This window comes from Malania oleifera, chromosome 2 (genome assembly GCF_029873635.1).
Source record: "Malania oleifera isolate guangnan ecotype guangnan chromosome 2, ASM2987363v1, whole genome shotgun sequence".
Classification (NCBI taxonomy): Eukaryota; Viridiplantae; Streptophyta; class Magnoliopsida; order Santalales; family Ximeniaceae; genus Malania; species Malania oleifera.
This window is the reverse complement of record NC_080418.1, coordinates 68,028,006-68,100,094: the sequence shown is the minus strand read 5'-3', so window position 1 is coordinate 68,100,094 and position 72,089 is coordinate 68,028,006. Positions and strand designations below refer to the sequence as shown.

At 36.1% G+C, this 72,089-nt stretch overlaps 1 protein-coding gene across 3 annotated transcripts; it reads left to right on the top strand.

The window, feature by feature from the left end:
- Nucleotides 1-18,094: 18,094 nt before the first annotated feature.
- Nucleotides 18,095-60,410, top strand: LOC131149384 (switch 2). Of its 3 annotated transcripts, none has more exons than XM_058099785.1 (8): nt 18,095-18,527; nt 28,455-28,561; nt 53,421-54,348; nt 57,679-57,926; nt 58,074-58,200; nt 58,276-58,551; nt 58,637-58,910; nt 59,826-60,410. In XM_058099785.1, the coding sequence occupies exons 1-8, from the start codon at nt 18,144-18,146 to the stop codon at nt 60,149-60,151; spliced, it is 2,670 nt and encodes an 889-aa protein (XP_057955768.1). In that variant the 5' UTR covers nt 18,095-18,143; the 3' UTR covers nt 60,152-60,410. The 3 variants fall into 3 exon arrangements, with proteins under 3 accessions (XP_057955768.1, XP_057955769.1, XP_057955770.1); XM_058099786.1 differs by having other exon boundaries at nt 18,099-18,527; nt 53,421-54,333; XM_058099787.1 differs by having other exon boundaries at nt 18,099-18,527; nt 53,421-54,333; nt 59,815-60,410.
- The last annotated feature ends 11,679 nt before the right edge of the window (nt 60,411-72,089 follow it).

Sequence of the window (72,089 nt, the reverse complement as noted above, 5' to 3'; positions counted from 1 at the left end):
GGCTAGAGCCCGTCTTCTCCAAACAATATTCCCTAGTTTGGTCCAACGATTCAACACTCGAACCATCTATCAATCTGCTACAAAAATTTAAAATAAGATGTACAAGAATTGTTCCTCAAAGAGCTGATTAGTATAGATAAAAAACTATATACTTCAATAAAATTCACAATACGAAATTCAGATTGAAGCTCTATAAATTTTTCACCGTATGATTCTTTCAATGGACAAAAGAATTAGCAATTGTGGCTCAATATCAGTGAGAAAACCAACAAGACTTTAGTAAACTTCGTGGAAGTTGTGGGCAACAAAGAGCTTTGTAATTTTTAGAATGCTTGAGAGAGAGTTTGATTGCTGAAATTGAATTCTTGGTACTCAAATCAATGTATCTTGAGGGTATTTATAGATGTAGAAAGGTATTTAACTTGTTCACCAAGTTTACTTGGAGTAGGGTCCAAGTTTTGTATTAGTTTGAGCCTCAAGTAATTTGAAATTTTAAAAATATGTCCATTGAGTATTTTGAAATTTGTCGCTTGACAGACAATTGTGAGAACCCTGGTAGTTGGCTGTCAATGTTTTCCATGTTAAAAATGTATAACCAGTAAGGTGGCAGTTGCCTATCACCAAATAGTCAGGCGCTTGGCACTGAACAACCTGCTTTTTTTAAAACATTTAGAAGAGTGATAGACGATTGGCAAAACACACACAGTCGTCTCATTTTGCCCTGATAATCGTCTGTCAAGCTATTGTCTTCTTATTAAAGATCTTTTAACATGCCAGTTGACTGCCCATGTGCAGTCAGTCATCTAGCAAACACTTATTTCTCATTTCAAGACATTTTTTATTTCTCTCTTCTTTGTTTATTTAGACTTGGAATCTTAATTTATTTTTCTTTAAAAAATCAGTTCCAAGACTTAAAACTAAGGTCTCTAAGTCTTGTTTTCCTAATGAGCTTCAAAATGAAAAATCATATTTGAACCATTCTTAAAGTACTTACAAAGCTTGTCCTAAAAAACTTATTTGACTCCTCTTTGCTTTGAGTTCTCTTTGTCGCAAAACTTGTTTGAGCTTTCATTATGGATCACTTTCTTTTATGTAAGGCCTTCCATGTTCCTTGATCCTTGTGAGCTTTCAAGATATGTCATTTGAAGTTTAAGTTGAATGAGCTTTCGAAATTTTCCTTTTTATTATCTAAAATTATCTTTGCCTTCAATAACCGAAATAGCATCACTTGGAAGCAAATTAGATAGCCTTACTTTGTTATCATCAAAATCAAGAGTTGTAAGCCTAACTAGGCCAACAATCTCCCCCTTTTTTATGATGACAAATAAGGAGTAAAGATACAAAAATAGTCCACTCCCCCTTTCAATAAGCATAAATTTGAAAATACTCCCCCTTTCAATAAGCAAAAATTCAGAAAGTATTATTACATTAAGGCTCAATTTCAGATTTAACATAAAAGCATAGAAATACATATAAACATAGTTCAACAAACTAGAAACATATTACATTAAAGCTCAATTTCATATTTAACATAGGAGCATAGAAATACATATAAACATAGTTCAACAAACTAGAAACATAATACTTTGCGCACACACATACTCCCCCTTTTGACATCAACAAAAAGGCATAATACAACCATAAGCAGAGCATATGTAATATTCAAAACAGCTAAAAGTTCAAACATCATAAAAAAACTTCGGTCAAGCATTAGAAGTTGTATCACTATCTGCAGCAACTACTTTCCCTTCAACAGAGTCCTCATCTTATTTGTCCTGAGAACCTTCATTTAATGATTTTTTTGATCCATCATTATTTTTGTCACTCTCTTTATCAAAATCAAAATCATGAGGTGCTGAACTAGTGACACGTTGCTCTATTTTGTCAAGATGTTTATCCAGTAAAGAGTACTTATCATCAATATTTGAGATCTTGTCTTGAAGAGAAGCAAAACCAACCCTCATGTCAGAACTGAAACTGGAATAGTGCTGATAGAAAGGAAGAAACCATGCAGACATATCAGCTTCTTCTGGAGCTGAATTAGGTTCTTCTGGTGCCGGTTGTGCAGGCCTATTTCCCCTAAACATCCATCCCGCAGTGTACTTCTTGTAACCCATTCTTTTTAGAGTAGTGGAGGAGAATATATTATAATGGGTTTGCTTCACTATTTTAGAGGATGGAGTGAGAACTTGGAAGTGAGCAAAGACTAAAGAAAGTACGCCACCATATGGAAGTCCAATTCTAGTAGATTCTAGCTTCATGACCATCCATTAAGTATAAGGCTTGCTAAATCTAATTTCTTTCCTTTTAGTATGCACCACATGACAAAGCAATCAAAGAATAAAATATGATCAAAGGATCCTACTCTAGGAAGTATATTATAAGCAACAATTTTGTGAAGAATTTGAGCTTGCAGATTGAGCTGCTTATATTGCGAAGGATTTCCAAAATAGATAGGTTGATCATTCATCACAAGAGGCAGAAATTCTTGTGGAGTAAAAACCCTGCTCCATTGTCCATTGTTTTTCAATGGGATTGCACTCAAAATCACCATGCTTTATACGAAGTATTTTCCTTAGCAAATGTGGAGTAAGGGAAATATTTTGGCCTAATACTTTGGTAGAAAAACCAATATCTTTCTTTACCAAGTTAGAGTAAAAAAGTTTGATCTGATCAAGGTAATAACCTTTAAATTGGTGTAGAATAAACTTGTCCCATCCTTTGGTTTTGAATAGCTCAAGAATCTCAAGGAAATTCTCTTCAAAGAAAGCAACATCTAGTACCTTACCAAATATTGGATCGATAGTGGAGATATGATTTTGGTACAAAGCTTTTGCGTGAGTTGAGACTAACCATTTTTCAATTTCGTCGTTGCTAACTGGCCTTGAAGAAGAAGATGCTTTGTCCTTTTTCTCGACTAATTTGGTTCTTGGCATGTTGATAAAGCATAAATTCGAAGAACCCTAAGTGAGAAGAATTTAGGGTTTGATTGGAGTGAAGTTGGAAGGGGTTTGGAGAAGAGAATCTTAGTGAAGAATTAGAGAGAAAGTATTTTTGTGAGGGTTAGACGAATGGACAGACGTCTGGGACTTTAAAATGAGTGTTTCTCTCGTGTAAGGTTGCTGAACCGCTGCAAGACAGTCGTCTATCATCAAGGTGGCAATCGACTGTCGATTGTCTTTCCAGATAGACAGTAGCCTGTCAGGCGCCTGCCTGGTATCTGGGAATCGTCAACCCTGTAGGAAAATTCTTTTCTCTCTCAGTTGACTTCTCGTATATGTAACATTCCCAATATTGTCAGATAAATACAAATTGATCTTCTGCTAGTGGTTTTGTAAATATATCAGCTAATTGATTGTGTGTGTTAACAAATTCAAGAACTATTTCTTTCTTATCTACATTATCTCTTAAGAAGTGATAACGTATATCAATATGTTTTGTTCTTGAGTGTGATACTGGATTTTTTGAAATATTTATAGCACTTGTGTTGTCACACTTTATAGTAATTGTTTGATATTGAATTTTGAAATCCCTTAATTGTTGTTTCATATATATAGCGTTTGAGCACAACAGCTCTCAGTTGCTATGTATTCTGCTTCAGTTATAGATAATGCTACGAAATTTTATTTTTTTGAATACCATGAAACTAGTGAGTGTCCTAGAAAGTGACAAGTCCCACTAGTGCTCTTTCTATCTATTTTACACCCAGCATAATTCGAATCTGAATAACTTATCATTTCAAAATCAGTTCCCTCTGGATAACATAAACCTAGATCGAGTGTGCCTAGCAAATATCTAAGTATTCGTTTAACTGCGATTTGATGTGATTCCTTAGGAGCTGATTGAAACCTAGCACACATACATACATATACTAAACATGATATCCGGTCTACTTGCTGTTAAATATAGTAGGCTTCCTATCATTCCTCGGTAATGTTTGGTGTCTACTTGTTTTCCTTTTTCATCTTTGTCAAGACTTGTTGAAGTGCTCATGGGAGTTCCTATGGGTTTGCTTTCTTCCATATCAAACTTTTTCAACATATCTTTACTATATTTAGTTTGATTTATGAATGTTCCATTTTTAGCTTGTTTAATTTGTAACCCTAGGAAGCAATTTAACTCTCCCATTATGCTCATTTCAAACTCTTTTTGCATAGTTGTAGCAAATTTGTTACACAAATCTTCATGAGTTGCTCCAAATATGATATCATCAACATAAATTTTTACTATAAGCATATCGTTATTTTTGGTTTTTATGAATAGAGTGCTATCTATCTTTCCTCTTGAAAAATTATTTTTGAGTAAAAACTTGCTTAGCCTTTCATACCAAGCTCTAGGAGCTTGTTTCAAACCATATAAGGCTTTTGTTAACTTGAATACATGATTTGGATTTTTAGATTCTTCGAATCCTAGGGGTTGTTTAACATAAACTTTTTCATTTATATATTCATTTAAGAAAGCACTTTTTACATCCAATTGGTATAATTTATTGTCTTTATGAGTTGTATAGGCAAGAAGCATCCTTATAACTGCCATTCTTGCTATGAGAGCAAAGGTTTCTTCGTAATCGATACCTTCTTCTTGATTATAGCCTTGTGCTACTAGCCTAACTTTATTTCTTACAAATACCCCATTTTCATCCTTTTTATTTCTAAACACCCATTTGGTTCCTATGATTGATTGTTCTTTGGGTTTAGGTAAGAGTTGCCAAACTTGACTCCTTTCAAACTGATTGAGTTCTTCCGGCATAGCTATTATCTAAGAATCATCTTTTAAGGCTTGTTCAATATTTTTAGGTTCATCTTGAGATAAAAAGCATAATGGTTGCAAATATTTTTTTATTGATGCTATAGTGGTTACTCCTTTTGATGGTTCTCCAATGATTTGATCTTTTGGGTGACTTTTAGCATATTTTCATTCTTTAAGTAGTTCTTGTTCAATGAAGTTTTCATTTGTGGTTTCATCATTGTTTTATTCTTTTGTTTCAAGATCTTCTTCTTTTTGTGAGATATCTTCTTTTTCATCATTCTTAACTTCGTTGTCATAATTATTTGATTCATCAAAAGTTATGTAAATGGATTCAATAATAGTAAGAGTCCTTTTATTATAAACCCTATAGGCTTTACTATTTTTGGAATAACCTAAAAAGATACTTTCATCAGATTTTGTATCGAATTTTCCTAAGTCATCTTTAGTATTAAGAATAAAGCATTTGCACTCAAATACATGAAAGTAGGAAATGTTAGGTTTTCTACCTTTCCATAGTTCATACGGTGTTTTATCTAAGCTTGACCTAATGGATACCCTATTTATAATATAACAAGCTGTATTTACAGCTTCTACCCAAAAGTATTTAGGTAGATTATTTTCATTTATCATGGTTCTTGCCATTTCTTGGAGAGTTCTATTTTTTTTTTTTTTTCTACAACTCCATTTTGTTGGGGAGTCCTAGGTGCAGAAAAATTATGATTTATTCCATGTTCATTACAAAATTTATCAACATCTTTATTTTTAAATTCCCTACCTTGATCACTTCTAAAATTAGTTACATTATAGTCTTTTTCATTTTGTAATTTCTTGCATAAGGTGATTAGCAAGTTCCAAGTTTCATCTTTGTTTGCTAAGAATAATACCCAAGTAAATCTTGAATAGTCATCTACAATTACAAAAGCATATTGTTTGCTTCCTAGGCTTAGGGTTCTAGTGGGACAAAATAGGTCTAAGTACTAGAGTTCTAAAGGTCTTTTAGTTGATATGTATTTTTTCTTTTTGAAACTTGTTTTGACTTGCTTTCCTTTTTGGCATGCATCACACATCTTGTCTTTTATGAATTTTGTATTTGGTAACCCTTTTACAAGATTTTTCTTTGATAGTTTAGATAATAGGTCCATGCTAGCATGTCCTAGTTTCCTATGCCAAAGCCAACTTACTTCATTCATTGCAGCCAAACAAGTTACGTTTTGATTTACTAAGTTCTCAAGGTTTATACAATATACATTATTTATCCTATGAGCTATAAACAAGGTTTTATTGTTCTTAGGGTTTTGAATAACACATTTTTCTTTTTTAAAAGTTATTTCGAAACCTTTGTCATTTAATTGGCTAATGCTTAAAAGTTTGTGTTTTAATCCTTTTACCAATAGCACATTATCAATAGTAAGAGAAGGTTCTTTACCTATTTTTCCGATGCTAATAATTTTACCTTTGGCATTGTCGCTGAAGGTCACGTATCCCCCATCCTTTTGTTTTAATGTGGTGAACTTGGTTCTATCACCAGTCATGTGCCTTGAACACCCACTATCCAAGTACCACTTATCCATTGATGGTGTTGTCCTAAAGCACACCTACAATGAGGGATTCATAGTATTAGTCTTTGGAACCCAAATTCTCTTAACTTTCTTTGAATTGTTTTTAGTTCCATTATTTACTTTCCATTCTCCTTGAACTTTAACATATTTTCTTTTTAGTGGGCAATTGAACATTACATGACCTTTATTCTTGCACATGTAGCAAGTGGTGTGTTCATGTTTGTTGTTTGAAGAAGTACTAGCATAGTGTTTTGCTTCTTTGACAAAATATCTCATGTATAGCTTCTTACTCCTTTTATTTGTTTTACCATTATAACATATCCTTTCTCTATTTCCATATAATCTTTGTTGTCCAATAATTTTTTTCAAAATTTCTTTTCCTTTAGTAAAGTTATAAATTGTTTTCTCTTTATCCTCTATTGATTTTTTAAGTTCATTTATCTCTAAATCCTTTTTATTTAAATCATCTTCTTGAGTTTTGCCTATCTCTTGAGTTATTTCTTTTATTTCCTCTTCTAACTTTTTAATACAAGAATCTTTTTCTTTTTCAATCATTTTGGAGGATTCAAGTTGTTTTATTAATTCTTTATTTTGTTCTTTCAATGTTATGTTTCTTTTGGAAATTTTTTTGAATCTTTTATGTAAAGAAAACAACTCAGCTTGTAATTCCTTATAGGAGGGCATGCTATCGCAAGACTCATCACAAGACTCATTATTAGATTCTGTTAAGGAGTAGTAGGAATTTACCTCTTCGTCATTTGCCATGAAGCATATATTCACCATTTCTTGTCCACTTGACTCGTTCTCTGTCTCGCTGGAGCTTAAATCATCCCATGTGACCTTCATAGCTTCCTTCTTTTTCTTTTTGTCTTTCTTGAGTAACGGGCAGTTCGGTTTGATGTGCCCTGGTTTCTTGCAATGATAGCATATAGGAGGGTCATTTTTACTTTTATTTTCTTTTCTACTTGTCACTCCTTTTTTAGATTTCTTTTTATTAAACTTTCTAGGGAATCTTTTGTTTCTCCTATAGAATTTGCCTAATCTTTTAGTGATGAATGCTAATTCATCTTGGTCTAAGTCGCTTGATTCACTTTCGTCTTCACTTGAGTTGTTACTGGAAGCTTTTAATGCAATGGACTTTTTATGCTTGGGTTCAAGATTTCTTTCCTTTAAAGTCATTTCATAGGTAAGTAGTGAACCTATGAGTTCATCTAGAGAGGTGGTCTTAAGGTTTCTACCTTCCGTGATAGCATTAGCCTTTGGTTCCCATATGGAGGGAAGGCCTTGTAGAATTTTTCTAATCATTTCGTAAGTAGTATAAGTCTTTCCTAAGGCACTTAAGGAATTGATTATGTAGGTAAATCTGGTATACATACTAGAGATTGTTTCATCTGAATTCATTTTGAATGCTTCATACTCACTTGTTAACATATCTATCATGTTGTCCCTAACTTCTACTGTTCCTTCATATGTTACTTCTAATTAGTCCCATATTTCTTTAGCCATTTTGCAGGCCATGACCCTATTGAACTTATTAGCATCTAAAGCACAATATAAGGCATTTATAGCACTTGAATTAATTTGGAGCATCTTATAGTCTACATCGGTCATATCTTTTTTCTCTTTGGGAATTTGTTTTCCATCTACTATCTTAGTAGGGATTAGGTCTCCATCCATAACTACTTCCCAAGATTTCCAATCCATGTGTTGGAGATAGATTTGCATTCTCTTTTTCAAAAATGTATAGTTATGTCCACAGAAGATTGGTGGACGGGTTGAGGATTGGCCCTCACCAAAGGGAGCTACTCCTATATGTGCCATTAGATCTTTTTATAGTTTCTTGTTAAGAATTACTATAACTAGGCTCTGATACCAATTGAAATTAGGATAGCTTCCCAAGAGGGGGGTGAATTGGGATTTAAAAATTTTATTTTCAATTTAATACTTCTGAGTTATAACAATAAATACACTTTAAACAAAATTAATTCAAATCAACTACAACTAAGATAAAATAACCAATCACGTGCTTCTTGTAACAATAGCCCTATAGCAATGTGTAAAGCTTGCTAGATTTATATAAGCCATGTTGTTAAAATTCACAAACATACTTCTTCCCAATGTTTAGCTTTTAAATAAACTTTCAGTTTAATAAGTTAAGGATGATCAACCAACATAGTCCCTTTCGGTTTTTGCAATCAATGCTGATCAAATCAAAACAAATTATCTTCCAGTCTATTTAACAACCAAACACTCAGAAATCAGAGATTTATAAAGCATCCACGCAATTTATAAATTTTGCTGAAAAATAAAGAGTAGGGAAGAAAGAGAGAAACACAAGGTTTTACGAGGTTCGACTTCAACACAGCCTACGTCCTCTCCCTTGGAAAACCACCAAAGGATTCACTATTGCAGTTCCTTTACCACGCGAAACAACACCAATTACAGCACTCCTTGGTTAAGGCTAGAGCCCATCTTCTCCAAACAGTATTCCCTGGTTTGGTCCAACGATTCAACACTTGAATTGTCTATCAATCTGCTACAAAGATTTGAAATAATACGTACAAGAATTGCTCCTCAAAGAGCTGATTAGTACAGATAAAAAACTATATACTTCAATAAAATTCACAATACGAAATTCAGATTAAAGCTCTAGAAATTTTTCACCGTATGATTCTTTCAATGGATGAAAGAATTAGCAATTGTGGCTCAATATTAGTGAGAAAACCAGAAGACTTAAGTAAACTTCGTGGGAGTTGTGAGCAACAAAGAGCTTTGTGATTTTCAGAATGCTTGAGAGAGAGTTTGATTGCTGAAATTGAATTCTTGGTAATGATTGCAGGTATGTGGTAGTGAACCCTGATGGATGGATGTGGAAACTCTAATGATGGGTTATGATATTGAGCACGGTACCGTTGCTAGTGGTGTAGTGCAACCACACGGACTCTTTGAGCGTGTGGCATGACAGTCGACTGAGCTGTTTAGTAGAGTTGTTGTGCCCCCTGAGTCCGGATCAAGATTATAAGGCCTTCCAGTCATACTACAGACGCGAGATATGTGATATGAAATTTTGATCTAACGGGGTCGGCCAACCGCGGGTGGGTTCTAGCCTTTGGGCCGCATAACCTTGACCATGGGGGGAAGCATGGCGTGTGAAGAAAGATCCTTAGGGTAGTCATGAGTTATAGACGCGATGTTGGTACTAGATACCAAGGATACTCATGAGTCGGATAGTAAAATGGAAACAAAAAGTGAGATAATGATAAAATGGGCTAAAATGAGAAATAAAAGAACTAATGGAAATTGAGAAATAGAGAATGATAAAATTGAGAAATGGATCCGTGTGAGTTAATAATATAAATAATTGAGGCGAAGTGAAACTCTCCGCCTGAGGGCTTACTAAGTAAGGTGAGTACCCTGATAGGTATCAGATGTGGTCATACTTGGCTGCATAACATTTTAGAGCAGAGGAAAGCTACCTATATGGGTGGGTAATCTTCCTTATTCTCAGGAACTTCTCGGGCAAATATGTGTTGGAAAGGATTGAATTTGAGGAATGATTTTTAAGCTTATAAAACTTGTGTTGTATAACTATATGATTATGAGAATATGTTTATCAGTGTATTTTTCTCAGATGAAATGTTGATTTGAAAAGTAAAATGTGTTATAACTGAACTCATATGGCCACACACTATAAATAATTTATTCCTTCTTACTGAGATGTGTCTCACCCAAATTATCTAAATTTTTTAGGGAACAGAGATAAGCCAGGCGATAGAGCTCCGAGACCTTAGGGAGCTGAGACCCTGACACACAAGGTGAGTTTTTGGACTAGGGGAGGTGTAATTCATCTAGAGTTAAGTTGTTTTTTAGTATGGGATAGTAATGTGTGTGTGTCTATATATGTGTGTGTGTGTGTACGTTGATACTCTAGGTATTGTATTCTAGTTATTAAATATATACTATATTCTGTTGTTAGGTTGTATAAATGAAATGACTTTTTACCCGGTACCCAATGAGGGTCGGGTCATATGAGTGGTAACAGGGTGGTTGACGTGGCCGATTAGCGAATATTGTTGGTGACGAGTGAATATTTATTATTGTTTATAAAAAAAATTGTGGAAAAATCGGAGCGTCACAGTTTGGTATCAGAGCCTAAGTTGCTAGGTTTTGTAGACTTTAGTAGATAGCGAAATATGATACCAGAGTATAGGAGTTGATTTTGAGGGAAATAGGTGATGGGTAGATTGAAATGTGAGTTAGTGGTTGTTAGAGGATGAGGTGAGAATTTAGGATTCTATCTTGCGGCCTGGAGACAAGAGTATCAAGGCTGTTTCTGTGCTTTTCCTAGGGTGACGATTTCAGGAAAACCATGGATACTATCACTAGGTCTTGTTTCTATGTGGTAGGACTGAATCTTAAATAGGGATTAAGGATGTGAAGATAAATGGTCGTGGAAGAGTAATTTATGGATTATAACAGTGTATTGGTTATGTGATAGTAATTGTATGCTGAGATTAGTTGCTTCCTTTGTAGGATGGATCCGACTAACAGTAACATGAGTGTGGGAGGTGATGGAGTAGGACCTTCCAGTATGGGTGGTGGAGACCCTGACGCAGTGTTGCTTAGCGTCACCTAGCAGGTGATGGCTGAGATGGCCAGGAGCTCGGGGAAGTGGAGCTGCACGATCGAGCAGTTCAAGGGTATGTGACCCTCATCTTTTGTTGGAGGAGTGGACCCACTGGTAGCAGGGAATTGGGTTCAGAACATAGAGGACATATTGGCAGTTCTCTCATGTACAGACGAGCAGAGGGTGTTAATTGCCACATTTAAGTTGACTGGGGAAGCAAAGCGTTGGTGAAGGTTGGTGAGGTCATTGGAGGAGTAGAGGTCGGACCCTATAGCGATGACGTGGAGTCGCTTCAGAGAAATTTTCTTTAAGCTGTACTTTCCTGCTACGATCAGGAGTGCAAAGGCATCAGAATTTCTATATCTGACATAGGGGCCTTTGACGGTGTAGCAGTATGCAACGAGATTCATTGAGTTGTCCCGATTTGCCCCATATTTGGTGCCAGATGAGGAGAGGAAGGCAAGAAAGTTTGAGGAGGGCCTGAGGTAGAACCTATATAAGAAGGTGGTAGGTTTCCGAGCTCATACCCTCTCAAAGATAGTAGACATGGCTGCAATGATTGAGAGCGGCCTATAAAGAGGTATAGCAGCATAGAGCCAGAGGAAGAGACTCGTGCCTTCTGATTTTTAGGTAGGGTCTAGTCGAGGGCCGTGGAGGAGATATGATAATAAAGGGAGACGATGACAGAGAGGAGGAGATCAAGCAGTACAGGGCAGACAGATGCCTCCTCCTTGTCCCAGATGTTTGAGGAGGCACCCAGGAAAGTGTCGTGTAACATCCCGCTTAATTTAACATAAATGAAACATAAATAATAATAATCTCAACCCGAACCCATGGGTAACGGGGACACCTATCAATCACAGCGGAAACCTAAGTAGCAGTAAGGGTAAGCTGAGCCCTAAGTATATTAACCCATTCAAGATTCTTGAAAGAGTGGGTCCAGTGGCCTATCGATTGGCATTACCACCGGTCCTATCTAGGATCCATGATGTATTTCAAGTTTCTATGCCGAGAAAATACGTCCCAGACCCCTCTCATGTGATCAGCTATGAAACACTGGAGTTGAGTGATACTTTAGCTTATGAGGAAGTGCTAGTGCAGATTCTTGACTAGAAGGAACAAGAACTACGCACGAAGAAAATTCCACTAGTAAAAGTTTTTTGGTGCAATCGTGCCGTTGAGGAGGCTTCCTGGGAATTAGAAGATCAGATGCGCTAGAGATATCCACACTAATTCAGTGGAATTTAGAGTTGAGCTAGTCAGAGTAAAGGGAATAATACTGTGTATTTTTATTTGTATAGTGTAACGTAGGATAGATAAAGTTTTTAGTTTTGGAACATGAATAGCTTTGGGAGTATTTTGAATAGTTGTAATCTCCCAGAACTCTCTTTGTAATCACGGTGTTCCTCCGCCATAAATGAGGGTAATTAATAAAATTGGAAGTGTTTTCTCTAAGGATGGCAAACAGATGAATAGCAAATTCTGAGGACGAAATTTTTATAAGAAGGAGAGAATATAATAACCCTAGAAATGGCTATACAAGATTGTGGGGTGATTCCAAAAAAAAAATAAAAAATTAAATTTATAAAAAAAGAAAAAAATAATAATTAAAATTTATTTTTATTAATAAAATATGTTATTATTAATATTAAATAAATATTATTATTATTATTATTATTATTATTATTATTCCTAAAGCTAAGCTTTACAATTAGTTTTGAATACAGAGAGCCGCGCATGTGCCCCCCCTAGATTCCTCTATAGCTCTCCATCTCTCTCTCCCTTTCTCCTCATTTTCTTGACGGATACTTATCTGATTGGAAATCGGAAGATACCGTTGGACTCTGTTTTCCATCACCATCATTTCTACCATAGTGAATTGGTGGTAGGAGTAGCAGCGTAGGCGTATCTCCTGGGGTAAGCTAAATCTCTTCTTTTACCTCAATTTCTTGTAAATTTTAAGCCAAATTTACGATCGGATACCACCACGAGAATCTAGGGATAATTTTCTACAAATCTAGCGGAGCGGATTTCTCGTGGGGTCGTCGTAGGTATAAGCCCAAATTTGGGATAAGGGGGTTATTAAGGGGCTTATTATTATTTAATTAGTGTTGATTTAGAAATGTTAGAATATTTAGCATCTGAGGTTGAAATAAGATTTTTGAAATTTAGGGTCCGGGTGAGCGCCGCGGGTGTAATTTCAAGACTTCGCAGGCATAGTTCAGAAAATCAATTGAGGGTGTTAAATATTAGTTTAAATGTTAATTTGGGATATGTGGAGCCTAGGGAAGGTTATATGGGTATTATTTTGGGGAAATGAGTTAATAAATCTGGGGAAAATGCAAATTATAGGATTTGAGTTTCAGGCGCCATGGGCGTAGGATCTGGGTTTTAACGAGACTTTTAGTAAGTCAGGTAAGAGAAATAAATTATAACAGTATTTCTAGAGCTACTATTTGAATTAATATGTGAAAATGAGCATACGATACTTTGTCTGAAAATTATTATGTTATAAATATCAGATAAATTATGCGGCATTTGAGTAATATTAAATTGTGATATTTTGGAGTGTGAAATTAATATATTATGAATATTAGAATAAAACTGTGTGACATATGACGTATATTGAAAAATGTGAAATATAACGATGAGTAAATTCTGAGAAAATATTGAAATGAGAATTATTGATGTAATTAGTGGAAAATAATGAAATATGGTATTTATATGTAAGTAGAAATGATTTGCATGAAAAATGAGATTTTGCAAATTACTGACATGGGTATTTTGAGATATGTTGAAATACATGAAACACAATATATACTATTATGAGATGATGAAATGTGCACAAAAAATGATGAGAACATTTACATTGAGATGAATTGAGATATACTAAAATGTGATGATTGAATTGAGTATACTAACTGTGAATACTGGGAAAATGTGAAAATTGCAAAGTGCGACTGCTGCAATGGGATCATTGACATATGATTGATGAAATGTCAATACCGCATAATGATTGCGGGTAGTGGAAACCCTAATGATGTGTTATGATATTGAGCATGGTACCGTTACTAGCGGTGTAGTGCAACCACACGGACTCTTGGAGCATGTGGCGTGATAGTCGACTGAGTTGTTTAGTAGAGTTGTTGTGCCCCCTGAGTCCGGATCAGGGCTATAGGTTGACCAGTCGTACTATAGACGCGAGATATGTGATATGAAATTTTGATCTAATCGGGTCGGCCAATCGCGGTTAGATCCAGCCTTCGGGCCACACAACCTTGACTATGGGGGGAAGCATGACGTGGAAAGAAAGATCTTCAGGGTAGCCATGAGTTATAGACGCAATGTTGGTACTAGATACCAAGGATACTCATGAGTTGGATAGTAAAATGGAAATGGAAAGTGAAATAATGATAAAATGGGCTAAAATGAGAAATGAAAGAAATAATGAAAATTGAGAAATAGAGAATGATAAAATTGAGAAATGGATATGTGTGAGTTAATAATATAAATAATTGAGGCGAAGTGAAACTCTCCGCCTGAGAGCTTACTGAGTAAGGTGAGTGCCTTGATAAGTATCAGATGTGGCCATACTTGGCTACATAACATGTTAGGCCAGAGGGAAGCTACCTGTATAGACGGGTAATCTTCCCTATTCTCAGGATCTTCATGGGTAAATATGTTTTGGAAAGGATTGAATTTGAGGAATGATTTTTAAGCTTATAAAAGCTCGTGTTGTATATCTATATGATTATGAGAATATGTTTATCAGTGTATTTTTCTTAGATGAAATGTTGATTTGAAATGTAAAGTGTGTTATAACTGAACTCATATGACCACACACTAAATAATTTATTCCTTTTTATTGAGATGTGTCTCACCCAAATTATCTATATTTTTTAGGGAACAGAGATAGACCAGGCAATAGAGCTTCGAGACCTTAGGGAACTGAGACCCTAACACATAGGGTGAGTTTTTGGATTATGAGAGGTGTAATTCCCTTAGAGTTGAGTTGTTTTTGAGTACGAGATGGTAATGTATATCTATATATGTATGTTGATACTTTGGGTATTATATTCTGGTTGTTAAGTATATACTATCTTCCACTGTTCAGTTGCATAAATGAAATGTGTCACAACCTGCTCATTTTCCACATATATATATATATTAATAATATCATCATAAAATCAATTCCACACATCTCACATTCTAGCTCAGCAGGTCACAATCCACCTGGACCTGTGGGTACCAGGGATATATTAAAACATACAGCAGAAGCCCTAGCAGCAGAAAACATACAATAATGTACATCTTAATACCATATATTACAATATAGCAGAGTTGCTATAGTTCACAGTACTTCCATATATACATCCCAAAATAAATTTAGGGACATTTCCCACAAAATCTAACTATCCCTACAAAAAGAAACTTACCCTTAAAAAGGGCAGATATACAACACTAACTCAGCGGGGCTTTTCCCGCTCTCCTATTTGAGGCTCCTGAAAAGTTTATAAGATTTAGGGGTGAGACACCTCTCAGTAAGGGAAATAAACTAATACTAGTGTGTGGCAATGTGAGTATTCTGTGTTTTACATATATCATATATAACATATTCAGTATTGTTTATCAAATCTGGGAAAACATATGTATATCAAAACATGGCAGAACATACTGTATTTCATAAACATATCTCATCTCATATCATAATAATAATAACATAAAAACATTCCTAGTAGGTTAGTTGGCTGTTGTCATGTATTATCCCCACATGGCTGGGTTGTGTGGCCCGAAGGCGAGACCTGATAATGGTTAGCCAACCACTACCAAGTCAAACAGTAGTCTGTAGGTTCAATGGGTCTGCCAGACCTGGTCCGTACACCAGGGGCGATAACATCACACTTCTTGAAAATAACCACATCGACCATCTAATCTCACATCACTCCGTACAACGGTGTTAACACAAATATCATGATCATGAAGACCATGGACATATAGCAACGATACCGTGCAAGTGCTAGCCTAGACCAAGCCAACCAAGTTCTGATATCATATACATATACTAAAATCGTGATACATAGATATCTCATATCATTCATTTTCACATCAATCATATCATTTGCATATATACGTGTATCATGAAAATCATCGGCCCGTACGCCGGTATTACACATTTTATCATAGTTCGGCCCGTACGCCGGTAAATCATAGCACAGCCTGTACGCTAGGAAATCACATCCACATAGCACGGCCCGTACGCCGGCAAATCACAGTCACATAGCCTGGCACGTACGCTGGCAAACATATCCACATAGCACGGCCCGTACGCCGGCAAATCATAGCACAGCCCGTATGCTGGCAAATCACAGTCACATAGCATGGCCCGTACGTCGGCAAACATAGCACTACCCGTATGCTGGCAAATCACATCATAGCACGACCTATACGCCGGCAACTCACAATCACATAGCACGACCCGTACGCCGGCAAATCTTATAAAATCTCGGCTCGTACGCCGGTTTTCCATCATAAAAATCCATATCATCCACATTCCCAAAAAACAATATTTCACAACATTTTTACTCATGCCACACAAATGGATTTTCATATATTCAACATACGATCATTTTCACAATATTTTGCAAATATAAATCATATACATAAATATATATACATTTTCCGCAAATCAGATGCTAAATATATATATATATATATATATATATATATACACACACACACACACATACATACATTTTCTCAAAATAAAACTAGCCTAGTTTATCCCCTTACCTAATTCCTGCAAAACCCCTAAGAAAATCTTCCCTGCACCCGTAGGGTTCCCAACTCAACAACCCTAGAAACACAAACTCCTAGTATTAAACTTCAATATTTTTACGTGCATAACATTTCTTACAACTACCGTTAAGTCAAATTCAGCTTAAAAAGTCTTACCTCAACTTAGGGATGATTTCCAACGTTCCCAATTCAACACGCCTGGAAATGAAAACTCACAGTATTAAAGTTCAATATTTCTAAGTGTATAACACTTTTCTCAACTGTCACAAATCCAAATATTGAGTAAAAAGCCTTACCTTAGATTTATGATGAAATCTAACTTTGTTTCCCTGACGATCTGTTCCGGTAGACTTGTAGAGAATCTCGCCAGGAGTGTCGTGGTAACTTCAGATTGTCGATCTGACTTAAATTTGGCCCGAAATCGACGAAAGAAAGAGGGAGAACCGAAGGGGAGAGAGAGAGGGAGAGAGTAGAGAGTTAGCTTCTTAAAGAAGCTTAAAATCCGGATTTTCATATTTGTAGAATAGGAGATTTCGTCGACGAGACACGTCACTTCGTTGACGAATCCTTCATTAAATTCGTCGACGAGACCCTGTATTCGTCGACCAAATTCAGGCTGCCCCAGAACCTCTCTCGGTATTTTCTCGTTGACGAAGCCTTGTGTTTGTCAACGAATTTTTTAATGCACTCGTCGATGAGGCCCTGTATTCGTTGACGGTATTTTCTCATCGACGAAGTCTACGACCTCCTTTGGTTTCTGGTTTTTATTTCCCTTCCTTTATTATTTAAATACCATTTTTTATTTGGGTCATTACAAAATGACTTTTTACTCGGTACCAAATGCGGGTCGGGTTATATGAGTGGTAATAGGGTGGTTGACGTGGCTGATTGACAAATATTGTTGGTGATGAGTGAATATTTATTAGTATTTATAAAAAAAATTGTACGAAAATCGGGGCGTCACACTGAAGCTTTGCATCAATGAAGGAATGGTGGTGGGCATGCTCGACATTGGAATTTGGCCTAAATGCTAAAGCTTCAACGATGCAGGCATGGGGGTCGTGCCCACCCGCTGGAAGGGACCTTTCGAGACTAGCTCACTACACCATCCAGCGAAATTTGAGTATCACGTGTCAGTCAGGAAGGCCTCTCGTTGTTCAAATCTCGATGCTTACAACTCTCGTTGGACCAAGAAGCGTGAGTATCATTCATCATTCTAGGAATAATTTTCCGAACAGAATATTATTTAATATATTATTATAAAATAATAATAAAATGGAAAAAAACACCCTGAGGCCCAATGGCGGTTATTATTTCTAGGAAGTTATATACGGTCACATCTTCAAAAAAAAAAAAAAAAACCGGAAAAGCCGCTCCGAAGCTGTTCAACCGACTGCCATCTCTACAGCTCCATGTTGAACACCCTCAAGGAGACCCTCAGGCCCTGCACAAAACCACCTTCATCCCCTCCCGCTTCTCACTCCCAGTCCTCAGTTTCCCACCAATTCGATCCCGTAAACCCCAGAAAACCCCCCAAGTCTTCTCTTTCTCAGCAGCTTCAACGCCTCCAAGATCCCCTTTCTTTGCCCAAATCACTGCCGCAGAATCAAGCAAAGCAACCCGCTCACGATGACCGTGAAGAAGAAAAAGAAGAAGGCGAGGAAGAAGAGGGAGACCGAAAGCAAGAAGGACAATGGGGATTCGAAAGACCCAAGTCAGCCTTTCTTCAGTTGGATCACACAGGACCCTTCCAGCCCTTGGTCTTGTCTCCACCAGGCGAGCATCCGGTGATACAGGTTACTATTGTTCGCTTAACATTCTTTTTTCTTTCGTTTCTTTTGAGTCAGTATCGTCCATCATGTGTTGTTCCATTTTCTTTGGTCAATTTGTGATTTATCTCTGCGACTATACGGCGCTGTATTAACTTTAATTGATCGTTTCTTATAGCCGCTGTGTCTAACTGTCTATACGCTCTCTGGTTGGTTTCATATTTTTATCTGAGAATTTTAGATAATATACTGGTTTTTTGCATGCTTTTATTTCTAGTTGGACAGAGTCTAGAAATTTTTTTCAAGGATGTGCACTGTCACTCTCTCTCTCTAGAAAGTTCATACTTAAAGGCCAAGTATCTGCAGCTGCTTTCATGCACGGACGAAGCTAGGAGCCTAGCTTGATTCGTTTGCGGGTCCCCACTATTTGCACATGCATGAAAGCCTATCAGCTCTAAGTGCACGTAATGCGGCATGTGTGAGTATGCTCGAGTGTATAAATTATAATATCTAGGATGTGAGTACTTTGGTGTGAATACTACTTTACCAGTGTATCGTGTTGGACACCTAATTTATATGCAAAAGAATTAATAAAGTTATATATTTTTCGTTCAGTCTAGCACTTGCAATTCTTAATAGTGATATCAAAGTCCATGCCATTGCAGACTAATGGTACAATAAGATTCCCCTATTGCATAGTTTGAGACTTTGAAGTCAATGGACCAAGCATACTCGGTTAAATGTGTCACGATGACAGATACTGTAACTTCGGCAAGTAGAATTGAGCTACTTAACAACAATAATCATAATACTTGGAGTATTTACATCCTGGTTTTACCAACTTCGGACAATACTCGTGGGAGATTGTTGGTGGTTGTCATTCTGCATAGAAGTTAGCTAACTAATGTTAAAAAGTTGAAAAAATGGAAAGCAAGGGTCAGCATGTTGGCAGTAAGAGTGGAAAATGAAGGACCAGTGGGTTTGCAATAACAAATGAGGGAAAGCCAGAAAATGAGCTTTTGATAGCAAACTGTGAGGCTATGTCAATATTTCAAAAATAAAACTATTTGTGAAGAAATTTCAAAATTACACACTTGAAAATGTAAATTTGGGGACGAGAATGAGGATAATTTAACTATTAAGGTTTCACTTCCGTAGGCTTTTGCTCCAAGCCCCATGTCTTGCTATGCCTATTAGTGTTTGATTTCTTATCCCTTAGCCTTTTTTCTGTTGTATGCTTTGCAATCATGGTTTTAAATCGCGGTAGCGGGTAGCGTAACGTAACGGTAACAGGTGTAACGGGAAGCAGGAGTAGCGGATGTTACATAACGGGAAGCGGGTGTAACGGCCGTGAATTTTTTTGAAGCACGCACAACCTTGTGCATATTAGCGTACTTGCATGTTTTAAGCTTTTGGCCATTCTTAGAAAGGGTTTTAGTGTATTTTGGACCCTTTAGTTCGAGTAACTAAGTTATTTGGTAAGGGCAACAAGTTTACATTTGTTTTAAACCATCATTGATAGAAAATTACGTGTGTGCGCGTATTTATGCTTCTCATTGTTCTTATCTGTGATAAATTCTTATGTGTGCTAAATGAATTAATAAAATAAAATACATTATACACTCCATTAGTCTATTAGGCACATAAGACATACGAATAATATAAATATAAAATAGCTAGAAAAGAAAGAAGGTTGAAGTTGAAAAATAAAGAACATAAATATCAAATTACTAATATTATTAAAAAAAAATTCCTAACAAGTTAGTATTTTGAAATTGTTAATTAATGCATCTATTGTGAGTATTTAAAGAAAAAGTAAATTTTGTATCATTGTCATCCTCATTATAATCTTTTCCCCCTCTTGCCACTTGGTATATTGAGAATGATATATGAAAGAGAGAAAAAGTGAGAAGAAAAAGTAAAAAATAAAATATTTTTTTGGTGTAACAGTCCTGTAGCGGACGTAACGGCCGTAGCGGCCTTTACGTAACGGTCGCGGTCCGTAACGGCCACTACGGCCGTGATTTTTCTTCCCACCGATTTCGCGGTGTGTAACGGTATCGGTAACCCAAAAAACCTTTACGTAACGGCGTTACGTAACGGTTGCGGCCTTTATTTAAAACCATGTTTGCAATGCTTCCTCATATGTGATTAGCTCTTGTACACATTTGCGTATCTATGATTTACTTCCATTGTCTAGTTGATTTGCGAAGCTTGAGTTTCTTCTTCTTTTTCTTGGCTTATTGTCTTTGGTAGTCCTGTGGTGCATTTTCCCATCTGCCATGGGCTTGAAATTTGTTTTGGTGGCTTAGCTCTAGTTTCTTCTCTAGTTTGACTTTTTAAAGGTTTAACTTCCTAAACGCAATCTTGGATTGGCTTTACATTGCCACTTCGAGTCTGCTGTTGCATTTTCTTGTGCAACTTTTCCTGAATTTTTTTTGTATTTTGGCATTAATATTGCTTTGGCGACCACCATGAAAATGCCTCATTGAACATTACATTCTTGGGGTATAATATTGGTCAGTTATGGGATCACAACATTTCTATCGCTTGATTATCTAATCTCATAGATAAGTAGCGAAGCACCTCCTTGTCAAACTTGTTGCTTAAATGATTAGGCACAAATACATAGCATACACTACAAAGCACTTGAAAGTGAATCACTGTGATTTTGGTGTTTTGTAGCTTCTTGAAGGGTGAGTTAAATTCTGGTAGCTTGGTAGTGACACAAATTCATATCTTCTTGCACTTGGGCCAAAATTGTGGAGGTACATTCTTGGCATGTAGCATACTTCTACTGTTCTGCATATTTCTTTAATATGCTGGTTCTTTCTTTTTGCTGGTTCACTCTCTTGTGACATGGTGTATGTTGCACTCTTGAAAATAGTCTAAGACTTCATTTGATGTATATTTCCCCTCCTATTTGTGCATAGACACCGTATCTTTTGGCTTATTTCATTGTCCTTCATCTTCTTGAACAGTTTAAATTTATTTAATGCTTTTGATTTTTCTTTCTTAATGTTGAAGAATTGGGTAAACAATTTGAAGACCTAATCACGATGATGGGTACCTCCCTTTATTTAAAATATATGCCAAGTACATAACAATGACCATGTTACCCTTACTAATACATGCAGAAACTCACACTTAGTTGCACAGCAATTACTTACAGCAGTAACACTAAATATCTGCAACAACTAATAACACTCCCACTCAAGCTGGAGCAAGCTTACTACCAATGGACTGAACCCGAGTACCACCCAAGGCTTAAGTGAATAAATCAGCGATTTAGAATTCAGACTACACATGAGCAAGTTTGTTAGAATAGGGATCCTACATAGGGTCTTTGGGAAGTTTGCAGGATCGGATTGTAGGACCAGATTGTGGATTGTCAAATTTTACTTTCAATGTAAAATAAATTAAAAATTTATAGGTTTGGCATTTTATGACAATTGTCAATAAAATAGACCTAAAACCTTGGTAGTAACTTTAAAAAATTAAAACAGATTTTGGTAATGTAGCTATCTTACTAGCTAGCACCTAGCAGGTTTTTACTTTAACAATTTTGACACTAAAAGAAATCTGAAAGGTCTGAATTGCAAAGTGCTCCGCAATGGGTACACTGTTGCTAATTTATTATTCAATAATTGTAATTAAAAAGAAAAGCAAAAAGAATGAAGAAAAAAATAAAGAAGAAATTGCTATTTTTAATTCAAGTTGCTGTAAACTTCTCAACTACTGTGGTGTTGTGATTAGACCATGAGAAGAAAAAGAAGAAGGAAAGAGAGGAGGAAGAGGAAGAAAGGAAGAAAAAGAAAATATTTTAATTGGAAGAACAAGAACTTTTTGTTCATTGAAATGAAAAGAAGAAAAAGAAACCTGTCTGCCCTCTTCTTTGGGAAAAAAAAAATATAGGTCTTGGCTTGTCTATAATTAGAGAAAAGAAGAGGAAGAAAGAAAAAAAAAAACTACAAAGACAATGCATACCTACCACAAGCTTGCAACTTTAAGCTCTCAGCTGGACTGTACAAATCCCTCATTGTTGAAGGCTTGAAGATGATATCTCAAAGCTCTCAGCTGGTCTTTGTTACTGTTGAATGAAGGAACAGCCCCAGCCTCCTGATAGATCAAACTTGGGGGTCTGCCTATCAAGAACTCTTAAGTCTTAAAAAGATCCCTCATTTTCAAAGGAAGAGCTTTTAGGAGATGCTTAGCTGCTCTCTTGACTTGGAACAAATAAATCCCAGGAGATGCTTGTTATGTTGCCATAATTTTGATGTATTTGGGTTAGATGGACCAAATTTTTGTGTCTATTGCAAAAGTAAAGTGTTTAGGCAAATAAAATATAATTTGGGCCTCTTTACTAACTATAAATCCATATTTTGTTGCACAAGTAGGATTCGTAGGATCCCAAGTAGGATTGCAATCCTACGATCTTACTAGGACCCTACAACCCTACCAGGATCCTACTTGATTTCGATTATGCATAAGATCTGGATCGTTTGGGTAAGTCTAGTTTGTAGGATCATACAATCCATATGGGATTTTGATAACCATGCACATGAGTTGTTATGATGAGCGTTTGCACAAGTTTCTCTCGAACAAAGTGACAATCAACTTCAATGAGTTCCATTCGCTCATGGAAGACTGGGTTGGAGTGAGTATGAAGAGCAACTTGATTATCACACATCAACTCCATAGGCCAAGAATGTGGAAAACCAAGTTATTCTAACATGTTCTCTAGCCACATAAGCTCATGTGCAATGTGCATCATGGTCTGATACTCTTAACACAACACTTGATCAGGCCACTGCAATTTGTTTCTTGCTTTTCGAGATACCAATTTACCACCAACAAAAACACTATAACTAGTTGTGAATCTTTTGTTGAAAGGTGACGTAGCCCGTATTTGTATATCCCTGAACATAAGTGTCACCCCGATATTTATATAAGAGACCTCTCCTATGTGCACGTTTGATACTACATCCAAGTGACTTTTTCTCAAAGAATCAAGAAACTGGCTCCAACACTTGTTGCAAAAGATATCTTGGGTCTAGTGATTGTGAGATAATTCAACTTTCCAATAAATCTTCAGTATTTTCGAGGGTCAACCAACATATCAGTCACATCTGGCACTGACTTGTAGTCAGGATCTATAGGTGTATTGACATGTTTGGATCCCAACAACTTGGTCTTAGCCAAAACATCTTGAACATGCTTCCTCTGTGACAACTAACAAGACGGTTCTCCTCCCTTGAGTCACCATGTGTAGGCCTACAAATTAGGATGATCCAGGCAATGAGAAAGGCCCAAATTTGAGGAAGATGCACGAGGACTAGGTAAAGATAATAGGTTAGGATCTGGAAGGCTAGGCAAAGGAAGGGAGTCATCAAGGTTAACGGAACTCAAGGAATCATAATAATGTAGTGTAGACTCAAAGTAAGGTGACATCAATTGAGACAAAAGTAAGTGTAAAGTAGGGCCGTAATGTTGATATCCCTTTTGAGTATAAGATAGCCCAAAAAAATACATTTGATAGCACGAGGATCCAACTTATCCATTCCTAGACTTAGTTAAAGGACAAAGGACATATCACTAAATATACGAGGAGGACGCGAGAGCAAAGGATTGCTTAGGACAATAGTTGATATGAGATTTTACCGCCAGGGATAGAGGATGACATTTTATTAATGAATGAGCAAGTAGTGAGCACAACATCACTCCTAAAACTTCGGGGACATTCATTTGATACCATTGGGTACGGGAGACTTCGAGAATATGTTTGTTTTTCTATTGTGCAGCTCCATTCTCTTGTGGAGTGTGGGCACAAGATGATTGATGGATCATACTAGAGTTAGTCATAGAGGTAGTGAACTGGGTACTGAAGTACTCCTTAGTATTATCACTACGAAGTATCTTGAGTAGCATATCAAACTGAGTCCTTATTTGAGAAGACAAGGCACTTAAGATATTAAACAACTCAAAATGATTTTTCATTAAATACAGCCAAGCCATCCAAGAGTAGTCATCAACAAATGTAACAAAGTATCACAACCTCAACTTTGCCGTGACACGACTAGGACTCAGAAAGCAGAATGGAGTAACATGATGGGGCTGATTGCCTGTTTCCGGAGTTGGGAAGCAAAGGGTGATGCCACTTTCCTAATTGACAAGAATTAGGCATGGAATTCAAAGTAGGAACTAGCTGTTTAAACTTTTCGAATGAAGGATGACCAAGGCAACAATGAATTTAAGGCATTCCAGGCAGTAGGAGGAGATCAACTCAAAGTAATAAAATCACTGGCCTGACCCATGCCGATTGTCTTCCTTGTCTTTAGATCCTAAATAACAATAGAATGAGAAAAGTAAGTTATAGAACAATTTAGTGAATTTGTAATCTTACTAACAAACATAGATTGAAGGGGGATTTAGGAATGTATGAAACAAAGTTAGAGTGATGGAGAGAGGAGAATTTACTGCTCCTATCCCCTAAATTATAGTAGTGGACCCAGCAGCATGAGTAACTTGAGGTAGATTTTTGGAATAGTGAAGGCAGAAAAGAAGTTAGTTACACGTGTCATATGGTCAGTGGTAGCAGAATTGATAACCCAAGTCTTAGTGGGAGAGATACCCGACATGCAGGCTGTTGAATAACCTTTTGAGCAAAAAATATGCTATGTGACGAGATGCTTGTTGGAATGCCTAATACTGATGGAATCTTGAATATTCCTTTGAGATGGTTACAGTACAATGTTCACCAAAACAAGTGACTGATGAGGGAAACATACTTTTGGGATTTGGGGGCTCCATCCAGACACACACATAACCTCGATATGGCAGCAAATCAGAAATATACTGGAAACAACATGGATTTGTGGACACATCCAAACGCACAGAACCTTTAACAACCAAAGAAAACCAAAAACGCGATGAACGAGATAAACGACTGAATGAATCACAAACACAGCAAATACAAAATTTCATGCCCCAAATGAACCCTATAAACGTTGATAAACAGCTTCATGTAGTACTGAACAAATCATTCCTGGAGTGTCACACATGAACAACTAAAAACGTGAGATCTTTGGACAAAAAACCTTTGGCAAAAAACTCAATAATATGTTTATAGAGGGCTTCAAACAGTGCATGTGCAACTCTTTCCAGAAACATGCCTGTAAGAAGCTTCATGTGTCGGCATGTGGAGTTGGCCCTGCTTGCGTTCAACCAGAGCGTGAGAGCACGTGGGAGCAGCTCTGGTGATGGGATTTTAGTGATGATCATATTGGCAATGTCTTGGTGGCTATGGCATTGGTTTTTGCAATATCTAAAGAGATTTTGTGTTCCTGAACTGGCAGTGTCGTCCAGGGAGCTTCCAGCAACTGTCATGGCTTCTGCAGCTGCTGGCCACTTTTCAGGCCTATGGTGATGCTGGTAATTCTCCTACGATCGTGGACACGTGGTTGATTTAGGGTTTTAGGCTTTGGTTTGATGGTGGCTGTGACAATTAGAGTTTAGGTCTCAGAATCATGCTTTGGTACTATGTTGAAGAATTCAGTAAATTGGAAGACCTAATCATGGTGATAAGTCTCTCCCTCTATTTATAATATATGCCAAGTACACAATAATGACCCTATTACCCTCTATGAGTTCAATTCAACATGATTTTTTAGTGGATGAAATTGTTAAAAGTCTTGTGGTAAGCTTGAGACATATTGGCCTCAAGCTTTGAATTGTCTTCCAACTTGTGATAATTCCCCATCTATCAACTTTATTGGAATTGGGAACCTTGAGGAGAATTAAAATAGTATATTACTTATATTTGCAGGTCAATTGGAGATGATGGCATCAAATTACGTGTTGAATGGCTTATGGATACATACTCTCCCCTCTTGTTGCACCATTGTAGAACTTGAGGTCAAGTTTTCTCTAACAGGGGGAGTTTGATGCATGATTGCTTGTGGGCAATTCTTAATAATACTATCTTGTTTGGGGATTTAGAAATTATGAATTTTGTTTTAAATTAGCAAATCTAGATTTTTTAAGAAGTTTAGTTAATTTAGGGTTATTTTAAGTACTTTGGGGTTATTTTGTAATTACTTGAGCTCTATTGTTAGGTGTTTAAGTAGTTTCTTTGTATTGTATTAGTTATTATTTTGAAATCAGATTTCCGGTTCAGTTTCCCTCCATCTCTTCTCCTTCTTCCTTCTTTGCTCTTCTGCTTCCTTTTCCTTCTTGCTTTCTTTTCTCCTCTCAGTTCTCTTCTCTGTTCTGTTCTGTTCTGTCTAGGTTCCATCTCTCTCTGTTCTACTCTAACTCTCTGTTCTCTCCCTAACTTCTTCCTTTCTCTCACTTAATTCTCTATCTCTTTCTCTCTCTTTCTCCATCTATGATTTTCTGTTACTGTCCTACATTACTGTAGATAAGACAAAGAATTTGTACAAGCATGTGCCCAAAAAGAAGCAAGGAAAACAATATTCCTTAATGAATGGGAAGATGTTGGTTTGTCATTAAAATCTTTGCATTCTCTCAAGCCATGAAGTCCATTAGAATAGCAAAACACTGCACCAGTCCACAAAATCCTTTCTTTTCTGCTTCTCCCAGAACCCCAAAACTGCACCAACTTAAAATCATCTACAAATTGTAGTGTGATCCACACGTCACCCATGGTTTTAAATAAAGGCCGCGACCGTTAAATAACGCTGTTACGTAACGCTTTTTTGGGTTACTGATACCGTTACACACCACGAAATCGGTGGGAAGAAAAATCATGGCCGTAGCGGCCGTTACAGACCGTGACCATTATGTAAAGGCCGCTACGGCTCTTACGTAATGGCTACAGGATTGTTGCACCAAAAAATTATTTTATTATTTACTTTTTCTTCTCACTTTTTCCCTCTCTTCCATATATCATTCTCAATATGCCAAGTGGCAAGAAGGGGAAAAGATTATAAAGAGGATGACACTGATACAAAATTTACTATTTCTTTAAATACTCACAATAGATGCATTAATTAACAATTTGAAAATACTAACTTGTTAGGAAAATATTTTATTTTGATAATATTAGTAATGTGATATTTATGTTGTATATTTTTCAACTTCAACCTTCTTTCTTTTCAAGCTATTTTATATTTGTACTATTCGCATGTCTTATGTGTCTAATAGATTAATGAAGTGTCTAATGTATTTTGTTTTATTAATTAATTTAGCACATATAAGAATTTATCACAGATAAGGACAATAAGAAGTATAAATATGCACACCCACGTAATTTTTCTATCAATGGTGGTTTAAAACAAATGTAAACTTGTTGCCGTTACCAAATAACTTAGTTACTCGAACTAGAGGATCCAAAATACACTAAAACTTTTTCTAAGAAGGGTTAATAGCTTAAAACATGCAAGTGCGCTAATATGCACAAGGTTGTGCGTGCTTCAAAAAAATTCACGGTTGTTACACCCGCTTCCCGTTATGTAACATCCGCTACTCCCACTTTCCGTTACACCTGTAACCATTATGTTATGCTACCCACTTCCGCGATTTAAAACCATGACGTCACCTAATACAAAGGAGATTAGCTCAAAGCTGTTTAGCCACTGGACAATGAAGAAAAGGGTGTGTATTGGCTGTTGGTTGAGGTAGCCTACAGAACTTTACTTTACTGCTAACTATCATATATTACGTGACCCTTCTTAAACTAAGTGTGAGTAATGAGTTCTATAATGGTGGTACGTAGGAGCTAGGGCAGTAATAGTTATCTGTACCTCCAAATGTATGTGAAACGATAACTATTTACTTGTTTCTATGGGATATCCAGAAGGACTAAAACATTCCATAATGTTTCTTTTATATTGATTCCCACAGATTATGGCTATGAAATTTTGTTAATAGAGCATGAGAGAAGCTCATGTGAAGAACTCCTGAGATTGATTAGGAACAATTTTCTTGCTGTAGGTGCCGGCATCAATCAATTGTAGGCTTCTTGAACACCAAAGAGAGGGGGTAAAATTTTTGTATCGCTTGTACAAGAATAATCATGGCGGTGTTCTTGGAGATGACATGTGAGTAGATTGTACTGAAATCTGATTTTATATTGCCTTTCTGGTTGTATTAATCGGTTGTGGCTGTCTGATGGCCTTATGTTTTAGCGACAGTGGTAATCTGCGCTGCTTAGTTACCTTGATATTATAGTGTTTATTTTCGCATGGAAGGGGTACTGTAGTCTCCAACATATGCATAGTATCTGTAAATTTCTTATTTTATTAATTGATATGTTCATACTATTCAGTTGTCTACTGGTACTTTGTTGTCAGCATTTTCCCAATTTCAACTCTTTTTACTGTCTAAGGATTCAGATTTGTAGTTGTGTTATATCTATAGTACTAGTTATAGTTTCAATTTGTGCAATATGTGATATGAGTGTTCTTTTTTTTATTAAAGTTGAGTAACTCTACATATATTATTACTTCAACACCCCTGGTCCCTCTCCCCAAAAAAAAAGAGTGGACAACCAGAAAAGGGGAGTGGAAAAAACCTTCAACTTAACATGAGTCTGGAAAGTGGTGTATGAATTGAGAGTAATTTATGAACATCTTCTAATGTGAACCTGATTATTTTGGAATTTCAATCTGATTTATTTTAACCAACAGTAAGGGTATTACATCAAACCTGAAGGTCAATGTTAAAATCATGGAAGGAATCTCTCCAAGCAAGGAGCTAAAACTGTGCACAGCTTGCCATCGCCATAACCCTGGTGGCATGGGAGACTTGTGCACTGAGTGTTACATTTAACTCGTTTTTTTATTTTACCTAATTATTTGAAGGTAGATCTAAATCTTTCTTTACTCATTAAGGTCTGGGCTTTCGTTTAGACCCTATCTCGTAACAGGATTAATACAAATGACTTGTAAGAAATCCCTATAAGACTCTCAGATATATGTAGGTTTTGTTGAGAGTCCAATGAGACTAACGCACACTGTTTTCACTCCTAGGTGGTGAGACAGCTCTGGAATGCACTTTCCTTCTGTTTGGTGAAGCATGGATGGCTCAGCAAAATGTGTTTGAGTTCTTCTTAGTGAGATATCGAGGTTGTGGGAAAAAAAGAGTGGTTTTGTGTAGTGCATGCAATCTTTTGGACTTTGTGGCTTGAGAGGAATGTGAGGACATTCAAAGCTCAGACCACTTCTCCTTCTTTGTTGTGGGGTAGATTTAATTTTTCTTCCTTCTTTTGGGCACATTCAATTAGAATTTTTGGGGGGAATAGGTGTCTTCAAAGGGATTGGATGGCATCTGTTTCATGAAGGATGTCTTATCCTCCATCTACTGTACTTTGTTTCAATGTAATTAGATTTTTGTTATCTAAAATAAAAGGGAAGATCCAAGCATTTATTTAGACTGGGTTCAAACTATGCCTTTTAGATCATTAAATTCGTTAGTTACCGTATCCTTGAAATTTGGGAATAACGTCTTGGGCTCTAGGGTTTGGGGAATGATACCTCTAACTGAGGGATCCTGCCCACTCCTAAGGAGGTCATAGGTGCTTGTGACTTACCTAACTGCCAGAGGGGTTCAAGTGAGGGAATGTTGTGAGTCTTGTGACTATAGAACCTCTAGGAAGTGGGAATGACACAAAGGACCCATCTTCTTTTCCCAAAGATGTAGATCTTTGATTGGTTAATCCTACCACCCTCGATTGAGAACGAGGTGTAGGTGCTAGTATGCTTGAGGGAGGATGGAAGGAAGAGACTAGGGAAAAAAGAGAGAATTGAAAAAACTTGAATCATCCACGAAATACGGGTAAAGAGAGATAGGAAGGGGGGGGGGGGTGTTAGAAGTGTTCCATGAAATTTTTGGCTGAGAATGTTGGAGGATTAAGCAATAGAATCGAGGAGAAGGCAGTTTGTGGGTTTCTAGTAGGTTGTAGGATTTTATTTTTTCCCAGGAAACTAAACAGGAGTTGGTGGATGGATTTTTGATTAGGAGTACCTAGGAACAAGTTTTTAAGGATTGGGTTTGCCTGTGATCCTCGGGGTGGTCAAGAGCAAGATTTGGTTCTAAGGTGTCTCTTTTTATGTTTGTTCTTTTGGACATAAGAGGTGGAGGAGAGTGATGGTTCAATTTTGTATATGACCCTAATTGTCCTTGTCTTATACCATATTCTTGGGATAAGCTTGGGGACTTTATAGGTTGTTGGTGCGTGTTGGTATTTGAGAGTGATTTTAATGTCTTTTGTACTTCTCAAGGAAGTTAGGGGGCTATAGAATCAATCTTAGTACAAAGGGCTTTGATGATTTTGCACGACGTTGCGGTTGGATAGATATTCCTTTATTTAGTGCTCAACAATGGATAACTGAGTGGCTCATATTGATAGATTCCTTTTTAGTTTAAAGTAGGAGGATACCTATCCTAGTTTAAACCAAGGGTACTTAGTAGACCAGTCTTTGATCATTTATTGTGCTAGTGTCAAATCATGTAAGGTCAGGAACTAATACATTTTGCTTCGAAATATGTGGTTTGACTTACCATGACTTTCATAGGGTAGCGCGTGGTTGGAGTGGTTGTAATTTTTTATGAAAAAGTTGAAGTTTTTGAAAGAAAAGCTCAGAGACCGATAGATGTCAATGTAAAAAATGTATGGAAGTGAAAACCAAAGATGAAAACGAAAAATGAGAAACCAAAACTGAAAATCAAAAATATAATTTAAAAATTAAAAACTAGCAACTTGTTTGTTTTATATTTACAAAACTAAAACAAATTAAAAGCCAAATTCAACTCATGTTCATCTTTTTCCTTGAATCAAATAACAATTACAAACTATGATTAAATAAAACAACACTAAAAGAATATAAATTGTAAAAGGGCGGAAAAAGAGAAATCGTTTGTAAATTAAATATGGTAAAGGCCTTTGACCATGTGAACTGGAATTATCTGCTTTGTATCCTCAAAAGGACGGGTTTTGGGGAAATTTCGTGCAGTTGGAGATCCCCTCTCCCCCCCCCCCCCCCTCTTTTTATCATGGTTATGGAGGTTCTGAGCCATATGATAACCAAAGAAAACGAAGGTGATCTGATCAGGGGGATTAATGTCAAAAGGACTAGTGATCATTTTGTAGTTTCCCATCTCCTTTTTGCAGACAAAACTATTATTTTCTGCGAGGGCAATCTTGAGCAAATTCTTAACCTTAGGTTCATCCTTTTGAGTTTGAAGTAGGCACAGGTCTGAAGGTGAATTTGCGAAAGAGTTATCATTCCTATGGCATCTTCCTCGTCATTACATGCATTCTAGGCTGCAACCTCAGAAACTTTCCTATTTCTTACCTTAGCTTCCCTTTAGGAGCCAAGTTCAAAGACGAGGCTGTTTGGGATCCTATAATTGGCAGATTTGAAAGGAATCTAGAAAAGGATTATCTTTCCAAGAATGGCAGACTCACTCTTATCAAAAGCACTTTAGCCAATCTCCCAATTTATTTTCTTTCTCTGTTTCCCATCCCTTGTGCAGTGACCAAATGATTGGAGAGCATTGTAAACATTGTAAAGGCTTACCTGGTGCAGCCTGGTGCACAAAGCTTCCATATATGTGGGGTCCGAGGAAGGGGCGGAGCACGATGGGTCTATATTATACAGCCTTACCTTGCATTTTTGCAAGAGACTGTTTCCATGTCTCGTAACAACAGAAAGCTAGCAATACAAAAACAAATGTGTTAACATATTATGTTTCTTCTTTGTACAACAGCAAAAGCAAAAAAAAAAAAGAAAAAAAAGAAAAAAAAAGAAAAAGGAAATGATACCTAACAGCCCTTTAAGGTGTCAAATAATGATGTTTTTTGGCAATTTGAGGGTGAGGAAAAGGGGAGATTGAGGCTTTGGATAATATTGAAGGGGGTGAAGGAGATTGTAATAATTTTCCATAGGGTAGCTAGTGGGAGTAGTAATATGATAAGGGAGCTAGAGGTGGATAGCAGTTATATAGTCCATGTTTCAGGAGGTTATTGAAGAGGAGATTACTCAGTTTTATTAGGAGATCTTGTTTTCTTAGGTAAATTAGTTAAGAATGATTGATGGACTGGATATAGTCCTATTTTTGTGGTGCAAAGTTTGTGGTCAGACAGATCTTTATTGAAGAAGAGCTGAAGGTAGCAGTGTTTACTATGGAAGCGGGTAAGCCGGTAAGGTGCCTGGTTTGGACGGTTTTACTATGGCCTTTCCCATCATTGTGGGATATTGTTGTTAAGTCTTGATATACCTTGTTGGCCCACCACTAATAGCTTAAGCGTTTAGGTGAAATGTTAAAATCTAACATAGTATTAGAGTTGGTTACTACGAGGTCTTGGGTTTAAGTCTTGTTGCTTGTGTTTATTGTGTAGTACGCAAAAAATTATTGTGTTCCCTATCATGGGTTTTATTTATCATATGTTTATCCCTCCACGTGTTGTCAGGCCGCATGTGCGGGGGAGTGTTAAAGCTTGATAGCCATTGTTGGCCCACCACCTAATAGCTTAAGCTTTTAGGTTATGTGGTAATCTATCATAATTGTCGCTACGTGCGTGCTATGCAAGATAAAAGAATGAATTCAAATTTTAGAAAAAAAAAGGCAAACTTGTTATTAGAGGCGAAAGTCACCACCCTATTATATTTTGGACAAATAGAGAGAGAACCATTTTGATTTAAAAAGCTGGTATGTGAACCAAAGAAAATGGGTTCGGGAGTCTATTGTGCATGAGGAAGTCATGACCTATTCCAATAATCGTTGCCACCAAATCTTGTGTTTTACCCAAAAAATATTTTCAAGGAGTTGTGAGAGAATTTTGAAAAAGAATTTTATAAATATGTCCCTATGATCTAGAAAGCAATATTTAATGAAATGAGCTATCACATGACCCATTAGGATGACCAATGGTCATAATTGTATCTCTTATTAATAGGAGGAGAGAGAAAATAATAAATTTTATTATTGTGCTCCTTTTATCTTAACTCTGTTAACTAAGGACCTTACTTCCTCAACAAATCCAGTATACGGGGAGATATCGAGTTGTGCCTAAGGAGTAAGGGAGATTGGTCACTATCTAGAAAATTAAAATCTTTCGACTCTCCATCGTTGGCTGGATTAAGATATTAGAAAGCACAGGAAAAATCTATTTATAATAATATCAATAATGTTTACAGTAATACAACAAGAAGAACAATCATAGTGAAGACGGTAGTGATAAATTTTTTTTTTGCCTTGATTTCTTGAGCCCCTCTCCCTGAACTCTCCCGTATATGGTGAGAAGATTTTTTTATTCCCATCTAAGGAGGGAAGTAAAGACCCTATCTTGGGGCTCTTGGACCCTCCCATGATATGCCAATGCCAAAACTGAGAGTCAATAGTTAGTAAAATAAATGCATGATATTATTTACAATAGTATACAGGGCTCCATGAAATCTTGTAATGTAAGTTGGTTTGTTTTGGTCCCGTTATTAGGAGTTATTTCTATCTCAACAATCTAGTATGTGGTGAGAGAATTATTTACTCCTGCATAGGGAGAAAAATTAAAGACCCTATCTAGAGACTTTTTGGCTGCCCCATCATAGACAAAAATCGAGTGTTGCTTGTTCTTGAAGACATATATCTTAAAGACTAATCAAAATAGGCAGATTAAATGTATACTGATGCGTGTAAAATACATATTGATAATATGCTAATTAAGCGAGTCACTGCACTACTAATATCAATTGTCAAACTTTAATTTTTTCTTATCATATGATGACATTTTTGTTTGTATTATTATATTATGTCAATAAAAATAAAGAAAAATATAAATGATTAATCAAAAGACAACATAGTAATCAAATGGGTTAGAAGAAAGGAAAGAAAGAAAAAGGAAAAAAAAGGATTAGTAGGACCATTAGCAACTGTTATTGTATTTACAAATTAAGAAACAACAAAACACCTTTTGGATGATTGCTTTGCTGTTTACACATCTCTCTCTCTCTCTCTCTCTCTCTCTCTCTCTCTCTCTCCCTCTTATTTTAGATCTATTGGGATGGGAATTTTTGGATTGGGGGCGATCCAACCATGAACGATGACAAATTGCAAGGCTGAAGGTGTTGCCCAAAAGCTATGGTGGTGCCTGATCAGGTCTTCTCATGATTTTATTTTTATTTTTATTTTTCATGGGATATGCAAATTAAAAGTAAATTCTAGTGGAACCATGGTCTTAAATTTCCATGAAATTGTCAAAACTTCTGGTTTCCGTCCCCCTCGGAATCGAAATGGCAGTTGACTTACATTTTGCATGACTTCCATTGAAATCTCAACAAATCATCCGAAATTTATCAAAATCTCAAAATTTTAGAGGTATTTGTCGAAATTTTAACCATGCAATGAAATTTTATTGGAATTCAAATGAGATTTAGAAGTGAAGTGAAATTTCTCTCTTATTTTATTTTATTTATTTTTATCAAAATAAAAGATTATTACAAGTGCTTTTGAAATTATATGAAAAAAATAAAATTACAACATTTTTTTAACCATTCATGTCTAAATTATGATTATTTGTATAATAAATAATATTTGAATGATTTATGAATTTCATTTGTATTAACTAAATATGTTTAATGCATATTATCTTACAAATATGTTTGATACACATAATCTATTTCAACTTTTCCAACTTATACACGACATAGATGTACTTAACTTGTAATATATTAGTACTAAAACTTACATTATTATGTCGGTTAATCATTTCTAAAGTTTCACAAAGAATTACATGCTTTACTACTGATTTCTGTTATTTTTTCAAATCGAAATCAAAATTGACATCAAAATTGAAATTTTTGTACTTTTGGAGCTTCAAAATTTGAGTCGAAATCGAAATTTAAGACCTTGGTGGAAAGCGAGGAAATTTATCTTAGATTACTTGATTGTTTTGGTTATCTTTCCCTCTCTGTGATTTCTTGCCACTGTCAATATGTGTGAAATTTCAAAGCTGTAATTTCTGCAGTGGTCCTATGATTTGTTTGTGTGGGTGTTCTTGGTATTCTTGGCAAATCTCCCAAAATCTGTGCTCTCCTATTTTGATTTCAGAATGAAATCTCCTGCTCCTTGGTTTGACTCCCTCTCTTTGGTTCTTCCCCTCACTTTTTAAAAAAAAAAAAAAATTCCATTTCTCCCCTTTCTCCCCTATGCGTTGACATGCTTATTTATAGGTTATTTTCAAGAAATTGATTGGAAGAACTAGCGGGGGCGTTCCTTAATGGTAAGGATGGCTCAGGGATTGTCTTGCAAGGGAGATGTCCTTCTTACTGGGGAAGCATGCATTAGGATTGGCTTGTGAGGGGGTGCAGTTTTCCACTTGTGATTGCAACTTGCAGGAATGATATTATTATTTTCTAATTTAAAAAAATGAATTTAGTATGGTTTGGGTCTAGATCCGCTTTAAGCTAGGTCATATTGGAATTGGCTCAAGTTTGGGTTTTGGTTTGAGTCCATTGATTCTAGATCAAATTTAAAAAATAAACAGGACTAACAAAAAATTTAAATAATCTTAGCCTGTAGTCTCGGATGGTCAATTAGAATAATTGATCCTGGACTGATTGTTTTTTTTTAACTTTCTCAAAATCGAACGTTTTAAAATCCATCTATAATTCAAAATAGAAATGAATTTAATTTAAATTTATCTTCTCTAAAATTCAGGATCCAACACCAGAAGTTTTTAAAAAAATTTGAAAATGATCTTGAACTCAAAAATAATTGGTAGTTTAAAAATGGAGCAATTCTAACCTTGAAATTAATTTTGAAATATTAATAATTCAGCTAAACCCAAACTTCCCCTTGAATTCAATGTTTTTTTAGTTGAAAATTCGATGTAGTTTCAATTAATAATTTACCTTAAAATGGATAATCAATTATAAGTTTTAGGTCAAAAATTAATTCAAACCATTTTTATTTATCATCTAGATGCACACGAACATAAGAAAAATGCACGAGCAAAAGAGTGTGTATTGGAGTGAATTAGTTTACAACTCAAAATAGATATGTCAAAATTCGCTTTACAAAAATAAAATAGTTCAAAGGGCTCAAAGTTAGGCCGAACAAAATTAGGTGCTAACAGAAATCCCCTTTTGTTCATCCCTTTGATTAGAAGGATGTAACAAGTTAGATGCACAAAATTTTGTGTAAAATCTAACTTTGGGCACTCGACTGAGTGGTGAGAGAGAGATTAGAGGACAAATTATATACAGCCCATGGTGGTCAAGGTGACTACCGTAATAGAATGTATGTACAAATGAATACTTTTGAATGGCGGACGTGATGGCTAGGATGCACCAGTTCTTGCGTAATGCCATGTTTGTGGTGTAGTGGCTGGGATGAGTGCCTACCATCTCTACGCAAATGCCATGTTTTGAATGAAATGACACAATGATTGGGACATACCAGCTCTTGCGTGATGCAATATTTGTAACATAGTGACTGGGATGATTGCCTATTATGTATACTCAAGTGCAGAATTTTGAATGATATGTTGTAGTGGCTGGGACAGCTACCTACGATCTCTATGGAAATGCAGAATCTTGAATGAAATGACGCAATGACTGGGACGTACCAGCTCTTTCGTAATGTAAAATCTTGAATGATATGACGCAATGATTGGAACGTACCAGCTCTTGCGTGATGCAATTTTTGTTGCATAGTGGCTAGGACAACTTCCTACCATCCCTACACATGCAGAATTTGAATGAAATGACAGTGGCTGGGATGACTACTTACCATCTCTATGCAAATGCAGAATCTTGAATGTAACGACGCAATGACTGGGACGTACTAGTTCTTGCGTAATGCAATATTTTGTGGCATAGAAGCCAAGACGACTGCCTACCATCTCTATGCAAATGCAGAATTTTGAATGAAATGACGTAATGGCTGGGATGATTGCCTACCATCTCTATGCAAATACAAAACCTTGAATGAAACGACGCAATGACTGGGACGTACCATCTCTAGCATAATGCAACATTTTGTGGTGTAGTGGCTGGGACGACTGCCTACCATCTCTATGCAAATGCGGAATTTTGAATGACATAGTGGCTAGGACGAATGCCTACCATCTCTATGTGGATGCAGAATCTTGAATGAGATGATGCAATGACTGGGATGTACCAGCTCTTGCATAATGCAAAATTTTGATTAAAATAGTGAAGGGGTCATGAATGATCCTTAGTGAAGGAAGTATAAATAAATTGATGAAAACATTTGAAGATGTTTTTTTGAAAAAATATAAATTAAGGAGAAAAGCAAGTCCCCGAAGTTCCAAAAATCCTTTTTAAAAAGTTGATTTTTGAAAACATGCTTCCTGACTTCTCATCATAGCATATCGTAAAGAAAAACCTGCCATTGCTGAGCAACTCGAACAGCCATTTTAGGCAATTATTCAATCTCAATCTCTTGGAAGTTTCTAGACTCTTGCTCCATTGTGTATAGCCATAAATAGCTTGCTTCTTTGATTCTCAATTTCAGCTTCATACATAATCTCTTAGTATCACAAGTCAAAGATTAGCTAGCCTTGTGATGGCATTTGGATATGGTTGATAGGAATAATGGTTGAAGGAATGATGTCTAGATGGATAGAATATGGATAATTATGATTGGTGGTTCAAAAAGGCTTAAAAGATGTGCAAGGATGCTCACTTTGGAAGTTTTATGGCTATTTCATCGATTATGCTTTCAAGAAAAAGTACGCGACATGCAAATTGGTCAACATTAGAGAGTATTTGATATTTTTGTTTGGTGATGCGAGGGGAATGGCATCATGTTAAAGGTATAATTGGACAAGCTAAGATTTATACTTCACATCATAAGCAGTCAAATTTTTATCAGAATGATTTTTAAAGCACGTAATGTAGGCTTAGCTCCATGGTTATGAAAAACTGGGACACTATAGGCTCAAAATGATATAAATGTAAAGGTCAGTGGGGGTCAAGGATCACTGATGTTAATTGTCCTTATTAAATCTTGAAAACATGTTTCCAACTTCGATGATGGGCTCCAAGTGTGCGAAAGCTTTAGCTGGTATTTTCTTTGATTTGCTCGAACTTTTGCATAGGTTTACACTTTGCAGGTTTTTGACCTAGTGAGCTTCATTTTTTTTTTTTTTTTTGTTTCATGTGTTTTTCTTTAGTTCAAACTCGATTTTGAACACCGTCACTATACCATGGAGTCCATGAGCAAACATTTTCCAAGTACCATAATTGAGATATCCTCAAGGTGGTCTTTTAGACGCAATACAAAATGTAGGCTTGAGATAGGGTGTAAGAAACAAAAGGAAACTAGGCTCAAAAACTGAACTACTTTTACCCTTGCTCCTAGCATTTCAATATGAGTGTGACACCTCATTGAGCAATTAACTATGACAAAAAATTGGACTGACCTTGTTTTTCAACAAGCTACCTACATATGCAGTATAGGATTAAGTCCTTCCATACTTCGGACCAACAATTCTTTCGAGCAAAAATCTTCCTTGACTCTTTCTCCCATTTCTTTTTCTTCTCCTCTCTTTTTCTTTATTGGGCATTCTATGCTTTTGTTTGCCTAGACTTTGCTTTTTCTATTTTTTTTCTTCATTTTCTTCTCTCTAACATTATGATAACATAGCTAAGGGTGATCTTTGTTCAGGGTTTTCGAAAAGAAACTAAATAGTCTCAACTTGGGACACTAATGGATTTTTTTTAAAGGCTAGTAGAATGATGGCCACTTGTGATCTCAAAAATTCCACTGCTCATTTTATGAAGTGTCATTGTCTTATTTGTGCCAAGTAGTATTCAAAATGATGGATGAGATGGATGCTTGTGTCATGTGTGGGCAATGTGGTTTGGATATGAGATGAATAAAAATGTGACTTTTTATGCAAGTTGTTTACCGTTCCTTGGAGCTCACAATGAACATGAAATTACATTGTAGCGGAAATATTTCTAGAAACAAACTTCCATTAATTTCAAACTGGTTGATACAAAAGGTGCCATTATAATCCAACACATGGACTTTAACATGGATGCTGAAAGTACGAAGCAAAAATGTTTCATGGGGCTTCACAAGTTTGAAGCCCTTAAGGACTAGTTCTATGGAAGAGGGTTGCTTTCCACATTGGGTTGGTGGTCTGATTTATGATTTACTCCTTCAAACTTGAGTAGCCCTCCATCTCTAAGTTTTTGAACTTGAAGTTTCAGCCTCCATTAATTCTCAATGGAATGGCTAGGAGCCCCCAAGTAAAGTTCACATGACTCATGGATTGAATCCCTTGGGTGGTGGGTCAAAGACGGGTTGGGCTGGTTCTAGTGCTATCAACCTCCTCTCCAAGAGTTGTCTATACAACTAAGTCTGTGGCTTGGGAACAAGCTCAATGTTCACTCTCCTTTTGTGGCAAAGGGTTGGTGAGAGGAACATTGGTAGAGGCAAAATTTGTATGCACATCTGATTGGTTTAATAGAGTTTGAGGGGATATCGCATTCGAGGGATAAGAGCGACGGTTGATACCCAGTGCATAATGTGGGAGGTATTGAGGAGAATATGTTGGAGGAGTGTTAACCCGGTTGCTTAAAATATTGGCCAAATTTGTCTTCGGAAAAATAGTCTTGAGCAATCATTTGACTATCACCTTCTTTCTTGTCTTTCTTTTGAAAGAATGACTTTTTCATTTCAGTGTTCTTTTGAAATTTGCTTGGAAACTTTCCAGATGTCATTGCATCTTCAATTTGACATCCGCTTAACACCACATTTGAGAAGTTGTTGGTTATGGTTTCAATCATATTATAGAAAAATGGCCCTTTCAAGGTACTAATAAAAGTTTGTGCCGATTCTTTGTTAGGCAAGGGCAGGTGGACTTAGGAGGCAGCCTCATGCCATCTCTGTGCATATTCCTTAAAAGTTTGAAACTTTTTTCTCAATATGCTTTAGCTCATCTTTATTAGGTGCAATGTCTGTATTGAAGCGATAGTGTTTCAAAAATGCTCCAGCCAAGCTTTGCTAGTTGACTCACTCTAAAAATGAGCAGCGCAAAGGCTATCCCAAGTGTAGGAGTTATCCCAAGTATAGGAGTTCTATCATGTAATATTTAGCCCAAAGACCAAATCATCTCCTCAAGGAATGCAGATTAATTCCAAACGTTGTGTAAATCCAAAAGAAAATAAGAAAGGAAATTTTTACTGAACATAGTTCAAATTCAGTTCCTGGGGTTTTTGAGATTTTTGCAATAAAATTTAAAACAACGTAAACCTTAACTAAAAGTTTAACATGCATAAAAATAACTAAATAAATGCCAGACTCAATACCAGGATAACGAAGTAAATAAAGACGCAATCATCCCAACTTACTAAAAACCAACTATGCTAAACAATAAATAAAGTTCAACTAAATAAATTTAATATTAACTAAACTCAAGCAAGCTTTAACTCCAACAAAGTCTAAAAAAGAACTGAATTTAATAATAAAAACATTTCAAAGAATATTTAAATTTCAACAAAGACTTCAAATAAGAAAAAGACAAGCTGAAGACTTCAAATAAGAAAAAAGACAAGCTTAAGTTAACAACAAAATTAATTCAAGCAAAATTTAAATTCAACATGGTATTAAAATAACTATTGAAATACAAGTAAATAAAATAAAAGAAAATAAAAGATGGGAGAGAGAGAGAGAGAGAGAGAGAGAGAGAGAGAGAGAGCAAGGCCGTGAGAGAGGCTCAGGTTCTCCACCAAAGCTGCTGTGTAGCAGTTTTTTTTCTTCCCTTTTCTTGTCTTGGCTCCCTGCACGGCTCCCCCTCACAAAAGCTAACCCTACTATCCTTAAAAGCTAAAAAGAAAACCTAGCTAATGAATGACTCCCCAAAAGCAACACAGCAGCCTCCTTTTAAAACCTTACTTTAAAAAAAACTATTAAAACCATTTTACCAAGCAACCCTCAGCGCATGGCTCCTTCCAGCGCATGCAAAGACCATGCTCACGTGGTCACGTCAAGTATGAAGCCCAGCTCACACCTTTTTTCCAAGGCTGGTTCACCCTTGTTCATGCATGGCCGTCTGCATTGGCTTCAAATCCCTTCACATGGTCACATCCATGCATGGGCTTATCTCCTTTGCACACACCCGAGTCTCCCCCCAGCAAGCCCACGACCCTCTTCTTTGTGTTCTCCCCACTTTTAGGCCCTTGTACTCACATGGCCAGCTTCCAAATGTAGTCCACATTAACACGGGCTGCTCTCATTTAATTTTATTAATGCGTGCGTGGCTTCAAACTCAGAAGCTTAATGCTTGGCAGCTTCATTAACACACGCACACGGCCTTTAGCTTCTCACAAGCTCACACGACAGCCCACATTAAATGCATCCATGCATTGGGGCTCCTTTAACCTCCAAAACTTATCCTGCAATAATCAAACATGAATATACGTAAGTTTGCGACGAAAATAGGATAATTATCTTAAAATTTATCAAATGAGCTCAAAGTTAAAATATTGAACATAATCAGACATTTAATTAAAATTATAATCTTTAATGCATGAATTTAAATGTCTAATTATGCAACTTTGACGCGTAATCACTAGCCTCTAATATGAATTTTATCTAGTCCAATGAACCAATGAAGAGCAGAATTAGACAAGCTATTCTAAAGCAATGCACCATCAATTTTTCATTATAACTATGAGGAGTCGTGCTCTAGCAATACATTGTCAAATTAATTTTGGGACAACCCCGCCTGTCATATGTTTCAAAGTCACGAAGCTTGAACTTTGCTGGAATAAGAACATTTGGTGCCCAACAAAGGTTATTAACATTAATGGCACCAAAGGAATCAATGCCTTGGATAGTTTTAATCTTCTCTTCTAAGATTTCCATTTTATTGATCATTCGGCTTTGTTCTTCATCTTCTGAAATTTGTTTCCTCCTTTCTTTATAAGTCTCTTCATTTGGGACATCAAGGTATGCTAAGGATTTGTTGTGGGTTGGCTATGGAGGTATAGTGAAAGTGACCTAAGGAGCTTGTATAATGGTCTCTAGTATGACAATTCAAGAAGAGGATGTTGAATTTTGGTTTGATGTTGAAACCGTAATAGAGAATGGTTCGATGTTGTTTGGTGCTTTAGCCTTTGCCAAACTTTTTAGCATTTACATGATTTGATTATCATTCTCTTCAAATGCACCCATCCTCCTTTTGAGGGATGTGTTAGTATCTAAGATGTATGGGTTGTCTACCATTTGAGATTGTGACAATGTCAATGTATACGAACGAGTCTGAATTAGGCTTCAGACAGGAGTCCTTGCTATATGCTTTTTCGATGAGGCGCAATGATGCCTTAAATGATTTTTTTGATAAAAAGGTATGGAACGAGGGTGAGAAATAGGGAAAATGATTCAATGAAAAGGAAGTAAAAACTTATAGTTTACAAAATTATCAAATTTAAAAATATGCTGCAAAGTGAAAGAAATAAAATAATAATAATAATAATAATTTCATAAGATGCCATGAAAGACTAGGGATGTAGAGGGAGCTCATTGATTTTTAATGAAAATATTTGCACCATGTAAGGGAAGCCCCCTTGGTTTCGATTATGTGAATGAAATATGCAAATGGAGTTCCTACCTCTCACCTAATGGGTTCCTAATAATATGAATGAATGGATTATTCTGAACTCCTTAGCCTTGATTACTTGCAACAAAATGATGTTCATGGATTAACTAGATGCAACTTGATAGGGGGACTTATAAGCCTCTGATCTGGACTATCCTAGGAGGGAATGGCTAATATTGTGCCACTTAATAAAGAAAACCTCCAGAAGCTTTCTTCATGGTTATGCATGCAAAATGAATGAAAGGCACTTCCTAGGCTAGCAGAGACAAAACCGACTGATCAAATGAGTGTCAACTAGTAAAAACGTAAGATGAAATGCTTGTTCAAAATACAACTTATAATAAATATGTGACTAAAAATAAGGCCCCCATTGTGTCTTTAGTAGGAACATTCCTAGGTTTAGGGATTTCTATCTAGAATAGGCTCTACCTAGGAAGGTGGTCTTCTATGGTTGACAATATGTGTATAATATGGGCGCCTATCTAGTTCCTAGACAAGGTTCTGAAACCATCTTTATTGTTGTCAACAATGGCTAGCATAGGTTCTTGATCCTCAACCACTACAAGCTATAAGTAGAGAGAGTTCAGTTTGAGTGAAGGGTTTTTCATGAGCCTATGCTAAGGTAGTAACCTCATGGAGGCATCGGTACTTCACCCTTCGTCTAATCATTAGTCAACAACCCAGGCTGAGGGCAAAAAGTGTGAGCACAAGTGTTGGTGAGGTGTGTTAAGGGGCAAACCAACTTTTAAAACAATATCAACAACACTTGGTATATATTCAAAAGTATAATCCAACAATCAGTCAACCAACATTAAATAAGATAAACTAAAAGGAAAAAAAAAAAGAAAAAAAAAGAAACAAGAACAGGATGAGCAATTTTCGATAAAGAAAAGAAAAAAGTGGGTACAAAGCGACTAATCATTGTTTTAATAGGGTAAACACAAGATTAGGTTGGTTGACTCTCGAATGCCCCTAGCAGAGTCGCCAAGCTGCCGCTATGTGAGCACGATGCAGGATGAAAAAAAAAAAGGATTTAAATTTTAGAAAAGGCAAACTTGCTACTGGATGTGAAAATGATTTTGAAGAGATTTGGAGTCATCACCCAATTTTATTTTAGTAAAAATAGAGAGAACCATTTTGATTTGAAAAGATGGTATGCGAACCAAAGAAATTAGATTTGGGAGTCTATTATGCATGGGGAAGGCAATATTGACAAATCAACACCCCCATTGTCATCTATTCAAAGAATGGTTGCCACCAATCTTGTGTTTTCCGAAAAGTAGTTTCAAGAAATTTTTGGCCACTAATTTAAGGAATTGTGAAATATTTTTGAAAAAGGATTTTTATAAATATGTCCCTAGGATCTGAAAAGCAACATTTAGTATGACGTGTTAGGATGACAAATGGTCATTATTGTATCTCCTATTAATATGAGGAGAGAGAAAATAATAAAATATTATTATTGTCCTCCTTTTATCTTAATTCTGTTAACTAAGGACCTCACTTCCCCTCAATAAATCCAATATATGGGGAGATGAGTTATCCAATTCTGCCTAAGGCGGGAGGGAGATTGGTCCCTATCCAGGAAATTAAAATCTTCTGACAGTCCCATCATTGGCCCGATTAAGATATTAGAAAGCACAGGAAAAATCTATTTTGAGAAAAAATAAATTTGAAATAGATTTTTTTTTTTTTAAGAAGAGGAAGAAGAAAACAATAAATCATAATAAATGATTAAATAACAATAGTTATATCAATAATGATAACAATTATACAACAACAAGAATAATCATAATGAAACGGTGGTGATAAAAAGGTTTTGCCTTGATTTCATGAGTCCCTCTCCCTCAACAATCCAGTATATGGTGAGAAGATTTTTTCTCCCTTCTAGGTAGAGAAGTAAAGACCCTATCCAGGGGCTCTTTGACCATCCCATGATATGCCAAGATTGAAACTAAGAGTCCATAGTTAGTGAAATAAATACATGATATTATTTACAGTAGTATGGGTCTCCATTGAATCTTATAATGTAAGTTGGTTTATTTTGATCCCATTATTAGGAGTCATTTCTCCTTCAACATTCCAGTATATGGTGATATTTACTCCCACATAGGGAGAAAAATAAAATGCTATCTTGGGACTTTTTGACTGTCCCATCATAGACAAAAACCGAATATCGCATGTTCCTAAAGACATATATCTCAAAGAATAATCAAAATAAGTAGATTAAATATATTGATGCATGTAAATACATAGTGATAATATAATAATTAAGTGAGTCACTGCATTTCTAATATCAATTATCAAACTTTTACTTTTTTCTTATTATAAAATGACATTTTTGTTTATATAATTATGTCAATAAAAATAAAAGAAAAGAAAAATACAAATGATGAAGTGAAAGGCAACATAATAATAAAATGTGTTAGAAGAAAGAAAAGAAAGGAAAAAAAAAAAAAGATTAATAGAACTTAGCAACTGTTATTGCATTTAGAGATTAAGAAATGACAACTACTGGGGATGGAATTTTTGGATTGGGAGCAACCCAACCATGAACGGCGACAGATTGCAATGCTGGTGGTGTTGCCCAAAGTCTATGGTGGTGCCCGATCAACTCTTCTTTTTTTAAAATTCATGGTATATGCAAATTAGAAGTAAATTCTTGTGGAAAGAGAGGACATTTACCGAAGATTTACCTGATTGTTTTGGTTGTCTTTCCTTCTCTGTGATTTCTTGCCACTGTCAGCATGTGTGTGAAATTTCAAAGCTGTAATTGCCGGAGTGGTCCTCTGATTTGTTTGTGTGGGTGTTCTTCTTGTTCTTGGTAAAAATTTTTCTACTAAAATATGTGCCCTCCCTTTTTGATTTCAGAATAAAATCTCTTGCTCCTTGGTTCAGCTCCCTCTCTTTGGTTCTTTCCCTCTCCATTTTTATTTGTTTTTAAAAATTTCTATCTCTCTCCCTTCTCCCCTACGCTTGACATGCCTATTTATAGGCAATTTTCAGAAATTGATTGGAAGGGCTGGTGGTGGTGTTCCTTAACGGTGAAGGATGGCATGGGGATTGGCTTGCAAGGGGTTGCAGTTTCCCACTTGTGATTGCAACTTGCAGGAATGATATTGTTATTCTCAAATTAAAAAAAGGAAAGAATGAATTCAGTATGGTTTGTGTCTAGATCCGCTTTGAGCCGGGTCAGATTTGGGTGGGGTCTTGGTCCAGGTTTGAGTTAGCTTGAGTTTGGGTTTCGGTTTGAGTCTAATTGATTCTAGATCAAATTAAAAAAGTAAACAGGACTAAAGAAAAATTTAAAAAATCTTAGTCCGTAGTCTCAGATGGTCAATTAGAATATTTGATACTGGACTAAAAAATTATCCATTTACCTTAAATGGATATCAATTATGTGTTTTAGGTCAAAAATTAATTCAAACCAAGTTTATTTATCATTTGGGTGCATGCGAAAAATAAGAAAAATGCATGAGCAAGAGAGTGTATTGGAGTGAATTTGTAACACTCAGTTTAAAACACAATAGATCTTTCAAAATTCACTTTACGAAAATAAAATAGTTTTGAGGACCCAAAGTTAGGCCAGAAAAAATTAGGTGTTGACAGTGATCTTTTGATGATTGTATGAGTTTTATGTTAATGAGGTTGCACAAAAGAGTGTTTGTTCCACTTTTGTTACTCTTGTGCCCAAGAAGATCATTCTTTGAGTATCCATTGGTTGGTTTGGTGACCGATGTGGATAAATTTTTTATGAAGGTTTTATTGAAGCGTTGTGATGAGCACTGTTATCTCCCCCTCTTGGCTTTGAGGGGTTTGTGCCAAGGTGAACCTCTGTTCCCATTCTATTTTACCCTAGTGGTTAATGGTTGGGAAGCATGCTATCTTGGTGTGAGGCTTTGTGTTTTTTTGAGGGGATTAGTGTGGGTAGGAGGAGGTTTTGTTTCTCATCTCCAGTTTGTGATACTTATGTTTTTGAAAGGTGGGTTAGGGGGTTAAAGATTTTTAGGTTGTTCAAATGTCTAAGGCTAGTTTGGTGGGCTTGAACTTAAATGTGCAGGACATCTCTCACTATGCTTCATTAGTTGGCTATGGAGTGCATGAGTGGCCTATGGCGTACTTAAGTCTTCCTTTGGGAGGCAATCTTCTTGCCTCTTCTTTTTCGAATCCTATTATAGAGCAAATGTTTAAGAGGTTAGATGAGTAGGAGCATAGCAATTTTGCTTCAGGTGGTCATATAACTTTAGGTTTAGCTTGTTTTGTTTAGTATTCTTATCTTTTTTTGTCCTTCTTAAGGATCCCCACTGGTGTGGCTAAGAGAATAGAAAACTTAGTGGAGATTGTGAAGAAGCCTAAATCTAAGAGAGGATTGGGGATAGGGGCCATAGCACATAAGGACATTTCTTTGGGGAAGTTGTATCATTTTCTTTTAGAAATTGAATCCCTTTACCATAAGGTATTCAAAAGTGGGCTCCATAGAAATGTTTGGAATGCAAGGTGGTGGGCCCAGGGGGTTTGAGTGGTTGATGTTTCCCATGCTAGTCCATGGAAATTTATCTCTCAAATTCCCCCCCCCCCCCCCCCCCAATTTAATTTCTTTGACTCAGTATAGGATGGGGGATGCTTCTAAAATCTGGTTTTGGGAGCATTTGTGGCAGGGGATAATCCTCTTTGTGATGCATCTCCACAGTTAGATAATCTTTCCACCATGCATTGATGCCTATTGTAAATTTTGACAGTCTGGATGATTGTTATATTTCTTGGAATCTTCTGTTCTTTCATAGGCTTCTTTGAGCTCTATTCTTGAGTCTTGTTGCCTCCTCTTTTCTTTGGGTAGGAGATTGGTTTTTTGATTGTTTTCTATTCTTTTTTTATTTGGGAGGCAATGGTTCCTCGTAACATTAAGATTTTTGTTTGTTGCATGATGTTGAATAGGATCAATACCAATAATTGTTTGCGGAAAAGGCTTTGTCACCATATGCGTGTGTTCCGTTGAACCAGGGCAGTCAGACCGTTCATCATCCCTGTTTTTGGAGGTTTTGGAGTCTTCCATTCAACATTGATGGGAGTGTTGAGTGTGCTCAAGTACTATGGAGGGGTTGTTTCTTGTGACATTTTGGAGTTCCAGGCACAGGATGGGTTGTAGGATTCTTTGAGATTGCGCTTTAATGGCTATGCTGTGGTGCATTTGGCGAGAAAGGAATTTGGGTTCTTTTGAGACGAAGTTTTCTCTTCCTTTTTTTTTTAGGTGCTCTGGGATAAGGTGGTCTTTCATACCTCGCTTTGGGCTTCAGTGGCAGGTGCTTTTTTACTAGGAGTTCCTTTGCATCTTAGTTGAGTGGAGATCTTTTGTACTTTTTGTTAGTTATGTATATCCTCAAGTCCTCTCTGTTTTATGCTCTTCATCTTTCTCAATATATTTTTCGTTTCTTAATAAATAAAAAAATCCTCATTTACTGTACTTTTACGGATTATTCTATATGAAAAGCCGATTTGAAATCTCTCTCTGTTTTTTTTTTTTTTTGGGGGGTGCTTAGCAACGGTAGTGTTTTAATAAAAGTAAAGGGGGATTTAGGTGGAATTGCTCAACAAGGGCTTAATACAGAGAGTTAGGAATCCACGCCAGAGTTAGGAATTCACGCCACTGGCTCTTAATAAAACCAGCTGAAGAACTGAGGCTTTTACAAAATGACCCAATGAACCAAATCTGTAAGCCAGAAAGCCATCTACCTTCCATTTTCTCTGTGTAATTCTTCTTGTTTAAAAGTTCTAAGTTTTCTCTTACTCTTGATGAGCCAGAACACGAGAGGATGGCTCGGAGAGTTTATACTCTTTTCCTGCACCTAGCTCCCCTCCAGGCCTTCAGTTCATGACTGCTACAGTGAATTATGCACTGGTAGCAAATTGTGTTTCTTGGTGGGTGACAAAATGGTTTGGGAAGAGGGATATCATCCCAAAGAGTTTAATCTCTTTTCCTGTGCCTAGCTCCCCTTCAGGCCTTTACTTCTTGAAGGCTAGAGAGAAGAATGCACAGGTAGCAAATTGTGTTTCTTTTGCTGGATGACAAAGTTGTTTGTGAAAATTAAATTTCAGAGGTGGGCTCACAACTTGAAGAAAATTGAGTAATTCTTTGATTTCTTTAGATGCTTGTATGAGGAAAAGATTCTATCGAAGGCAGGAGGAGGCAACTTGAAAAAATCGTTGCTATCAACAACTTACAAAGTAGAGGAAAGGTGCTGGTTAATAGACGCTTCTTGTCTAAAGAAGATGCAGAAACTTTCCACCACCTCTTGCTTTATTGCACTGGGTAAAGGAACATAGGGAGGAACCAAAGCTTCTTCAGAGAACGAAAAAAATGTTCAAGTAATCCCTCTTCCCACTTTTTGGATGGTGTGGTGGGAGAGAGATAAAAGAGCCTTTAATGGAGTGGAAATTTCTTTACCTGGGATCAAAGACTAAAAAGGGTGTCCTCAGGTCTTTACCTGGGATCAAAGACTAAAAAGGGTGTCCTCAGGTCACAAGGCTACCCACTTTGTGAGGGTGAGGGGAAGGTTGTCACAGTGTACGCAGCCTTACCCCTGCTTTTATGTAGAGAGACTGTTTCCTTGGACTTGAACCCGTGACCAACCGGTCACGAGCATGTGGGATCTAAGGATGGTGGTTAGAAAGTCCATAGCTTTTTGATGTGCTGGAAATTGCAATCTGAATGTTATAGACCATACTTTTTTTTTGCTATTGTAAATGAACTTTGTTTTTGTGCTGGTACCCCCTTGAGCCCTATTATTGAATTTATTTTTTTACTGATAAAAAGAAATTCTTGAAACATCTTTTCTATTCCCAGCCAACTCTCCTAATGTCTGTATTAGCATAAACCAGACTCCATAAAACTTTTGCCTTTCTGCAGTGGAGTAGATTTTTAATTGTCCCTTCCTGATAGTTTCCGGACTTTAGACCTATTAGCTTAGCTTCTAGTGTTTATAAAGTCATCACTAAAGTGTTAGCTAATAGGCTGACTGCGGTGCTTGATAGGACTATTTCTAAGGCTTAGAGTGCATTTGCGTAGGGGTAGTATTGTGGATGCCATTTTGGTTGCTAATGAGGTTGTGGAGGATATTCAGAGAAGGAAGAAGAAGGTTATCTTTAAGTTGGATTTTGAGAAAAGTTATGATAAGTGAACTAGAAATTCCTAGATAAGATCTTTGCGAGGAAGGGGTTTGGCGAGAGATGGTGGCATTGGATTAGATGCTCTTTGCATAATGTGAGCAACTTGGTCTTAGTAAATGGCGAGTCTAAATCTTGGTTTAAGGCTACGAGAGGGATTAGGCAAGGTGACCCTTTTTCCCTTTTTTTGTTTGTTTTAGTGGCTGATTCTTTGAGTAGGATGGTGGATAGGGCAGTGGATAGAGGTATAGTGAAAGGCTTGGAAGTGGGGAGAGAGGGGTTGAAGGTTTTGCACATTTAGTTTGCTGATGATGCTATTTTTTTTCTGGAGGACCATAAACCATCCTTTAAGAATATTTTGGGTCTCCTTCATGTATTCAAGAAGGTTTATGGGCTTAAGATTAATATGGGAAAGAGCGGTATCGCGGCTATCAATATGTCTATTGAGATCTATGGACGTGGGGTGTATTGTTTTGGATTGGCAGATGTCCTATCTTGGGGTTCCTTTGGGACCCTAGATCTGCTAGCTTTTGGGATCCTATTGTGGAAAGGGTCTCTAAGAGACTGGATGGGTGGAAAAGCACTCTTGTTTCTCTTAGTGGTAGAATTACTCTTGTCCAGGCCTGTCTTTCTTGTATCCCTTCATATTTTATTTCGATTTTCAAGACTCTAATGAGGGTCGGTAATAAGATTGTGAAGATATTTAGGGATTTCTTGTGGTCAGGGTAGGGGGTATTAGGGATCAATTGGTAAGTTAGGGAGTGGTGGGTAGGCCCAAATAGGAGGGTGGTTTGGGTATATTGGAAATCTAGTATCTAGAAACACAACTCTTTTGGCTAAATGGCTTTGGCGGTTTTCGCTAGAGAATTCCTCCCTGTGGCATTTGGTTGTTAAAAGCAAGTATGCATTAGAAGAGAATGGGTGGGATGCTAATTTGAGATTAGATGTTCTTCGGAGAGTCCATGGAAAGTTATCTCTTAGAGTTATCCCTCATTCATTCCGCATATTAAATTCTTCGTGGGAAGAGGTAGTAATATCCATTTTTGTAAAGATCCTTGGTTGGAGAATGTAGTTTTATCCACATCTTTTCCACACCTCTTTTGCCTAAGCTCAAGGCAGGATAGGTCCATTTCTTCTTTTTTTTTTTTTGTTGATCAAAGTGGTCCTTTACCTTGGGATTTCCACTTCCGTAGATCGTTAAATGATAGGGAGATGGTAGAGCTATCCTCTTTGCTAGTCTTGTTTTTAGAGGAGAATAGGTGGTCTTGGTCTCTTGATCCTTTGGGGGTTTATTCATGCAAATATTTTTGTGATTTTTGAATTGGTTTAATTTATATTTTCCTATTTATAGTTCCATTTAAAGGCCAAAGTTCCCTTTGAAATTAAGGCTTTTATTTAGTTGGTTGCGCTTGATAAAATTAATACCAATAACTTGCTGCAGATTAGGTGACCTTTGAAGGCCATATCTCCAGACATATCTGTCCTCTGCTTTAATTGTTCAGAATCATCATTGCATTTATTCATTCATTGTGACTATGCTTGGAGTGTTTGGAATAAGTTATTTGGTATTTTAGGCGAATGCTAGGTTATTTCTAAGACGCTGAAGGATTTTTTGGCAGTGTCTTTTGCTGGATTTGGCAGGAAAAAGGAAAGGGCAGCACTTTGGAAATGTGTTTTTTTACAGTTTTTTGGGGGTTGTGGATGGAGAGTAATGCACGCATTTTTATAGGGACTTCTCTCAGTTGCTGGTTTGGGAAAAGATACATTATTTGGCTTCTCTTTGGTGTGTGGGACAAGGGAATTTTAAGGGGGTGATCTTTTCTGATATTCAGTGTGATTGGCATTTTGTGGTGGAGTGTTTGTTCGAGCTGGTTTTTTCTCTCTTGTTCTTTAGTCTTTAGGTTGTCCCTTTGTGTTTTTCTATTTGGGTTTTCCAGACTTCGTTAAGGAGATATTTTATTCTCCTAGCTGTATATTTTTTACTCTATTAATGAATTCTTCTGTTTATTTATAGAAAAAATTGTCTCGTCCTGATATTTTTCAAATAACACTTGTTACAAAATCCTAATTTCTACTAATTATTTACAGTAAAAATTCTCTTCCAAGTAGCTTCCCAACTCCACCTTTTTCTTTTTCTTTTTTTTTTTGGCATTGGTTTTCCAGATGACCTTCCTAGGAAAGATTTCTGTCCCTACCTCATCAATCCCTTTTAGAAACTGGGAATAGTAGGATTCTGCCTTTGACTTTCCCCCCTTCCTTTCACTCAACAATCTAGAAGAAGATTCAAAAGATTAAAGAAGGCCACTATATCTCCAAGTTCTTTCTTAAGTGTAGATCCATGTGATCTGTAATTTTCCATTCAAAGCAGCTGCTAGCCAGGATTTCCCTCTTTGTAGCCAGCCTTTATGAACAGGAGAATTCATGTTTGAGGGGTATGGCCCCACGTCACACATCATTCCAAAAGAAAACATAACTTCTTTCATGGACATGAAGAACCAAACCATTGTTGAATTCTTCCCATCTCTTTCTAATGTTCATAAGCACATCCGACAGGATCACCAATTCTTGTTGATCATCCAACCATTGTAGCAGTCTCCAATTACCCTTAACACCATCTTCCATATTTCTAATGCAAAAAAACTCCGAAGCCACTTCCTGAGAAATGCCTTCTTCATGATGAGTAGGTCAAATCACCCGCATCTCCCCCATCAAAGGGGAGTTTCACTATCCCCAGTTAAGTTGTATTTGAAAACTCCATGTCCAGTGTGCTCAGGAAAATGCCAAAATCACTTTTAAATGGTGTCCAATACTCCAACCTTGTACCTACCAAGACTAGTAATGGGAAAATGGACATGTGGTATTTTATCCAAAAAAAAAAAAAAGAGGCCATGTAGTATATTGGACTTTGGAAGATTAGATAATGTTTGTTTCATTAATATCAGACTACCTCCTTTCATTAAAGAATACATAAAAAGTGAAATGCATTGTCAAGCTATAATTCCTGAGTTCTCTACTTACCACTGTTCCCTTGAGCAATTCAATATGTCATTTGGTTTTTACATTTCTTTGGTGAAAATTTTTTGAATTTATTATCTGCTATTCTGCTTCCAGCCCTTTTTTTTTGGCTTCACTTTTTGGTGTGCTAATTTCTGAACTTGAAACAGGGGACTAGGGAAGACTATCCAAACAATTGCATTCCTGGCTGCTGTATATAAAAAAGATGGGGAATTAGATGGCTCCACAATACTGAAAGGAACTCATGTGGAAAAGAAGGGTCCTGTATTAATTGTTTGTCCCACTTCTGTTATTCACAATTGGGAGAGTGAATTCTCCAAGTGGGCAACCTTTAATGTCTCTGTTTACCATGGTGCAAACCGCGATCTGATTCTTGAGAAACTAGAAGCACGTGGAGTTGAAATACTTATAACTAGTTTTGACACATTTAGAATTCATGGCAGCATTTTGTCGGAGATTCCGTGGGAGATCGTGGTAGTTGATGAGGCTCACCGGCTAAAGAATGAAAAGTCAAAACTTTATTTGGCTTGTTCTGAAATCAGAACACAAAAACGCTTTGGTCTCACTGGAACTATAATGCAGAATAAAATTATGGAACTGTTTAATCTCTTTGATTGGGTTGCACCTGGATCCTTGGGAACACGGGAACATTTCCGAGAGTTTTATGATGAACCACTCAAACATGGTCAGAGATCAACTGCTCCTCAAAGATTTGTCCGGGTGGCTGATGAGAGAAAACAGCACCTAGTGACAGTTCTTCATAGATATCTGTTAAGAAGGACAAAGGAGGAAACTATTGGACATCTTATGATGGGGAAGGAAGATAATGTAGTATTCTGTGCCATGAGTGAGTTACAAAGGCGGGTTTATAGGAGGGTATTACAACTACCAGACATCCAGTGCCTTATAAATAAGGACCTCCCATGTAGCTGTGGAAGCCCACTTACTCAGGTGGAATGTTGTAAAAGAACTGTACCAGATGGAATCATCTGGCCATACCTTCACAGGGATAATCCAGACGGTTGTGACTCATGCCCCTTTTGTCTTGTTCTTCCTTGCCTTGTAAAGCTCCAGCAGGTTACTAAAATTTTTTACTTTATAAATTCCTTATACATACATACATACATACATACATATATATACATACATACATACATACATACATACACATATATATATATATATATATGGACTATGGCATACTTAAAGCATGAGCATTTTAGAAAGACAACAAATAAGGGACTGATAATAATCATGGCAACTGTGTTTTCTAAACTGCAGGCGTTTCTGTTCAGTTTCTATAAGGGACTGAAAATCTTTTCATCAACTTATAATGGATACTAGATGCAGTTTCTGTCAACTGTATTGGTTGGTCTTTTGTGTTTTTGTATCATAACTCCACATCACATATTTGTTTGCCTATCTTTACATTGTGGTCATGCCTTTTGTAGTTTGAACTACTGTGGATTATCACTCTAGATTATCTTGAGGACTTCTGGTCCTCTTTTAGCTTGTAACCCTTTTTATTTTCTCTTCATGTATTTTTTTTCTTCGCTAAAAAGAATTATCATTGTAGAAATTACTGCATGGGGCATTTTTAGTCATAGTACAAAGTGTGTATTGGGGGAAATGAAGGGAAGTGTGCTTTCCTTTCCCTTGTGTTTGATTGAACAAAGAAAAATGGAAGGGAAGCTAATGATTATCACTTAATTTGTGGTGTAAGGGGAAGGGTAAGGAAGGAAAGCTCAATTTTCTTTTCCTCCTGTGGTTTAATTGAACGAAAGAAAATGGAAGGAGAGCTATGAATATCACTTTGTTTTGATAGGAGAATCTTTTTCCATTCATTTCTATCCCAATAACAATAGCAATAACAAACCAAGCCTCAAGTCCAACTTGGTGGGGTTGGTTACATGATCCTTTTCCTTCAATTTACGAGATCATGGGAAATTTCCTCCAACAAATTTAGGGCTATTAAATCCTTAGTCACTATCTGATTCCAATTTATTTTAGGTCTACCTCTACCCGTTCTATTGCACCTTATAGTAACTAGCTCACTCTTCCTCACTGGCGCACTATTTGGTCTATATTGCAACTGCCCAAACCATTTCAGTCATCCCTCCCTTATCTTATCTTTTATAGGAACTATGCCTAACTTACCGCAAATATGTTAATTTCTTTTATCTTAACATTTTACTACCATCCATCTTAGCATTCTTATCCCGACAACTTTTACTAAGATGGACAAGTGGTATAACATTAAAGGATAAATTAAGAAATGAACATATTCGCGGTAAGTTAGACATAGCTTTGTCGAAGATAAGATAAGGGAGGACTCACTTAGATGATTTGGGCACTTGCAACGTAGGCCAAATGGTGCGCTAGTGAGGAAGAGTGAGCTAATTACTATAAGGGGCAGTAGAAGGGGTAGAGGGAGACCTAAAATAAGTTGAAATGAGATATTGACTAATGATTTAATAGCTTTGAATTTGTCGGAGTAAATTGCCTACGATCGAGTAAATTGGCGAAGAAGGATTCATGTAGCCGACCCTACCTACTGGCACTTACGACTTGGTTTGTTGTTGTTGTTGGGACGAAAATGAATCGAAAAAGATTCTCCTGTCAAAATAAAGTGATAGCCTTTATCTCTCCTTCCGTTTTCTTTCGTTAAACTACAGTAGGAAAGAAAAAATCACACTTTCCTTCCTTCCCCTTTCCCTCGTACCACAAATTTGAGTGATAGTCATTAGCTTTCCTTCCATTTTCATTTTTCAATCAAACAAAAGGGAAAGGAAAGCACACTTTCATTCATTTACATCCAATTCTTGTGCGCGTGTGTGTGTGTTTTCTGGGGGTGGTGATTTGGGAGGGAGGTAGAGGAAAGGTGCTTCTGCTTCCACTTAATTTTTCACCTACTATATGAGAAAAAAAAAGATTTTCCTTCACTTTTATCTCTTTTTTTTCGCTTCCTATTAACTTCTTAATAAAACTTGTGTTCAAAGTTTCAACACGTGAGAGATGTTCACCTTCCCATAAGGCATAAGCTTTAAGGAGTAATGGCTAACTATCATGAGTTTTTGAATATCTTTAAAAATAAAATTAGGAATACGTAACTTAAAATTAAGACTAAAAAGCTAAATTTGAAATTATTGTAAGTAAAAATTTAGACTAGAAATTAATTTTCAAAATATTTATCTGTATAATTTAATCTTAATTTTTAAAAAAATATTTTTATTGAAAAAAGAAAAAAAAAATTGAGAACAAGTCCATTGCATGCCAGAAAAGTTTAAATATTAGTCAAAATTGGCATCTTTTCCCCCAAATTTGTGGACCTGAGTTTGAGATATAATTTATGGGTGAAAGTTAATCATTATGATTATGCTATAAAATCTTTAGGAGTCGAGGTACTCACATTCAATCACCAGTTTGTCCCAAATATAATTATTGTTTTAACTAGGTATTATTCCATTTCTTAGTACATTGGAGTGGAATGGAATGAAAAATTCTATGGAGCATTTGTGAAATTACAAATTTAAGAGTAACCCTTTTTCAATATCAATAGTTTATAATATTCTCTTCCTATTAATGAATTTATTTTTCTATTAAAAAAATTGCATTCCATTCCATTCTTACATACCAGACAAATATAAGAGTAGCCTTTATTCAATATCAGTGGTTTATAATATTCTAAAATATTAACTGCTGCATTTTTGGGCTTATTTTTTTGGTTTTTAAGGGTATTTCACTGTCCAATACCATTTCTTTTTTCCTTTTGTTTTTTCTGTGAAGGAGGATGGTTTGTCTTCTTTTTCCTGTAATTTTTTTTTTTTCATTTCTTGCAATAATGAAGTTTTTGTTATCTAAAAAAATATCAATTATGGCATTCAATAGTGTTAAATGATGGCTAAAATAGTTTCATAATGTAACCCAAATGTTTTACTGAATAATTATTGGATTTTTGAAATAGAGTCAACAACAAATAGTAGGAGAAACCAAAAATTTTATTTTTCTTAGAAGTCCCATATATTTGGTGAGTGCAGGCAAATATTTCAAACTTACGTTGAACTTCAAAGCACGTGATCCAAGTGAGCTTGATCTCTGGGCAGGAATTTCAAACAACTTGAGCTTTAAGGATGTGCATCAAGGCCTCTTAATTGAGTCTTCTGCAAAAGCAATCTTAAGATATAAGCCTTAAAATCCTTAAAGACCATATATATAGTAAACATGTTGGAAAGTATTGCATGGGCAATAAAGTGGGTTGTTGTTTTCCATAGAATATTATTTTGTTTTTGCACTATGCAGGCAATCTGAACGTGTGGCCAGGCAGTAGTCTTATAATATAATTTGTTATTTAACCATGGTATTGTTATTGTCATTGATTATGTTCCATTTTTTGGAGTTGTTTGGCAGATAAGTAATCATCTAGAGCTGATTAAACCAAACCCTAGGGATGAACTAGATAAACAAAGGAAAGATGCAGAGTTTGCCTCTAATGTCTTTGATAATGATATTGATTTGGTGGGAGGGAATGCTCAGAATGAGAGTTTCATGGGCCTGAGTGATGTTAAGCACTGTGGCAAGATGCGAGTTCTGGAAAAGTTGATGATATCCTGGGCTTCACGAGGTGACAAAATTCTTCTATTCAGCTACTCTGTTAGGTGAGGTTCCATGACTTCACTTTCAAGTGGGGCATTTCTTATCTTTGCAGTGTCAAGTGAATTTTCCAACAAATTTTTGGTCTTTTGTTTGTGTTTGTATGTCTTTTTTTTTTTCCTGCAATTGTGAAGTTGAATTATAATTAGCAGAATGCTGGATATTCTGGAGAAGTTTCTCATTCGCAGAGGCTATTGCTTTTCAAGACTGGATGGTTCCACTCCAACCAGCTTGCGTCAATCCCTTGTTGATGACTTCAATTCAAGTCCAAGCAAACAGGTAATTTATTAAATTGAAAATTGGATGGCTACATTTTTATTATAATTCTTGTTTGTTTCTAATTTCATGGTTCAGGTCTTCCTCATATCTACTCGGGCTGGTGGACTTGGTCTCAATCTTGTTAGTGCAAACCGTGTAGTAATTTTTGACCCTAACTGGAATCCTGCTCAGGACTTACAAGCCCAGGACAGGTCTTTTCGTTTTGGGCAGAAGCGTCATGTTGTTGTTTTTCGCCTTCTTGCTGCTGGTTCCCTTGAAGAAATTGTTTATTCACGTCAGGTCTACAAGCAGCAACTATCAAATATAGCTGTTTCTGGAAAAATGGAAAAACGATATTTTGAAGGTGTCCAGGTAGTGGAATTGATTTGTCTTGGTTTGTACAATTACACTTACGATGTAAAATTTGTTTCCATTCACTGCATTAGCTTGTTTCCAGGATTGTAAAGAATTTCAAGGCGAGCTTTTTGGAATCTGCAATCTATTCCGTGATATTTCTGATAAGCTTTTCACAAGTGAGATAATTGAATTGCATGGAGAACAAAGACAAGAACAAGAGCATTCTTATAGCACAAAGCAGGATTTGACTGAACTTGGGACCCATTTTGTTCCTTTGATGGAAGCAAGTCGAACATTTTCATCTCAGTTGGAGATCAGAAAGCCCAATGATACAGACGGTTGTTTGATCGCGAAGCCTATGCTTGAAGATTTGGGTAAGCTTCTTGTTATTGTTGCTGTTATTATTATTGTTATTGCTACTACTACTTGGTTTGTGTTATGTTCTTCCATAAATATTTTTTTCTGTATTTGTTGCGTGAGAAATCACACAAAAGGGCATCTCAATCATGTATTTAATTGCTGTGATTCTTTGTGCTATGAATATGGCTTGAAGATATCTTGATAATTGGCATACGGATTTACTATGTTCAAATGGATCGAATATATACTTAGATTAGCGGTGAATGAAAAAAAAAATAAATAAATAAATAATATGCAGTCACATTCTAATTTTTCCATTCTAATTCTTAAGAACAATGGATGTTTCTCGTTAAACTGTGAAAGTCTCATTGAGTGACTATAGTTATCCAAGAAAGAGAATAAGAAATGAAGTATGTTCTTCTAAGAAGATGGGGGTAGAACCAGTTGACAGAGTTGGCTACCATGGTTCTAGGATGTCCAAGCCCAGTGGGAAATGATTTGATGGAAGTTGAAGATCAAATAGGGTGTATAGGAAGATCCAAAGAGGTTGTCCAGATAAAAAGTGTGGGATTGTTTTGTGTAGCTACAGCCCAGAAAGGTGGATTTGTAGCTGTCCCAAGTAGTTGGGATAAAGCTTTGTTGAGTTAATTTTAAGAGTTTTGCTTTATTGTCGTTTACCAACTGTTTCTGTGGCTAAAGAGTCCTTGAGTTTGATTTTGTCACCATCTCAGGTGGAGTTGGAACAAATAGGGGTTAGAGATGCACGTGCATGCGCATTTGCCAGGCCTAGCCATGAAAAAGTGTGTATGACTGGAGGATTGGGGTGGGATTGCATGTTTCAATGTTATGATAAATTTGTTGATGAAAATTAAGAAACAGAATGTAATATACGTCTATTACTGAAAGCCAACTAAACAGTTGATGTGCAGGCATCTTATATGCTCACCGTAATGAAGATATTGTCAACGCTAGACCAGGAATTGACAGCAAGAGAGATGCGAGTTTGCCCCATGGTGAGAACCCAAGGCAGTTGCCTTTCCCTGCTGTGAAGAGCAGGAAGCCTGACAGAGTTGGCGAGAAAGAGAGTGCTTCATCCCGGAAGGATAAGAAAAAGAGCCAATATAGCCTGCTTTCTCAGTTCATGGGTATGGGAGAGGTTGAGTTTAGCAAGTGGTTACTCTCTGCGACTCCTTTGGAGCGGGAAAAAGTGCTTCGGGACTACAAGAAGCGAAAGGCGAAGATGCCTAATGGTTGAAGGGCAGAGCCTTCTCATCAGATGTATAAAATAAAATGTAAATCTGCAGTGTATAATATGATATTGTGCCACAAAGATTAATCTTCCTTTTTTAACCCCCTTGAAAGTTCTTTAATGTGCTGCATTCAAATGGAAAATATTGTAGCAATTCTTAGAAAAAAATTAGCATTTTTTTGGCAAATTTTTACAGTGTACCCTGCAACCTATTTGCTTTATTGGTAAAACAATGCTCCATCAGATTGCTTTTCGTGTTTATAAACTTTAAGATCATCAGTCGAAGTTTGCCATGAGGAAAAATAATATTAAGGGCTTCTGTTTAATGTCCTATTTATGTCATAATAATAATTATTTGCCAACTGCTGAATTCCTGAGTAATTGTTGTTCCTTGATGTGACGTTTGGTTTGTGGAATGAAACAAAATGAAAGCTTAAATGAATAGAGTAAAAAAATAAAAATAAAAAATAAAATATAAAGTTCATTTGCATTCTATTCTTATTTATCAAGCCTGCAATAAATTGTAATCCTCGATGCTCAATGCCAGCTTCTGCAGGACCCAGTTCCCCAGCTTGTGATTTGAGAGAGGCTTTAGAACAAAATTCATAATAAGCTTCTCTCCATTCCAGGATACATGACATAGTTAAAACACCCTGCCCTCGCTCCTTGGTTCTCACTCAGAATTGTTATTATAATAATCTATGCTTATAAAAAATAATTATGGAAAATTAATCTTACAAAAATTTAAAAATTTTAAAAAGCCTTATGCATGAACTTCAGCCCCACTGATCACAAATCTTGGATCCATCATTTGTGATTTAATGCGCCACCATTGTCTTAACTGGTTGATTGTCACCATACTCCTCCAATGGAGTGTGCGGACTGCAGGAGTGCCTCTTATGAGGTCAGGTGTTTAAATCCTTTTGGGTTCGTTTTCACCCATGAATTCTTGAAATTTACCTTCCTTTTGAGTTGTGGGATCAGCTTCAAGGGGCGTGAAATTAGTCACGTGGACTGTAAAATAGACACGTGAAAACTCGGTGTGTGATCCAAATAAAAAAAGAATAGTACAAACAACATCCATAGGAGATGAGTTACATCTCATTTTTGTAGCCAAGGCCTAGTGTGGGCCTTTAATTAACTGACCAAAAAAAATCTTTTCATTTTAATGCTGTCATTGCATGAAATTATTAGCAGTAAAAATTTAACATGTCTCTTTGGCATTCTTATAGAATATAAGTGCTATACTTACCATCCAAATATCGCACTCTTATTTATCCACTACTTTATATACTTGCAGCTTATACATACTACAAAACATCCACAAAACACTGCTTAAATAAAAGTCTGATATTTAGGAGGTAAGTGTAGAATTTTTGTATACTTATATATCTTACAATAGAAAATGTAAAATAAATATATTTTTTATATTATTTCACATGGCATTTCATGAGCTTTCAATTTCTTAAAATTTTAGGTTTTCGTAAAGTAAAATTCATAGGTCTACATTGATCAAAATTTTGCTTGTCACCATACTCCAATGGGGTGTACAAAGATGATAAAAATGGATTGCCTATCATTTTTCTAGTGAAGGCCTAGTATAGGCTTCTAATTAAGTAGGTAAAAAAATTATTTTCATTTTAGTATGTTATTGCGTTAAATTATTAGCGATTTAGATTTAACATGACATTCTAATAATTTAACTTTATGACGCAAGTAGAAGACACTAATATATCTTAAAACAAGGAATGTAAAATAAATGTAAATTTAAATTATTTCACATGACATTGGCTAGTCAATTCCTTAAAATTATAGGATGTCCTTTTTTAGCCAAGTAAAATTTACAGTGTTTTTTGGGATCAAAATTTTGCATGAGGAAGAAAAGAAAAGAAAATTAAAAAAATTATGAATTTCCATTATATTTTGCCTCTAAATTTATCAAATATTATTAAAAATAAATTTTTTTTTCTGAACTAATTAAAAAGTAAGAAAATTAAATATTAATGTGGCATAACATTAATTGTTTCCCAATTATTTTACTATATAATTTATCTTTTTCACTTTCTTGGTATCCAAACTTGATAGGATTGATTCATTTATATATTTTTTTTCTTTCTCTAACATTTTCCAATGAAGGAGACTGCAAGACAACACATCATGGGTGACATAAGTTATTAGTATAAATCTGAAGTAAGAATATGGAGTATATGAATAGCATATTTTATAAAATGTTTAAAAATTCATCTATCGTTATTAACTTAAGCATACTTGTATTTCTACTTTTCAACATCATGGCACACAATTGACCCACTTTTATCTAAAAAAATATATTGAGCACACCGTATGTACGTCACAATCCTTAACAGTACATGCAATGAAATTTGGTGGTATCATATTAATTTTTTTTACTATATATATATATGTATCCTTGAAGCCGATGAGTTTCTTCTTCTTAATTGCAATATCATATATTCTCGTATCTTTTTGTAGATTACAATTTTTTATTAGAAAATGACGAGCAGAGAAAACAAAAACAGAGAAAATAAAATAACATTGAGAGGAATTATATCTTTCTCATATATTTCATTATTTGATATAGACATGGTATTTATATACATAAAGAAGGAATCTTCTTTGTAACATATTTTAGCATTACAAAGAGAAATGGAACACGTATGCAACAGAAAATTATTCTAGAGATTACTGGCTGTAATAGAAAATATTTGCTAAGGAGTTGTGCTGTGAGGTCTGATCTTGTGTGGTGCTGGTATTGCTAATATGCCCTTGCGAGACAAGCATGTCTGGAAGTACAGTGAGGCTCAATCTAAGTGATGAGAACCTTGAAACAGATAAGGACTTTGTAAATATGTCAGCAAGTTTATCCTTGCTTGAGAGAAAAGAGACTTGAAGAGCTTTTGTTAGAATTCGATCCTGTACAAAATGATAGTCCATATCTACATGTTTGGTACGGGAATGCATCACAGGATTCATGGAGAGGTATATGGCCCCCAAGTTATCACAGTAAAGAGTAGGAGGTTTTGACAAGAAAATTCTCAACTCAAACATAAGTGATTGCAGCCACAACGATTCACAGGTTGCATAGGCAAGTGCCTTATACTTATAGCCTCTGTACTAGATCAGGCTATAGTGGATTGTTTCTTTGAGCTCCACAAAACCAATTTCTTGCCATAAAAGACACAATGGCAGCCAGAAAAGGAGTAGGAGAAGGTGTGATAAATAGACCATAGTGAAGTGTATGCTTTAGAATAGTGTAAAATACGCTTAACACTTTGCCAATAAGAGAGGCAAAGGGCTTGCATAAACTGACAAACCCGGTTGACAGAGAAGGCAAGATCTGGTATGGTAAATAGCAAGTATTGCAAACTCCCCACTACACTGCGATATAAAAAAGGATCTTCCACATAGGTGGAATTAAAAGCATACAACTTAGTGGAAGGTGACATGGGACTGCGAATGGGTTTACAGTGCAACATATTAGTATTTTTGAGCAAATCCTAAACGTATTTCTGTTGAGATAACATGAGACTAGTACCAGTACAATGACATTCAAGGCCCAAGAAATAATGTAAAGACCCCAAATCCTTAATAGGAAAATTAGTGCTTAAAACTAAAATAATTTGAGATAAAACACTCAAATGTGAGTCAATGAGTACAATATCATCCATGTAGACTAGGAAATAGAGAACCACAGATTGATGTCTATAAACAAACAATGAGGTGTCTGATTTGGAAGCAACAAAGCCCAACTCTAGCAGCCGAGAACTAAGATGAGCATACCAAGCGCGATGAGCCAATCTAAGGCCATATAAAGCTCGATTAAGCTTGCAGACATACTAAGGAAATTGAGGGTGTACAAACCTAGGTGACTGAGTCATAAACACATGTTCATCAAGGGTCCCATGTAAAAGGGCATTTTCAACATCTAGCTAGTGAATCGGCCAACTAGAAGAAATTGCAATGGACAAGACTAACATTATGAAAGGTGGCTTTAACACAGGACTGAACGTTTTGTTGTAGTCCAAACCTTCAAGTTAACTGTAGCTGTCACGCCCCGAACCCACCTAGTGGGGCCCGGGATATGATGAGACCATTCACCGTCTCTGATACCATTCATGCAGTGGAAAATAATGAACAACCTCAAATAAAGTACTAGAGTACTATATACAACCCAAAAAGGAGTATCTATTCACATATATTACATAACCAAAAATTTTAAAACATAATTATACATATTTTAGTTCTTACTACCACTCATAAGTCACAAAAATTCTAAACCCTGCCCCGAAGCTTTCTAAGCTTGATCATCTGAAGGACCTGAAAAGATAATAATTCGCTAGGGTGAGACACCTCTTAGTAAGGAAGAAATAAACTCTAGCAGTGTGTGGTAGAAGAGTTTTAATATATATATAATAAACTTATTTATTAATCACAACACATGGTAAGACGCATACAAACTGTAGTCACACAAGCAAAACCAATATTTATAGTGAAAGTTCCCGATGATTGGGAAGATTACATGCCCATACATGTACCTTCCCTCTGCTCTGATACTATTTATAACTGTACCATTTGATTCGGGTGTGACTACAACTGATACCGATCAAGGCATTCACCTTTCACAATAAGCCCTCGGGCGGGGAGATTTAGTTTGCTATAAATATTTATGCATTTAAGTTCACATACCAGTATACACACACATTCACATCAATCATCCCATATAGTCAGCAAAGATATACACCACATGTAACGCCCCGAACCCTTAAACCCGGGTCCGGTGCGTTATACCTGATTATATCCTCATAAATCATATTCTATAACATACGCAGCGGAAAACATGATCATAATCTCCATATAACATAATACCAGAGTTTACTAATTCTAACTATAATCTATAATAAATCATCCAACACCTGCATTTCTATAATTACATATATCTCCAAAACATTTCAGTATGTTCACAACTTTCTTTTCTCCACAGACTTAAAATATAAGGACGTAAAACATAAATATTTGCATCCCATAATTAACATAGAAATATACCATTTTATTTTACTATTTCCCAATAATGTTATAAAACCTCGAGCTCTCTAAGCTCAATCTCGATGAAATCCTGAAAAAAAGATAAATTCATATTCGGGTGAGACACATCTCAGTAAGGGAAAAAACCATATATTAAAGCAGTGTGTGGCCAACATGAGTTTATATATAACATAATATTTAACATTTGAAAATCCTTAACATAATTTTCGAAATCATTCCCTGATCCTAATCAAACACATGCAAATGTTTAACTCACGAGATTTCCCGACGATGGGGGTGATTACCCGCCCATACAAGTAGCACCCCTCTGCTCTGATACTTAGGCAACCCAAAGGTCGCAGCTAAAGCATACCAGGGCACTCACCTTACTCAGTAAACCCTCAAGTGATAAATTAATCTCGTACTCACACTGTTCAACAATAGCTTACCGGCAAAGGCCCTAAGGATAGGGAAATCTACCCGCCCATACAAGTAGGTTCCCTCTGCCCTAGTACGTTATGCGGCTACTGCCACATCTGTAGCTACTAGTGCACTCGCCTTACTCAGCAAGCCCTTAAGAGAAAGGTACGCCTTGCCCAATCGTAACATGTTCTATGTACATACATACTTCTAATATCATAATACATTATTCTTTCTATCATTATTTAATTATACACATCTGTTCATATTCATGGCTTAACATTGCATTATATTTCACTTTAAGTGACTCTTTCCCATTTTACATTGTTCACATTTCACATTTCATTTCCATTTCATTCATTTCCCTTTTCATTTCATTTCATTTCATACCCAGTATCTTTCAACTGTTTTACCCAGCATCTTTCAGCTGTTATACATTTACCCAGTCACTTTCAACTGTTTCACATTTATTTAGCCACTTTCAGCTGTGACACATTTACCCAGCCACTTTCAGCTGCGACACATTTACCCAGCCACTTTCAGCTGTGACACATTTACCCAGCCACTTTTAACTATTTTACCCAGCATATTTCATCTGTTTACCCAGCATTTTTCAGTTGTTTACATGATTGCATTAACACACACAGGCAACATTGTCCATATCATATTTTATTTTCATGGTTTTACTTACTTAGCCTGCATCTCATACATTTAACATATATTTGCATAGATTCTCATGCCACACAATTTAACAGTAAAATTCATACACTACCTGTAAAATAAGCCAACCAATATTTAATGTTTATATATTAAAAATACCTTTCATGTCTTACATAAATATTCTGAAAATATTTTTCCACTTTCATCAGTTCATTTTCACACATACATATCTAATAAACAGCCCTAAACTTGAAAAAAATATAATTTAAATAGTTGGCATTTTACCCATGCCAAAACATATACACGTACATATAACACAGTTTATTTTTCTATTAAATTCATAAAAATTCTGATTTAATATATATTTTTCCCCTTACCTGGTTTCTTGAACTATGCCAACAGGGACTCCGAAAAATACCTGCCGCGCTCACTCAGACCCTGAAATTAAATTCCTAGTTCCAATAAATTATTCCTGAATAAAATATTAATTTAATACTTCCTAGGCCTTTAAATACCCAATAAATAATTATCTCCTTAAATTTAACCAAATTCTCAAATCCCACTCTTGCTTTGGAATAGAGTCTAGAAAACCCCAATTGAAAAATTACCTACGTCAAAATGACGATAACGACGACTAGGACCCTGTGATGGTGTCCGTTCGTCGATTTAACCACATATTAACGGCAAAATTGAGAAAATGGGGAAAAATTACCTTTCCCCAGGAGCAGTGCCTAAGTCGTTCCCATGAAAAATCTGCTATAGTAGAAATGTCGGCAGCGGAACCAGGATTCCAACGGCACCTTCCATTTCTCGATCTGTCGCAAACTCGTCGAATAATTGAGAGAAGAAGAGAGACGGAGACGGAGCGGCCGCACACAAGAAATAAGTTTCGGGGGGGGGGGGGCGTGTCTGCTTCTTCTCCAGCTTCTTCTTTCTTCTTTCTTCTTCTCTTCTTATCTCATTCTGTTACTTTACTTTATATATATATATATATATATATATATATATATATATATATATATATAATTTAACTTATACTTATCATATATATATATATATATATTATAATAACTTACTTATATATATCATTTTAATTAATTTTAATAATTTTTTTTTAAATCTAATATAAAAAAATTTAATTTAATAACTAATTATTTAATTATTTAATTTATCTTAATTTAATTTAATTTCTTTATTTTAATTTTTTTTCTTTTCCCACGCCATTCCTTTTATTTATTTATCTATTATTTTATTTATTTATTATTACTTTTTTTTTCAAATTATTTTAATCCTTTTTAAATTTCTAGGTCTTTACACCACAGTTCAACCACATGGAATACAATACAATCCATTAATCTCAAAACATGGCCCACTTAGGGCAATTGTGTACTTCCCAATATGTGGCCCATGTAGGGCAGCTGCGTACTTTACTATACGTGGCCCACGTAGGGTAGCTACGTACTCCCTTGTATGTTTACACCCATAACAAATAGTATTCACAATCAATCCATATCACCACCAAACAATGTTCACAGCCAAGCAGTATTCACAATCAAACAGTATCCACAACCAATCAGTATTCACAACCAGGTAGTACTCACATCCATACATCACTAACAAATAGATGGTATTCACAACCGTACAATATTAACAACCAGTTAATTAAGAAGGATTATTTTCATGCCACACGGTTTTTCCCAATTTTGATTTATAATCAAAATCATTATTTTCATTTGCCTAAATTGTTCAGAAAATCATACTATAATTATACGGTTCCTATACTCAAAAATAACTTATTCAAATTTAATAAAAAGTCTGGTATATTTTATTTCCCCTTAGCTGTTCCTCGAAGCTCTGCCTAAAACGAAGGGAAAATAGAACTCTGTATTCCAAAAATCCTTACTTAATCAGTTCAACCCCGGAATATTTATCATTTAACATCTCCTAAGCTCACACACTCCCAATAATTAATTTATTATTAAAAATATTCTACTTACCTTAATTTTGGAGTGGTGCCCAAGAACTCCAAATCAAGTTTCTGCTCTAGCTAACTTGAAGAGAATCACCCCAGGAACCTTGTGGTGGTTTCGGATCTTCGAATCGGGATAAATTCGGGCTAGATTCAAAGAGGGAAAAAGCTTGGTCCTGAACCCTAGTGAGAGAGAGTGAAAAAGGAGAAATTTTGCGGAGAAAATGATGCACGGTCTCTTTATAATCTGGCATTCGTCGACAAGTCTAAAAGGTTCGTCGACAAACTCAAGAAGGACATTCGTCGATGAGAACATTGGGGTCATCGACAAAACGTTTAAAAATCTGAATTATCCCTGCTCTCGGTAATTCCTCGTCGACGAGACACATGTACTCATTGACGATATCAAGAAGGACATTCGTCGATGAAGAAAACGAGTTCGTCGATGAGTCCCTACTAATTCCCCTTTTTAAATTTATTTTCTATTAATTTATTTCCCTTTTTTATTTTTATTTATTTTTCTTTTATTTTCTAGGTTTAGGTTATTACATTCTCCCCACTTACAAAATTTCATCCTCGAAATTCGTTAATCAATATATATATTCTATCATGCATTTCACACATTTCAATCTATTCTAGCATGTGTACAATTGCATCATTTAGCATTAAATAAAACTTATTATTTATCTCAAACATAAACACTTTACCCGCACCTCTAGCAGTATCTGTCCGAGCTGGGGCAAGTGTGTAGACATGTGCTGGTTTGTCGCGTGGCACCAGATTATTCCCTCGATTTTGATCTGGAGCGGGTGCGTTGTTCGATAGTCCCTAGTTTTGACCCAATGGCTCATGACAATCTCAAGCTATATGGTCGTACTTGCCACACCGGTAACACATAGGACCCCTACTTTGGCATTCTCCCCAATGCCTCCGATTACACCTCACGCAATAAGAGGGTGTAGAGTTACCCCGATGACCTTGATCACTCCTAACTAGCCTCTGACCCCCAGAATCTTTGTCTCCCCTCCATGGACCTTGTTTGACATTAGCATGGGAGTTAGGAGACATGGGTACATTTCTATGCTCTGACATCCATACACCTCCTTATAGACTCAACTCTGCAACAGTTACTTTATCCACCAGTTCTGAAAAGCTCTGCATCTGTAAGCATGCCACATGCTCGTGGATTCTCTATTTCAAGTCCCTCTCAAACCACCTCGCCTTTTGATATTCATATGAGACCATGAAAGGAGCAAAGCAAGAAAACTCCATTAACCTAGTAGCGTACTGCTGCACAGTGAGATGCCCCCGTGTCAAGTTAAAGAATTCCTGTAATGCCCCTAACCCTTGAACCCGGTCCGGTGCAGTATACCTGATTAAATCCTGATAATCCATATATAAATGCATACGCATCAGAAAACATAATTATGATCCTCACCCAAACCCTAGTTAAAAAACCCTAGTTAGATGAGATAATCCTCAAATAACCTATTAAGCTCGATCTCGTGGAGGTCTAGAAAAAGAATAATTTCATATTCGGGTGAGACATATCTCAGTAAGGGAAGAAATAATATATATTAAAAATAGCGTATGGTTAATATGAGATTCATGAATAACATATTAATATCATTTGCAAACCATTAACGTAGATTCTTGAAAACATTTCTTGATCCTATTCAAACACATGCAAAGTATTTACCCACGAGATAGGGGTGATTACCCACCCATACAAGTAACACCCCTCTGCTCTGATACATTAGGCAACCCAAAGGTCACAATTGAAGCATACCAGAGCACTCACCTTACTCAGTAAGCCCTCAAGTGATAGATTAATCTTGTACTAACAGAGTTCATACAAAAGTTTACCAGCGAAAGCCCCTATGAATAGGGAAATCTACCCGCCTATACAAATAGTTTCCCTCTGCCCTAGTGCGTTATGTAGCCTACCGCTACATTTGATACTACTAGTGCACTCACCTTTCTCAACAAGCCCTCAAGTGAAGACTTTGTCCTGCCCTAACATGACATGTTCTACTAGCATAAATACTGGTAATACTCTAATACATTATACTCTATGTTGTTATTCAACCATCCATATCTGTTCATGTTTATAACTTTAACATTTCTTGGCATTTCACTTTACGTAGCCTTTCACCTTTTGCATCGTTCGCATTTCATTCACATTTCCATTTCATTTCATTCATTCGTACTACAGCTCCTTTTAGCTGTACATTAGTTAGTCCACATAGATATGCGCTAAAATCTGCTAACACAGTTCCTTTTAACTGTCATCAATTAGTCTACAGCTCCTTTTAGCTGTCATTGTATACATAGTTGCATTATCAAACACAAACAACGTAATCCTTATAACATTTCATTACCAATGCATTTCTTACATAGCCTGCATCTCGTACATATAACATACGTTTACACTGCATTACCATCTACTCATGCCACATAATTTTGCAGTAAAATTCATACATTGCCTTTAAAATAAGCCAACCAACATTTAACGTCTATATACTCAAAATATACCTTCATTTCTTACATAATTATCCTAAAAATATTTTCCACTTTCATAAATTCATTTTCACATATGCATAGCTAAATAGGCAGCCGTAAGCTCAAAAAACACAATTTATATGGTTGGCATTTTATACTCACATGAAAACATATATATATATATATATATATATATATATATATATATATATAAAACATAGTCCATTTTCATTTAATTCATGAAAACTTGATTTAATATATATATTTCCCCCTTACCAGAATCCTTGAACTACGTCAACAGAAATCCCTAAAAGATGTTTGTGACGCTCACCCGAACCCTGGTTCAAAAACTCATGTTAGATGAGATAAACCCCAAATAACCTACTATTTCAACAATTTCTCAATTTATAAACTTCAATTAAACCTTTAAAAACTCAAAAACTAGGAATTCTAATACTTACCTCAACTTAGGAGCATTTCCTAAAAAGTCCAGTTTAGAAAACTGATCCACTAGATGTGAGAGAATCTTCCCTAGAATACCGTAGCGACCTCCGATCGTTGATTCAGGCTGAATCTAGGTCGGATTCTTAGAGAGAAGGGAGTAAGATGAGTTTAGAGAGAGAAAAATGAAGGAAAAATAATTTCCTTCATAGAGAAGCTACCTTAGGTCCTTATATACTTTTCTTTGCCACGTGGACTCATCAATGAGAAAATAGGACTCATCGATGAACCACTGAAGAACACTCGTCGACAAGGCCGTGACCTCGTCGATGAGTTTTAGAACATCTCAAACCCTTTCAGTTAATCCTCATTGACGAGACATACATACTCGGCGGTGATGCTTACAAGATTTCTCATTGACGAGAAAAATCCTGCTCGTTGACGAGCACCCGTTTGTTACCTTTTTACAATTTATTTTTCCTTTCTTCTTTTTCCCCTTTTCCTTTTATTATCTTTCTTATTATTTTAAATAGTTAAAAATTCTCCGGGTCGTTACATTCTCCCCTCCTTAAAGAAATTTCATCCTCGAAATTTTTCCTACTAATTCATTCTTTTCTCATTTCAGACATTCATAAACTCATTCTATTTCATATATCCATACTATTTATAACATAACATCATCATATAACTTTGCCAGCTATCCATAATTTAACTAAATCATTTTTTTTAAATCATAAATCCATACCTGCTTCTTTGCTGGCATCCTCCTCAACCTGAAGTGTATACAATCGAGCTGAAGCACTTCTTCCAAGGGTACCTGCTATTTTCCCTGATCCTAGTTCTAAACAGATACCATTGGCAATGGTTCCCGACAATTTTTCTTGATACTCTTCTTTAGTACCGCAACCTTAT

Excerpts from the sequence above, each read along its gene's own strand:
- LOC131149384 (XM_058099785.1), top strand. The coding sequence starts at position 18,144 with ATGTTGAACACCCTCAAGGAGACCCTCAGGCCCTGCACAAAACCACCT. Across the intron at positions 57,927-58,073 it reads CTATTCAGCTACTCTGTTAG|AATGCTGGATATTCTGGAGA; the intron begins GTGAGGTTCCAT and ends TATAATTAGCAG. Across the intron at positions 58,201-58,275 it reads ATTCAAGTCCAAGCAAACAG|GTCTTCCTCATATCTACTCG; the intron begins GTAATTTATTAA and ends TTCATGGTTCAG.